The sequence below is a fragment of the Geotrypetes seraphini genome, chromosome 6, assembly GCF_902459505.1.
Source record: "Geotrypetes seraphini chromosome 6, aGeoSer1.1, whole genome shotgun sequence".
Taxonomy (NCBI): domain Eukaryota; kingdom Metazoa; phylum Chordata; class Amphibia; order Gymnophiona; family Dermophiidae; genus Geotrypetes; species Geotrypetes seraphini.
The window spans coordinates 89,481,929-89,542,876 of record NC_047089.1 but is presented as its reverse complement, the minus strand read 5'-3'; the positions used below and the strand labels follow the sequence as shown (position 1 = coordinate 89,542,876).

The 60,948-nt window shown below is 43.0% G+C and overlaps 1 protein-coding gene across 4 annotated transcripts; it reads right to left on the bottom strand.

Annotated features, from left to right (window-relative positions):
* Positions 1 to 12,470: 12,470 nt before the first annotated feature.
* Positions 12,471 to 37,797, bottom strand: COMMD6 (COMM domain containing 6). Of its 4 annotated transcripts, XR_004539965.1 has the most exons (6): positions 37,531 to 37,669; positions 33,066 to 33,142; positions 29,746 to 29,904; positions 28,297 to 28,449; positions 16,655 to 16,780; positions 12,471 to 13,525 (listed from the first exon to the last, which is right to left on the bottom strand). XR_004539965.1 is itself a non-coding variant. In XM_033950241.1 (5 exons), the coding sequence occupies exons 3-5, from the start codon at positions 29,758 to 29,760 to the stop codon at positions 13,475 to 13,477; spliced, it is 219 nt and encodes a 72-aa protein (XP_033806132.1). In that variant the 5' UTR covers positions 29,761 to 29,904; positions 33,066 to 33,142; positions 37,660 to 37,797; the 3' UTR covers positions 12,471 to 13,474. The 4 variants fall into 4 exon arrangements, 3 of the variants coding, with proteins under 3 accessions (XP_033806132.1, XP_033806131.1, XP_033806133.1); XM_033950241.1 differs by lacking the exon at positions 16,655 to 16,780 and having other exon boundaries at positions 37,660 to 37,797; XM_033950240.1 differs by lacking the exon at positions 16,655 to 16,780.
* Positions 37,798 to 60,948: the final 23,151 nt, after the last annotated feature.

Genomic DNA, 60,948 nt, shown 5'->3' with positions numbered 1-60,948 from the left:
GCCGCGAGAACCGGGTGCGCTGCTGGCTACATTTTCAATCTTCAGGAGGATTTCAGCGCAGGATACACGCTGGACCACCAGGGAACAGGCACGCGAGGGAGGGTGGTAAATATTAGTGTCGGCCAGGGCAGGAGACGGGAGGGATCCCTCCTGTCCTGGCCTAAGGCAGGCCGGCAGGAAGTCCGGGAGGGTTTCAGGTGGTAAATGGGGGATAACCCGAATATAAACCGGGACCCCTATTTTTTGGCCCAAAAATCCCGGTTTATATTAGAGTATATATGGTACTTTCATTGACAACAACAAATGCTGGTAAAACTAATTCTGCAGCTTTGAGTACTGAACAGTTTACATCATGTAATTACAATCACATCATTATATCACAGGGGTGGGCAACCATGCTTCTTAAAAGCCACAACTCAAGTCAGGTTTTCAAGATTTCCACAATGAATATGCCTGAGATCTATTTTACAATGGAAGTAGTACATGCAAATCAATCTCATACATATTCATTGTGGAAATCTTGAAAACCTGACTGAGCTGTAGTCCTAGAGGACCATGGTTGCCCACCCTTATATCATATCAAGTGCATGGGAAGAAGCAACAGGAGAGGAATTGTTGGATTATAGACTAGAAGCAGGGGTGTCCAACCTGCGGCCCGAGGGCCACATGCGGCCCTGTGAAGTATTTTGTGCGGCCCCGGTCTAGGGCAATGCAGTGTTTATCTCTGTTGCCCCCAGGTGTTTACCGTCTTGCCAGCTCCCTCCTCTGTCTTGCTGCAGCGTTTGCATGTTTGTGCAGCCCCAGAAACATTTTTTTCGGCCAATGTGGCCCAGTGAAGCCAAAAGATTGGACACCCCTGGAGAGTGTCTGTTTTCTGCTCCATGCTTTTCCTCTCCACTCGTCTTCCATGCAGCTTGCCTGGAAAGTAAGGGCTGGAGCAAAACCAAGGTTGATGTAAAGCTATTATGTAGCTTAGATTAAATCACAGTTTTGTGCTCACCCCTCAGTGATTTCAAGGCCTCTAGGCATCCTCCATGAGATTTTGATAAACTCAGCTATCAAGATCTCCTCAAGGTCCATATAAATACATAATTAGACATCACAGACTTGAATATTAAATTTTATTTAGTATATACCTGGGTAAATGAGCTATTTGGACAGTCCCACTCTTCATGTTCCTAAAGTACAGGCAGATGGCTCTTTTGAGTTTGTGTAGCTGTCAGGACTATAGCTTTGCTTTGGCTATAGTAGCTTTTTGATGCCTTCCCCTTAAAGCTGCTACCCTAGGAGACAGCCTAATCTTGCCTAATGGTTAGGCCAGCCTTGAACAGAACACCCCTGCTTCTCTGGCATCTAAAAAAAACTGTGGTGGAATTGTGCTCCAGGCAGGCCATTCCCTTAGAAATTAAGACATTCATATCATCTATCATAAATACACCCTAGTACAAGCCTCAAAATGAATCCAGCGGTAAAGGTCAATGAAATAGGACGGGCACAAATTATCCTGAGAGAAACTGAGTCACATAGCTACACTGGCAGTTACTGTCAGAAGCAGCAGAAGTTGAAGCACAGAGGAACTGTAGGCAGCAATACCAATTTGAGATTGAGGATTTTCTTAGAGATCAGACTCAATAGTTGACCCTTGAGGGGAAGAATACCGGCCTAGTGCCTAACTCTCAGTAAGCCTGGTTCTAAGAGAGAGATTGTAGAGGCTCAGCATTAAAGATAGTTTTCAAAGCAATCTGTGAATTGCTGTCAGCCCATGTGCTGCCTTGGATGAGGGTGGTCTCCTAAAAGGAGATCACCCTGATGATGCAGGATATGATCCAGTAGCCAGGACCTGCCCATCAGGAGATGCAATATCCTCTTGCACTGAGGATCTATAAAGGTTAAAGGAAAGATTTATAAACTATAAAGAGTTTTACCTCATGCAAAATTATCATTTCTTTAATAAGACTGTCACATTGAGCCTGTATAGGCATGTGTGACTCACAAATGGAAGATTAGATCAGACATTAACTATTTTTCCTGCAGCCCTCCAAGTACCCTATTTTTTTATGCGACCTTCACAGTTAAAGTTTACTATCTTTCCTTTCTCAAAACTGACAAATTTCAATCACTATATTGAAAATAAAATCATTTTCCCTAGCTTTGTTGTCTGGTGACTTTATTTTTCTGTGTTTTTAACTATGTTTCCAGGGCCTTCTTGTCCATTGACTGTTTTTCTCCCTGTCTTCACTTTCTGCCTTGCATCCATCTTTTCAATAATGATGTAAAATTTTTTAGAGTGCTTAATTTGGAATATCAGAAAATCCCAAATAAAGAATGTAATAAGTGCTTTAGATTGTTCCAGAAAACCTCAGCCCTACCACTCCACAGCTAAATGCATCTTAATAGCGGGAAGACTTACATGGTTATCATCACCAGCTTTCCATTAGTATCTTTACTAATTTATTTTACTATTATTTAATTTAACTTATTTCTTTAAAACTATAATAATATCACCATTTAGTGTTTCAAGCCACTTATCTTTAAAGCTGACATTACTCGGGAGAGACGACCCAACATGTTTCGCACTCCCATAGCCTTCCCTGCCATCCGACTCAGTGTAAATTATGAGAGTATGGTGATATTATAATTTTAAAGAAATAAGTTAAATTAAAGAATAGTAAAATAAAGTAGTAAAGATACTAATGGAAAGCTGGTGATGCTAACCATGTAAGTCTTCCCGCTATTAAGATGCATTTAGCAGTGGAGTGGTGGGGCTGAGGCTTTCTGGAACAATCTAAAGCACTTATTACATTCTTTATTTTGCATCCATCTTTAGCATTAACTTAACATTTAATTTTTCCATTTTTCTGCTTTCTTCTCAAAATTTACTTTTCTATGTCTGCCCTTCCAATCTCTCTCCTTCCCTCCCTATTTCAATGGTCTGACTCTCTCCTTCCTTCCCCTATGCCCTGGCATCTCTCTCCCCCTCCATGGTCTGGTTTCTCCTTTCCCTCTCCCTCCCACTCCCACCCTCCCATGGACTTGGCATCAATCGTTCCTCTCCTCTCCCTTGTCTTCCCTTCTCCCTCCCTTCCCAACTGGGTGCAGCAGCAGCAGCATTCCCCCTTCCCTGTGCAGCAGCAGCAGTAGCATTACTCTTCCTTGATTCTGGCCAGCTCCCTTGCCAAAGTTATTTTTCAGTTCAAAGCCGCAGGCGGCGGCTCCTCTTCATGCGATTTCGCACCTACATTGTGACGTCAGAGAGGCTTCCAACACAGGTGTGGATTGTGCGAGGAGGAGCCGCTGCCACCCATGGCTTTGAACTGAAAAATGACTTTGGCAAGGGAGCTGACCTTCAGAGAGGCTTTCGATGCAGAATGCCACCGCCCATGGCTTTGAACTTAAGAATGACTTCAGCAAGGGAGCTGGCCAGACCACGGGCTGCAAAATAGTATCTGGGGGGGCTGCGAGTTTGAGACCGCTGATCCATACCATCTCTGGAGGCAGAGAAAATAGTACTGCTCCAGCTAAAGAAAAATAGATTACATAGTTTGTTATGTGCATTCATCAGCAGTCTTCAGTTTTCCAATGTGAAGACATTTAGGGGCAGAGGCACCAAGAAAGCTATTACTTTACCAAACCATACCATACGGCATCAGGGATCACAAAACCCTAAGTGCGCATGTGCGCTTAGGGTTTTATTATTAGTGATTTGCTTTATTCTGTAATTCGCTTCATTCTGCAATTCGCCTTATTATCCAGCTCTATTCTGAAATTCGCAGATTGTATAGCTTTATTCCTTGGGTTGCATACATGAAATCTATATTATATACTTAAGATACATATTTTCGTTTTATCTATTTTTTGTGTTAATAAGTTGTACTCTCACTTCTTGCATTCTGTAATTCGCTGATTGTCCAGCCTTCTTCGATGTGAACCGCCTAGAAGTCATTTGACTATGGCGGTATAGAAGAATAAAGTTATTATTATTATTATATAGTTTCTTATGTCCTACAATTTTCAACAAGGAATCATTGTGGCTTACAATAAGATTTGGGATCAGTTATTACCTTAACAAATAGTTGCTAGAGAGCATATTGGATAGCAATCAGTTATAAGGAGAAAAGTCTTTAACATTCTCCTGAAGCTGTAATAGGAGGGGGACCTGATGTAAGTATAGGGGTAGGCTAGTCCAGATTTTGGGGCCCAGGGATTCGAAGGTAATCTCAAATAGTTTTTTTTGCATTTAATATGATGAGGGGAGGGTAAGGTCAGCTTAAGACGTTGCGTCTTTCTTACATTATTGAAGGAATGAAGAATCTGCTGTCCAATACTATAGTCGGTCAGAGAGTTTTCGCCATAAATTGCTTTATAAACCATGCAGGCGATCTTGAAAATAATCTTTTCTTTAATTGCTAGCCTTCTTGAAATTGCCTACTCCAAAAATTAATCTAGCCGCGGTATTCTGGAGTAGTTGCAAACTCTTGTGTTCCTTCTCAGTGATGCCGCAGTACAAGGAATTACAATAGTCTAGGTATAGGAGCTAGGCAGCTTATGCAACAGTTCTAAAATTAGCCTGGCTTAAAAGGGATCGTATTGTCCTCAATTGCCTTAATCTGAAAAAGAATTTTTTGATCAGGAAGTTGATCTGATCTTCAAAGGTTAATTGGGAGTCAAAGGTAATGCCTAGTATTTTTGAAGATTTTTCAGGTTTTGAGGATCTCACCCATTCTAATCCCACCCCACTGGATCACAGCTTCTCTTAGTATCTACCAATGGAAAGAGCCTTAGCAAATCTCAGGCCCTGAGTTGCACCTGCTCATCATGTTAAACCAGTAAAATGAGAGGTTGATGCCTCTGTTCACACCATATTCATCCATATCGTCTTACCAACCTTTACCTTCCTGGCAGCAGCTATATTATTCTACTATTGGCTATTTGCAATGGTCCTTGATATTAAGGAGGGATGCCAGGCAAGAGGGAGGAATTATTTGGATTTTAGGGATTTGGTAAAATTCTTCAGAAAAAATCCAATCCAAATTGAATAGGAAGGAATGCTTAAAAAGGAGTGGTCACGCTGCTAGTGCAAAGCTCAACTTCTTACTGAAATAACACTATTTAAATAAGGCAGTATATAGAACACATGAAGCAGCTATGGTGGTACTGTATATCCTGGGCAGGGAGCTCTGATCTTCCCAGGCCAGCATTTGAAGGTTCAAGCAATTAGGTTTGTAAGGGAGAAAGTTAGAAATTTTTCTTTTTATTTTTTTTTACATGTTTTCAATACTATAATATATCTTCACACTTGAGACTTCTATACAAAAGAGTTATGCTCTTAATTCACCCACCCGCTTGTCAGACCCCTAAACTTGTATTAAATTATTATCAGCTTAACATATTTTCAAACAACTCCTAAACACAATCTCCAAAGAGCAGAGAGAACTTATAAGCCCTTTTATGATTCAATAACAAATGCTAGTTCTCTTATAGACATTCTTCCATTTGACATAAATTTTAAAAAGACGGGCTGCATTATCACTCTCCCCTCCCATTTGATAGCCATCATCTTAAAGTGTTTATATAGAGAGACAAAGATAAATATTGGCCGGCTATCATTTCTGTTACTTTTTCATACTGTTATGTGACTCCTGCCTTCCTATTTTCATTTCTGCTCGTCTCTATGCCCTTGCTTACTTGTTCCTTCCTTTCACATTATATTGCTATGTCCTGTCTTATCCACTGTACATATTTCATGCTATTTTGCCCTTTGCTTTTTTCCTTTCTTACTGTCGCTCTCTTTACAATTTTTTCTTTTTGGATTCCTTCACTCCACTACTGTGTTTACTCTATATTACTCTTTTTCATTACACGTGGCTTGTGTATCACTATGAATCCTTTCTTTTTCTTAGCAGGGTTCTGTTGTGGCTCGTTTAGCCTGTTGTTTTCCCTTATCTCACTGACCCAGTGTTCACTCCTCTGGCAGAATGATTTCTGATTCGGCCTGAGGAGTCTATCTAATATAGAAATGCTGTTACTAATTGTTGAGTCTATGCACAGTATATTCTTTATTGCAGTTTCTCATTACTATTATGCCTCTCAAATGCGTATCACTTAATGTAAAAGGCTTGAATAACCCTTTAAAGAAAACAAAAATAATACAGTATTTGTCCCAACTACGCCCAGATGTGGCTCTTTTACAAGAAACGCACCTTGATGCTATGGAAGCTTCTAAATTCTTCTGTAGTTGGGCCCTACCTCCTTTTTTCTCCCCCGCTCAAGACAGAAAAAATGGTACCATCACTCTCATAAAGAAACATCCTGATCTTCTGGTTACTGACCAAGCTTGTGACACTGAAGGCCATTGGTCAAAGGTAGTCCTGTCTCATCACCTTTCTACTCTAGCCATTTTCAACATCTATGCCCCTAACAAGGATTGTCCTGATTTCTTTCAAGACCTGGCAAACAATATCACAGAGCTGGGGGCAACGCCTTTTCTTATAGGAGGAGATTTCAACTTAGTTCTGGACCCACTACTGGATCGTCAATCTTCTGCACCTCACAAACCGTCTAGAGCCTGGAGAGCTTTGCTCGATATTATACAACATTTAAACCTGTGTGACCCTTGGAGGATTACTCATCCCTCTACCCGTGCATTCTCCTTTTTCTCTCCACCACACTCTTCCTTCTCAAGGATTGATTTTTTTCTTACCTCAGCATCTCTGCTCCCCAGTGTCTCTAGCTCTGACATCCATTCTATACTGGTTTCGGACCATGCCTTAGTGAGCATTGAACTGAAATTACTAGACCTGCAGCCACCCAGGCCTTGTTGGAGGTTTGATACCACTCTATTAGATGACTCTGAGTTTGTAGATTTCCTCACCCCACTAATTGAGGAATTCCTGGTATTGAATCCTGTCTCTCAAACTTCCTGGATCACTGTATGGGACACTCTTAAAGCCTATTTACGTGGTTTGATAATCTCCTACAAAGCGAGAAAGAATAAAGCATGTTTGTTACTCCGTTCTAGCTTGGAAGCCCAGATTTCCGCACTTGAAGCTTTATATTAGAGAATGACACGGTGACGGTTTACCCGCGGCCACCGCATTTAAGCCGCGGGTCACCGCCGAAAACGGGGAAGAAAACTAGCAGTCGCTGCGGTGACGGGGACAAGGCCATTCACCGACCGCGGAAACGGTGAACAGGTTTGTCCCCGCGGGCCAATGTACCCCCTTCTAGGAACCGCTATTTCACCGTGCTCCTCATTTGTCATTTCAACCCTTCCTGCCAATCGCAGCAGAAGGGTACCCAACCCCTCCTGCCGGTCCTCCCAATGGCCTCCCCTAAGATCGCCGGCAGGAGGGTACCCAACCCCTCCTGCTGGACCCCCCCCAACGAACCCTCCCACCCCGGAACCCCCTTAGTCTTACTTTTCAAGTTGGACCGGACAGCTCCTCGCTCGTCTGGCCAGCAGGCCTGCCTCCGTCCAAATGAGGCGGGCCCGCCCCTCCCCTCCCCTCCCCTGCCTCCCAATGGCCTCCCCTAAGATCGCCGGCAGGAGGGTACCCAACCCCTCCTGCTGGACCCCCCCCCAACGAACCCTCCCACCCCGGAACCCCCTTAGTCTTACTTTTCAAGTTGGACCGGACAGCTCCTCGCTCGTCTGGCCAGCAGGCCTGCCTCCGTCCAAATGAGGCGGGCCCGCCCCTCCCCTCCCCTGCCTAACCCACAGGATCCTAGGGCCTGATTGGCCCAAGCACCTAAGGCCCCTCCTATAGCGGGAGTGGCTTTAGGTGCCTAGACCAATCAGGCCCTAGGATCCTGTGGGTTGGGCAGGGTAGGGGCGGGCCCGCCTCATTTGGACGGAGGCAGGCCTGCTGGCCAGACGAGCGAGGAGCTGTCCGGTCCAACTTTGAAAGTAAGACTAAGGGGATTCCGGGGTGGGAGGGTTCGTTGGGGGGGGTCCAGCAGGAGGGGTTGGGTACCCTCCTGCCGGCGATCTTAGGGGAGGCCATTGGGAGGCAGGGGAGGGGAGGGGAGGGGCGGGCCCGCCTCATTTGGACGGAGGCAGGCCTGCTGGCCAGACGAGCGAGGAGCTGTCCGGTCCAACTTGAAAAGTAAGACTAAGGGGGTTCCGGGGTGGGAGGGTTCGTTGGGGGGGGGTCCAGCAGGAGGGGTTGGGTACCCTCCTGCCGGCGATCTTAGGGGAGGCCATTGGGAGGACCGGCAGGAGGGGTTGGGTACCCTTCTGCTGCGATTGTCGGGAGGGCCGTTGGGGGGGTCTACATGAGGGGTTGGGTGCCCTCCTGCCGTGATCGCTGGGGGGAGGGGAGACTTGCAGCCGTAGCAGCATTTAAAGTACATGTCGTGTTTGTTTTTGCATTGCTAGCCCCAGGGGTGGTGGAAGATTAGTGATTGAAAAACTGTATGAAAAATAACTATTTTAAATTTAGTGATCAAAATGTGTCAGTTTTGAGAATTTTTATTAATTAATTTTTTCTCTGCGTGTTTTGTTTTTGTATAGTTATTAACTAATATTTAACTAAGTTTTAAAGTATGTTTCCTTTATACGTAAATAAAGAAAAGTGAATGGGATTGCAGTGGCGGTGACGGGGCGGTGAATGGGGTGGCAGTGGCGGTGACGGGGCGGTGAAGAGGATGGTGAGACGGGGACGGGGCGGTGACGGGGTTGGTGAGACGGGGACGGGGCGGTGACGGGGATGGTGAGACGGGGACGGGGCGGTGACGGGGACCAATTTTTTCACCGTGTCATTCTCTACTTTATATCTCACTGACTCATCTAATATGACTACACTTAAAAAGTTGGGGGACATTCGCCTTCAATATAATGCTATGTTAGCAGCCTCGGCTGGGAAGACTCTGTTTATGAAGGATTCGACATATTACGTGGAACATGATAATTCTGGCCATTTACTAGCTAATTACCTGAAATCTCATTCTGAAAGGACCTTCATTACTTCTATAAAATCTGAGACGGGTGCTGTACTCACCTCGAAATCTGACATCTTGACTAGATTCCATGATTACTACCAAGATTTATATACTTCTCAGTCACCAACTAATACTGATATTGTTGCTTTCCTCAATGCATTAAACTGCCCCTCCATATCTGACAATGACAACGAGTTCTTTTGCTCTCCTATAACTGACTCGGACATCGCAGAAGCTTTGGCAAATATGACTAAAAGGAAGACCCCAGGCCCTGATGGGTTTCCTGTGGAATTTTTACACCAAATTTCAGCATCTTTTTCTTCCGCTGCTGCGAAACCTTTTTACTTACTTGATTCAATCTCAAGATGTTCGTGGCTCTTTTACTGAAGCTGTAATAGTAGTATTGCCTAAAGCTGGAAAAGATAAACAACTAGTGCAGAGTTATCGTCCTCTCTCCATGATAAATGTGGATGCTAAGCTTTACGCAAAAGTACTAGCGGGCAGATTGCAAAAGATCCTACCCTATTTGATATCCTGTGAACAGACAGGTTTCATGAATGGACGCCTCTCTCACGACAATACAAGAATATTGTTTAATGTTCTCCGTCAAGTGGAATCCTTGGATGAACCCTATCTTGCTATAGGGCTCGACGCCGAGAAGGCCTTTGACAGGGTCGAGTGGCCTTTCCTAATCTGCACCCTGAGGTCATTTGGCTTTTCTGATCCAGCTATCAACATGATCAGAGTCCTCTATGCCTCGCCTTCTACTAGAATCCTCATCAATAACCAACTGTCATCTTTTTTCCACCCCAGTCGGGGCACGCGACAAGGCTGTCCACTGTCACCTTTGCTATTCAACATTGCACTGGAACCGCTCCTCCTTTACATTAAACAAAATGTCAATATCACAGGAGTAACCCTGAACCAGAATCATGTCAAATATTCGGCCTATGCTGACGATATATTGCTATATACTACACCGGACTCTTTACCTCACCTACTAGATACCATAACAGCATACGCTTTGGTCTCTGGATACAAGCTTAATCCTTCAAAGTCTGAAATTATGCCTCTGAACCATCCAGAAATTAAATATAATATTCAGCATTTTCAATTTGCCTGGTCTGATACAGCTTTGAAATATTTGGGAATTTATATTGCACCAACAGTAGATGAAACTATGACACTTAATACTACTAGATTGACAAACTTAGTTAAGGATCTATTACAAAAATGGTCACCCTTACGGCTCACCTGGTGGGGCAGATTGAGTACTATAAAAATGGTGATTGTCCCAAAGGTCATTTATTTTTTGAACATGATACCCATTTTCTTTCCTGTCGCCTTCTATCATACTATCGAAAAGACTATTGCAACATACTTATGGAACTCTAAACCACCGAGAATTGCGCTGACAAAATTGAAAGCAAACAAAGATTGTGGAGGCATCAATTTCCCGGACTTTTATTCTTATCATGTTGCTTTCATCATGCAACAAACCTCATATTGGTTCATGACTGGCGTTTCTGACTATTCACCACTATGGCTCACTTGGGAGACGTCACGTTATCAGCCCCAACTACTTCATTTGTTGCCGTTTCAACATTCTCACAAATCCATTAAGGACTCTATATTACATAGTGCAAAAACTGCTGTCGCCCTCATAGAAAAACATTTGCCTCACCCTTGGGCAACAACCATGCAAGCTCCTATCTGGAATAATAATGCATTTCGAATTAATGGTGTTACCATTCACTGGCCTAAATGGCAGTCTGCGGGTATTCGGATTGTCCAAGATATCCGTGATGATGTTACATGGATGTCGTTCTCGCAGCTACAACAACGGTATTGTCTTGCCTCCACCCAACATTTCCGATGGATTCAGCTAGTACATTGTATCTCCTCCTTCATACGTGTATCACCACTTACTGCTGAACCTCCTAGTCTCCTTCCTTTGCTCGCTAAATTTCATGCCGTTAAAGGAAGTGCATCTAAGTGGTACAAATGGCTTCAGACTGAACTACGTTCTCAACCTGCTGGAACTGAACACACATGGGAAATCGACTTACAGATACCACCCCTTCATGATACTTGGAAACTTGTATGGGTCTCCTCCACACGTTCCTCATGCTCTTCTTCATTGAAACAATCCATATACTTTGTGTTACACAGAGCTGTTTGGACTCCACATAAACTGTCTCGTTTTAAATCTACTGAACTTGGGCTCTGCTGGTCGTGTATGAAAGAAAAAGGTACCTTTCTACACCAACTGTATTATTGCTCATTGATCAATCCCTTCTGGCTCTCTATCTGGGGGAAAATTTGTGAGATCTTTAGTATTGATGCCCCTCTCACTCCTGCAATCGTGCTCCTTGGCACTCACACTCTGAACTTTGACTTACCTGAGAGAGACACAAAGCTCTTCCTTTTGTTGCTACACCTGGCCATAAAGTTAGTGTTACAAAATTGGAAAAATCTCTCATCAGTTAATTTCTCTATGTGGTGGAACATGGTATGTGTCACAGCTAAATACGAAAGAGCTGCCGCTTACAAGAATAAGTCTCTCCTCTCTTTTGAACAGAATTGGCGGCTCCTGCTGGATGTTTCTTTTTCCCCTTATCTTGAGCAATAATGTCTGTCTTATTGTATCCCTAGGGTTATTTACATTTTATCTGAATACATATTGTATATTCATTCTGTTTTGATATTACTGCTTTATACTGTGCTTGGCTTTGTATTGGATTATGCAACTCTTTGCATTTCTGTATTGCTTTCATTGTTGTTTCCTTTTTTGTATTTTATGGAAAGTTAAATAAAACTTATTGAACTTAAAAAAAAAAAAAACTTTAGGCGTCAGACCTATGCCTGCTGAAACCTGGTATAAATGTTGGTGCCCAAGTTAGGTGTACTGAGGCCGGGTTGTATTCCAGGCACTTTTTTGAAATATTCCCGACGAGTCCATGGCCACGTCCCTGTTTTGAGTTACATGTTAGTAGTTAGGCAGCCAGATGTGGGTGCAAACTTAATGAATGTGTTATCAATAATTGGTTGCTAGCACCCAATTTATGTTAATTGACTTGTTACTCTAATTTATGTACAAATTTTGGGCACACACAATTCTGGGCACCATGTAAAAAATCCAGGAGTTTATGTATTTTTTATATTTATGAACCTCTTTAACTCCCCTTCCACACACTTTTACAAAATCGTAGTGTGGTTTTACACCAGCCGCAGTGGTAACAGCTCCGATGTGCATAGAATTTCTATGAGTGTCGGAGCTGTTACCACCATGGCCGGTGATAAAAACTGCACTACAGTTTTGTAAAAAAAAAAAAAAAAAAAGGGATGGGTGTGGGGAAGTAAATGACATGGCTAATATAACAGTGTATAAGTTTTAATAATATAATTAAGAATTTTTCTTGCATAAGGTCCAAGAAGTAACTAGATTGTGGAAACTGGTTGTTGAACATTAAAATGATCCTATTGTACCACACTACAACCTTCTTCCTTAAACAAAGATGGGGGAAGAATCTCAGAACAATTTCAAATTTTATTTCTATAGATCAAAAACCATTCTATGTGTCAAGAGGGAAACCCCCAAAACAAAACAAATGAAAAGCAGCAGGGACATTACCCTGACAAACTGTGCAAGCATATTTTTACAGATTTTTATTTTGAAGGTGGTGTAAATTTTAGGAATGCTGTCTATAGTAAGGCAATTTTAGAAAAAAGTAAATGTTGGGTAACTCACTTCTTTAATTCAGACATAAACTGGAAAAATTCATATAGCTTTTGGATCAAAAAATAATTAATAACAGAGACATTTCCCATTGATAGCCTGAAAAAACAGACTGTAACCCTTGAAAAAAGGAGCTGATTCTGGTAGCTTTTAGAGAGGCTTTTTAGAACTAGATCCAAGAGCCATGAGAAAAGCGATATACACTCTTCTGTTCACTGTACAATAATTACAATGGATTACTTGGCTGCGTGGAATCATCTCTTCCTGTATTAACACTGTGTATGCATAAGCCAGTTATATGTTACCAAATCATGGACTTCTCTACCTGGTCTAAAGAGACAAATTAAGACCAAATTATAGCTGGAACATTACATAATGCCCATGTCTCCCATCTCCCACTCTAATGGCTAAACATTGCTAACATTAACATTCTATGCTTCACTAATAATTGGTTGATTTTTTTTTCTACTACCAAAGACAGTTATCTAATTTGCAGACATTTGCTCCTGTTCACATATTCCCACGCAGAAAAAAATCTGTTCCAAACACTGCTCTTGATACTGAGAGTTGTGGAAGATCCATATGGAGGAAGAAATGTCCCTAAGACCAAAATGTCACTCACACTATGACAAAACATTGGTGCTAGCTTCCATTCAAGTGATTCAGGAATTTTGCAAACGTGATGGCAAATAGAAAGCCTAAACCAACCCGAATCTTGTCCCATGTCATGGGCAAAAGTTCTTGGTACACAAGGGGATCAAACATGAGCTCCGCAAAATGAGAACGTGTTAAGAGTTAAATGGTTTCCATAACAGCGGCCATTTCCTTGAACTGTTTGAAGAAATTCTGAAAAATGAAAAACAGGACAGATTAATAAAAGAAAATAAGGAACACGCAAAAGGAAAAGATATAGAAAAAGTCCAGTTTACTTAATAGGATATAAGAAATGCTCTCATCACCACATGGCTTCAGCTAAATTTAAATACTAGGGATGAGCATTTGTTTCAAAATACAGAAAAAGATGATATATTCCCATAAAGAGATTAGGTTCTTACCTTGCTAATTATCTCTTCTAGTAAGGTGCATCATTCTAGATAGTAGGGTATTCTCCCCTTGCTCATGAGCTGTGCAAAAGGAATCCATTCCACCTTGAATTCTCAACCATGTCACCTCCCCCACCACCCCTGCCAGCTGTCCACTCTGCCAACCTCCCTTCAACAATCCCTACCACCTTTTCTGAAGTCACAGAAGAGGAAACTGCTCACCTTCCCCAAACCTACCACCTGCTCCTCTGGTCCAATTCCTACCCACCTACTCAGAGCCATCGCTCCCACTGTCATCCCTTCCAACTGTCACATCCTCAACATTTCACACTCTATTGCAACAGTTCCTGATATCTTCAAACATGCCGTAGTTACATCTCTCCTCAAAAACCCCTCACTGGATCCTGCCTTCCCCTCCAACTATTGCCGTCTCCCTCCACCCCTTCCTATCCAAACTACTCAAACGTATTGTTCACTGCCGTTGCCTAGACTTCCTTCTTTCTCATGATATTCTCGACCTGCTTCAATTGTGCTTTTGCCCTCTCCGTTCTATGGAAAATGTCTTTGCTAAAGTCTCTAACGACCTGTTCCTGGCCAAATCCAATGGCCTCTACTCTATTCTCATCCTTCTTGATCTGTCTGCTGCCTTTGACACTGTTGATCACCACCTCCTCGACATGCTGTCCTCACTGGGATTCCAGGGTTCTGTTTTCTCCTTGTTTGCTTTCTATCTCTCCCATTGTACTTTCAGTGTACGTTATGGTGGATCCTTCTCCGAAGCCATCCATTGTCTATCTGTGTATCTCAAGGCTCCATCCTGGGCCCTCTCCTCTTCTCCATATATACCCACTCTCTCGGTACACTAATCTCCTCCCATGGTTTTCAATATCACCTCTATTCCACTGACTCCCAAATCTACCTCTCCACACCAGGAATTCAAATCCAAATCTCAGCATGCCTGTCCGATATTGTCACTTGGATGTCTCACTGCCATCTCAAACTAAATATGGCTAAAACTGAACTCCTTATCTTTCCATCTAAACTCACCTCCCCCCTCTCATTGTTCTCTATTTCTGTGGATAACACTCTCCTTCTCCCTATCTCATGAGCTTGCAACCTCCGGGTGATCTTTGACTCCTCTCTCTCCTTCTCTGCTCAGATCCAATAAACTGCTAAAATCTATCACTTCTTTCTCTATATAAATATTACCAAAATCCAACCTCTCCTCTCTGAACACACTACCAAAACACTTATCCATGCTCTCATCACCTCACGCTTAGACTACTGCAATATACTTCTCTCAGGTCTCCCACGCATCCGTCTCGTACCCCTTCAATCTGTTCAAAATGCTGTTGCATGACTCATATTCTGTGAGAGCCACTATGCTCACATTACCCCTCTCCTCAAGTCACTTCATTGGCTCCCTAGCCGTTTCCAAATACAATTCAAACTTCTCTTATTGACTTACAAGTGCATTCACTCCGTAGCCCCTCAATATCTCTCTTCCCTTATCTCCCCTTACGCTCCCCCCCATGAACTCCGTTCATCGGCTAAGTCCCTCTTATCTGTACCCTTCTGTTCCACTGCCAACTCTGTCCAGACTCCATCCCTTATTTCTTGCCAAGCCGTATGCCTGGAACAGGCTGCCTGAATCAATATGTAGTGCACTGTCTCTAGCAGTATTTTTATTTATTTATTCATTCAATTTTCTATACCGTTCTCCCAGGAGAGCTCAGAACGGTTTACATGAGTTTATTCAGGTACTCAAGCATTTTTCCCTGTCTGTCCTGGCGGGCTCACAATCTATCTAATGTACCTGGGGCAATGGGGGGATTAAGTGACTTGCCCAGGGTGACAAGGAGCAGCGTGGGTTTGAACCCACAACCCCAGGGTGCCGAGGCTGTAGCTTTAACCATTGTGCCACACTCTCAAATCCAAGCTAAAAGTCCACTATTTTGAAACTGCTTTCAACACTCAACTCCCACTCACTGTCAGACACCTATACCCAATGTATCTATCATTCCTTCTACCAGAATCTCCCCAACCCTGAGATGTTCTGTCCGCCTGTCCAAATTAGATTGTAAGCTCTTCCAAGCAGAGACCGTCTAATGAATGTTAAATGTACAGCACTGCATGTCTTTTAGTGCTATAGAAATGATAAATAGTAGTAGTAGTAGTTTCAAAGCCTCTTCCAGAGGGTTCTGCTACCCACTTCAGTTTGTACCAAAGCAGGCAATAGCCCTATATAGAAAAACATAAGAAGGAAGGGGTACAGAGAGACTCCTCAAACTACAAATTAGAGAGCTGCATGGGAATGGGGACAACAGAAATACCATGGTCTGTGGGGATTCCCTGCAGGTCTGCAGAGATCCTAAGGGGATGGGAGTGGTTAGTTTGGGGCTCCCACAGATGTACTATCTTTCTCCAGGTCCAGCCACTCTCCAGGCCACCAGCAGCAACTCTTCCTACACATTTTGCATCAGAGGGAAGGCTTTTGAGTTAGCCGCCAGCAGCATGTAGGAAAGGATGCTGCAGGCGGCCTGAAGAAAGCAAGTGTGGCTATACCCAGAGGAAGATAGCTACCGTGGGTGTACTGTGTGGGAAGGGAGGGAAAAAGATGCTGCATGTGCTGGGGGTATGTGGGAAGGGGATTAGAGCTCCTGTGAGGAGTTTAGAGGCAGGGATTGAGTTGCTCCAAGGCCTTTGGGAAGGGGGGAGGAGTCCTCATCCTCTTTGATGGGGATGGGGAGAAGTGGGATGTAGTAACTCCATTTTTGTATTTAGTTACTGCTATTTAATGGTAATTCTGTAAAGAGTCTTTTACTTGCCTCTGCCTAGTTGGCTTAGCACCTTAAAACATCTTCCTGGAGCCACTAGTAAGAGCCCAGTTCCATTATGATGGGACTAGTGGAGATTTGGAAATTTTACTCACCCTTTCCTATCTGCTAAAAAGGCTGGACTCTACCTCCCCCAACATGGATTCCATTCTGACCTCCGGGTAAAAGTGTTATTGAAGCTACAATTTCCATTAAGTATCCACAAAGGCTTGGATTTTTTTCTGAAACAAAAATCACATGCGAGTGCAATGAATTCTGCATGTTTGGTCCTACAACAGAAAAAGGCCTACACTGAGCGAGTGAGACTTTTAAGACAACTTGATAACAGCTTAATGTTTTTTTCAAAATGAAAATGGAGCACTTTGTGGCAAAGCTTCTCAAATTGTAGCAAAAGTTACAGTTGGGATTGTGACCTGGTGAGCTGTTCAAACAATACATTACCTTATTGGCCCATCTAAGGTCACATACTTTCTGGGGCTGCAGTCACAAAGTCTGAGCCCCAGTGCAAAATACGCTAGAGGGAAGGTTTCCGGGTCAGCCGCCAGCAGCATGCAGCCTGACGAGAAAGAGATGCTGCATGCTGCTGGCCTGAAGAGAAAGAGATGCTGCACAGGCTGGGTGTGTGTAGGAAGGAAGGGAAAATAATGCTATCAGTGGGGGTGGTAAGAGAGGGAGAGAATGTTTGAACATTGGTTGTTTGGAGCAGGAGGGAAAGAAAGATGGTGCACATGGGGAAAGGAAGAATTGTTGGTGTTAGAGAGGGGGTTGGGAGAAATACTGGATGTTGTGGTGGAGAGAGAAGAGTGGGACAGATGGAAAGGGATGCAAGAGGGAGAAATATTGGATATGGTGGTGTAAAGAGAGATGTACGTATCATGGTGCTGGAGAGGGGCGATAGATGTTGCACACAGTCCAGGGCAGTGTGTCTCAAACTTTTTTAGCTCTGGCACACTAAATGGAGCAAATGTTTTTTGTGGCACATTATAATTGAAATAATAAAATTGCAACATCAACAGAAAATTAAATCTGAGAGTTATTTATTTAAAGTTCTTTAAGCTACAAATATATATGGGTAATTGTAATAATGGTTAAACTAGACATAATTGCTAATCAATGTGATGGATGTGCTTGTTTTCGAATGCAAATTAACTCAAAAACGTGGCTGGATAGTCGACAAGAAAACATGCATTTCATCATCCACCATCTGCAGTTATTCTCTTTTTTTCAATTTAATTTCTGTCAGAGCTGAAAATCCAAGTTTGCAATGATAAGAAGATCCAAATGGTAACAAAGTCTTAATTACTTTATTGCTCAAGTTAGGATAACTACTGCATAAAAAATAAAAATAAAATTACTTGCCTTTAGTTCTCAAGAACCAATCATGTCAAAGAATGATGCTTGTCTGGGAGGTTGTATCCTTAAGTACACAGACACTTATAACATTGACAGACTTGCATATGTGATGTACATGTCATCTATTCTAGTGTATACTTATGAAGGGAATTTTTTAAAATAAAGTAAAATTCTGGAATCTCTCATGGCACACCCAGAATCTCTTTAGGGCACATCACTGTCAGTTTGAGAGACACTGGTCCAGGTGATGAGAGGGACAAAATGTTGGATGTGGCAGTAGATGGGGTGTGAGAGAGGTACCCTGGTTCCCTCTCTTTCCCCACAGGAGGGAATGAGAGAGATGGTGGACGGTGAGATAGAAGGAGACATGTTGCACATTGGGATAGAGAAGAGAGGAAAAATGCTTTGCAGGTGTAGGGAGGCTCTACAAATCTCCTCAGGTGAAACCACCTAATTTTCTGCCCATGAAGAAGCCACACTTCTTGTGGAATATGTTTTCAAGGAGACTGGTGATTGCTTGCCACAGTCATCAAGAGGTGTTGAGATGACCATCCGTATCCACCTCGAGATGGTAGCCTTAGATGCCAGTCTACTGCGTCTAGCCTGACTGGTAAGAACAAGTAGATAGTCCGACAGTTGGAAATCATTGGTGACATCCAGATAATGTAGGAGGACTCTCTTCACATCCAACTTTCTCAGAATCTGGTCCTTTTTCTTTAACCCTTGTGAGACATTCTTGGCCGGGTTTTCCAGGAATCCTGCACATTCACACAAACACTCAGGCAGATATAGTTGGAAAGCACAACAAAAGCTTTATTTCTCACAGTTCCCAAGTCTGTTTCTTCACAGACTCGGGGGTTTCAACATAATTCTCACTTCATATGATATCAGTTTATTCCAGCAGACTAGTTCTCTTGTTTTCATATACTTAACTCCAGTCTATGGCTATGGTCAATCTCTGCCATGCCCCAACAGTTTATTCATCACAAAATACTGGCTTACTTTAGTCCAGCTCTCAGTGTCTCACATGGACAAATCCCACTTAACAATTTCATATCTTCCTAGGGTTCTGTAGCAACCCACAGCTAGGTTTCTCTGAGCTTTCTCTACTCAGGGAAGTCTCTTCTTCAAGGATCTCTCTGAATTATTCTACTTTGGGGAAGAAACAACTCCTTGCTGAGTCCCGCCCCAATTCTTCTGGCAGCACTGGTTCTATGGCCTGAATTTCTACAATTCTCTGTACTGTTGCTAAGACTCTGCATGACACTTCTGGGCATCTCAATGAGGAGTCCACAAATCAGTCTGTTAGGGGATGGGCAAAATCGAGTTTGTACCCTCCCCAAATGATCTCCAGCACCCAGTAGTCCAACAAGATCTGTTCTCAGACCTCTGCATATGGCGAGAGCCCTCCTCCTATCTTCAGGGAAAAAAACTTCAGCCCTGACATCACTGTGCCTTCTTGGAGATTAAAGAGGGATGAGGACCGGAGGCTTGGCTTTGCTTAGATCCTGTGAATCTGTCTTGATCTTTATAATATCTGAGATGAGGCTCCTCCTGAGTACTGTCGAAAGCGCATAGAATTATGAAAATTAGCACTGTCCAGAACCTCTAGGTTTGTGATTTGCTGTCCAGCAGATTTTGGCTGGTGTTCTGCCAAACTGGCCATCAGATTCTCCAGGTCCTTTCTGAACAACATCTGTCTGTTGAAAAGGAGTCTGCTGAGAATAACCTTGGAGGTGGAATCTCCCACAAACTGCCTGATCCAGAGCATTATGCGGGCTGAAATGGAATAAGCCGAGACTTTGCTCATGACTCTAATGATGTCAGAGAGCATTGGCTATATACTCCACCCCTGCTAGCAAAAGCTGGGGCAAATGCTTGTTCTCTGCCAGGGTGAGCCTACGCATCTTGGTATGACAAGGCTGCTGCAGCTGTTTTGATCTCTAAGGCCAAAGCTTCAAACTGCCTTTTTAGGACCATATCCACTCTACGATCCTGCATATCCTTTAATACTATGCCTCCCTCACTTAGCAGGGACATGCACTTGGTTACCTGAGCAACCAAAGAATCCACCTTAGGCTGAACAAACATCTGTTGACACTCTTCTGCCATAGGATACAGCCTAGATATTGTTTTGGTTACTTTTAGAGAGCCCTCAGGAGCATCTCGCTCATATCAGGATGCCAGGGAAAAGATGTGAGCTATGCTCTCCACTCAGGATAGAACACTGAGTGGAAGGGGTCTGCTGTGAATCTAACTAACTTCCACGGGGAGTCAGTAATAAGCTCTAAGGCTTGAACAGGGCCTCGGTCAAGGGCTCCCTCTCCTTCCTGCGTTTTTGCTCTTGTTTGCGATCCTATATCTCACAGCAGGGAAGACTTGCTCTGTGACAGCAAGGGCGTACAGACTAACCCCTCACCCTCTGAGTCCGTCAGAAAGGTTTACAGGATCACAGAAAGGTTCAGCCACAGCCCAAGCCCCTTTGTGCGATCCCTGGCTTATGAGTATCCCGGCTATCCAAATAAGCTCTCCATGTCAAATGAAATTCAGGAGAGAAAGGCTTTAGTAAGCATCACCAATCCCCCTTTAGGTAACTCCACCTTAGGACTCTAGGGCTCCATGGCTTGCACACTCTTATGCTTAAGTACACCACTGTTCCAAGGCTCCAGAAGAGATTTTCTCTCAGTAGACAGCCCCCTCCCCAAGTTACTCAGCCCTAGAGGCTGAGGGGAGGCTAAACCCAACGCTCTCACCTCCCCTTCGCGTGCTGTGCAGCATTTGGTGTAAGGGTGCTTTTCCGTCATCCATCCAGCACAGAACTAGCAAGAATTAGAGGTAAAAGAGCCTGAGAACTCCATTCCTGCCAGTGTTGAGGCAAAACAAGGTGATTTGAAGGTTTTTGAGAACTGTCAAAAGAAATTGGGAAATCCAAGGCTACCATGGCAGCATTTTGGCACCCCCCCAAAAAAAACAAACAAACAAACCAAAAACAACAAAAAACCCAGCTCAAAAACCCCTTAACAAAAAGTAAAATACCTCATAAAAAAGGATTTTATGTCTCAGGCGTGTCAGATGAGACATTTGAATGACTGGTTTAGGGGCACTGGACATTTCTCGGCCTCCAATCACGAACTTCTACTTTGTGCCCCTTACCATTTTAGTTATTTGCTTCATGTCCCTCATTTGCCAAGGAAAACTTCTTCTGCACGGGATCTCTTCCTACTGCCTTTGCGGCGTCTCTGGAACAGTGGCGTACCTAGGGTATGTGGCACCCAGGGCCCATCATTTTTTTGACACCCCCCCCCCATGTAAAAAAATATTTTTTGTAATGACCATGAAACGGAATAAATGGTCAGAATAGAAACAGGCAGTGAAAATTTTCTTATATTCCAAACATAACATAACATAAATTATGTCTGAATTGTCATGACATCAGAAGTACATATGGAGTAGTTGCAGGTGATGCTTGGGACAGTTCTGATTGTGTTAGTTCGGTTTATGTGTTTTTTGAATAGAAGGGTTTTTATTTCTTTTTTGAAGGTTTTGTAGTTTATGATCGAGGTCAATAGGTTGTAGAGTTGGGGGTCGAGTGTTGCAGCTCGAATGGCTAGGAGGTTGTCGAACAGTTTTTTTCTTTTGACGTTTTTGGTTGGAGGGTGTGTGAATGGTGCGTGAGTTCTCCTATGTCTGGTTGAGGTGGATTGAATTATTTAGCTGAAGAAATTAGTTACCCCCTCATCCCACACATTAATTCTCTTCCATTTTTGTTCCCATTATAAAAAACACTGATAAGTTCTCAGAAAAAAAAAATACATTAAAATAAGAAGTGAAAACAAAGGCCCCTACAGATGAGAACATAACATAGCCTAACTGGGTCAGACCAATGGTCCATCATGCCCAGTAGCCCATTCTCATGGTAGCCAATCCAGGACACTAATACCTGGTCAAAACCCAAAGAGTAGCAACATTCCATGCTACCGATCCAGGGCAAGCAGACACTTCCCCCATGTCTTAATAACAGATTATGGACTTTTCCTCCAGGAATTTGTCCAAATCTTTCTTAAAACCAGCTACACTATCTGCTTTTACCATAACTTCTGGCCACTTCATTTTTAAGCTTAGATCTTTCCTTTCAAACAGAGACCTTGCTAGATGTCAAATACAGCACAAGGTAACTTCACATGGACTTAGTTGTGCAGGAAATGTGAATCTCCTCATACACCCACCATATCGTGCAAAAATGTGCAAAGGTCTGTTTTTTTCTTTCAATCACTACATAGCCTAATGCCACACAAGCAGCGCTGTTACAAACATATTCTGTAGGTCAATGCTAAGGATAACAAAGTTTCCTTCCTTGGACCAGAAGGAGATACTGATAAACCACTGGAAGAGATCCCAAAACAACACCCAAAGACCCACTCAGTGGGTGAACCAGTTGAGTGGAGTGGAGTGGACTAACTGGGGGGTGGAAATGGGCCCGGAGTTTGCTCAGCAGAATTTCCCAGACCACCTCTTCCTCTCAACACATTGACACGCTGCCACCACCACCACTAGGAACACCTCACTGGGTAGGCCAGCTATGCTATAAACTTTATAAAACACATTATTATATTTTCTTATAAAGCACCTATTTTAACTGAACTCTCTGACATCCTCAGCCTTTCCATTCACAAAAATAGAAGGAAGAAAAGTTCCCATTTCCTGCTGTCTCATGTCCCCGACCTATACAATATTTTTTTTCTGCAGACCCTTCAAAAGTCTGACCAAATCCTCGTTTCACTTGCATTATAAAGTACTGAGGATGCCATCTCTCCCCAATCCCAGGTCCTAAAGTCTAAGACAGTAGCGCAAACTAATGCTGCCAGATTCAGGAAAAAAAATTTCGATTCGATTCAGCCTATTGAATTGGTTTTTCAATTCGATTTTCCTGCCCAGTTGGGTGATTTTTTTCAAAACTCCTGGTGGATTTTATAGCTTTTTCACCCCCTTTGGCTTCTCCTAACCACACTGGCGCTGTGGTGTAAATAAAATAAAGAAACAAAAAGGACTTTTCCTCTCTCTGTTAAATCCTAGCTCACGTTTGCAGTCCAACACCAGCTCTGGCAGGATACACATTTCAAATCTGACATATTGTAATCACAAAACAGAAAATAAAATTAATTTTTCTACCTTTTGTTGTCTGGTTATATTTCAAATCTTGTTGGTCCAAGGCTCTGGTTTTCTTCTGATAACTTGCTTGCCAGGGTCTCCTTCTTTCTGCATGGTACCCATCCATCTGCCAACTCTGTCCTCCCTTTCCATTTCCCTTCCCTCCTCAGGAAGTCTGGTATCTTTCCTTTTTTTCATCTCCCTCCACAGATCCACCTTTTCTTAACTACCCTTTCATCCGGCATCTCTCCCTCCTTCCCCACCACCCCAGAGTCCACCATCTCTCCCTTTCTTTTCCCAATTACCCTCCTATCCAGTATCTCTATCCCTCCTCCACACCATCCCTTGTATCCAATTTCTCTCCTTGTTCCTTCCCTCCCTCCCTAAATCCCATTGTCCATCATTTCTCCATCTCCTCTATTTTCAGACCCATTATTTCTTCCCCCCCAAAGTTTGGCATATGCATGTCTCCTTGAACACCCCCTTCTCTCCGTGTACTTTTAAACCAGGGTCCCCCCCAAAGGCCTGTCCCCCCTTAAAGGTCTGCCTGTCCCCCCTTGAAGGTCTGCACCCCCCTTGAAGGCCTGTTCCCCCCTTGTAGGCCTATTCCCCCCCTGTAGGCCTGTCCCCCCCTTGAAGGCCTGTCCCCCCCCTTGTAGGCCTGTGCCCCCCTTGAAGTCCTGCCTGTCCCCCCCTTGAAGGCCTGAACACCCTTGAAGGCCTGCACCCCCCCCCGAAGGCCTGTCCCCCCTTGAAGGCCTGTCCCCCCCTTGAAGGCCTGTTCCCCCCCTTGAAAGCCTGTCCCCCCCTTGTAGGCCTGTCCCCCCCCTTGTAGGCCTGTCCCACCCCCTTGTAGGCCTGTCCCACCCCCTTGTAGGCCTGTCCCCCCCCTTGTAGGCCTGCCTGCCCCCCCTTGAAGGCCTGCCTGCCCCCCCTTGAAGGCCTGCAACCCTTGAAGGTCTGCACCCCCCCCGAAGGCCTGTCCCCCCCCTTGAAGGCCTGCCTGTTCCCTCCCTTGAAGGCCTGCCTCCCCCCTTGAAGGCCTGCCTGCCTGCCTATCACCCCTCTCCCCCTTGAAAGCCTGCCTGCCTGCCCGCCCGCCCCACCCTGAAGGCCTGATGCTCCGACCCACCCCGAAGGACCGCTCGCCCCCCTGGCCTCCCCGCACCACCTATGAAGCAGACGCAGCAGGATCACGACGTCAATGATCCCTGCGCTGCTTAGGCGCTGTTTCCTGCACCGCGGTCCCGCCCTTCCTCTGACATCAGAGGAGGGGCGGGACCGCGGCACAGGAAGCAGCGCCCAAGCAGCTCAGGGATCACTGACGTCGCGATCCTGCTGCGGGCTGCTTCATAGATGGTGCAGGAAGGTCAGTGGGGCGAGCGGTCTTTCGGGGGTGGGGGGGACTGAACGGCAAGGCCGGGAGCACCCCCTTAGGGCTGGCACCCGGGGCGGACTCCCCCCCCGCCCCCCCCTTGGTACGCCACTGCTCTGGAAATTACTGTGTCATCAACTTCGGATCCCGTATCAGGTGACTCCTTACTTACCTTTGAGGGGCAACTGTGCATTCACAGCGGGACTGGACCCAGTGTCTACTGGAGTGTGGAATTTGCGATCCAATCAATATATTTTTCAACTAGTCCATTCATCAGGATCTTTAAAAACGTTTGAGGAACTTCAACGCGATAATGGATGGAGGCCCACTGACTGGCTTTCTTACCTTCAACTCTCCTCATATGTGATCACTTTGCCGAGAGTGTCCCTCACTGATCGCTGCATGGAATCCCTCTGAGGCGTTGAGCTTATCGGCTCAGGTACAAATTCCCTTGCGATTTCATCATCGCCACCTTCAGGAACATTTAGGTGAACCATCTTATGAATCTATTGCTTTACGATGGACTCAGGATCTTCCTTGCGAGGTGACTGCTTCCATGATCCGCAGGGGGACTTTTCGGACAGCCCGGGTAACTCATAATGTTATTTTGTTTAAACTTAATTACAAATTTTTGCACAGGCTCTATAGGTCTACCTCATATCAATTTCGAGCTAAAATGTGTATGTCTGACCAATGTCTCAAATGTCTTCACTCACCATCTACTTTGGGTCACCAGTTCTGGTCTTGTGCTTGGATCACTGCCTTTTGGCATCAGATCAATGTACATATACAAACTATGTGGAATTACAACTTTCTACTGGATCCGGTGATGCTGTTTACGTTGGATCATGTTCCCCTGTCTGCACCGAAGGGATTTTGCAGCTTTCTGTCTAAAGCGGTGTTACTGGGGAAGAAAGCTATTTTGCTCTGCTGGATTTCAACAGATTCTCCGACACTTTCACGCTCGAGAACATTGATGATTCACCAGGCTTCCATGGAGAGGCTCTGTTTTCCTTCCTTGGACTCTGCTCAGGGACGGTTATTTTGCCTTTGCTGGACACCTTTTTGGGATACTTTAATGCCTAGGGCACGTAGCCATTTATTGAATGTTTGAGTTTGTTATGATGGGACTGCACAGGATTGGAATTTGTGTTTTCTGTTGTATAGATTGGGGACTGGGGGTGGGAAGGGGGGCAGACCTGGTACAAGGTGAAGTTGGGCTGTGTTTTGGTACTCACTTGACTTTGGTGTACACCTTGCAATCTTGTGTGTTTAACTTTTTCAAAAATGCAATAAAATATATTTGGCAAAAAAAAAAAAAAGGATTTTAGAGGTGGGGGGACCATACAGGATAGAAAAGAAACCTTCAAAAATAAGTTTTTTTTAGCACCCACCAATTTTGTCCATAGGCTGTAATAGCCTTTCTCACTTTGACATGTGTTGTGAAGGTGCTGAAGCCTGCACCAACTCTAAGAAGTAGCTGGATCAGGGAGAAGAATCCCTACCTCATTCAACCAGATCTCAAAATGCCAAGATCTTCGGCCTGCTAGGCAGACCAAAGTCATATTGATCCTCAACACTGTGGAACTGCGTTCACAAAGGGGTGGGGGAGGGGAAGGTGGAGCGATAGATGGCAACCTAAAGAGCCCCCTGTGGATGCTCAAGCCCCTGTGATTCAGTAGGGATATAGACCCTGAGCTCCACAAAGCTTTGTTGCAGGCTGGCCAAACGTCCCCAAAGGGATTAACTCACTGGCTGCTGACCCAAGTCTGCTTCTCCACACAGGCAGAGACTTCTCTCGCACTGGGGAGCTCTGGTGCACTGATAGCAGCAAAAACTGCAAAGAAAAAAAGCCAAAAATAAAGAAATACAAAGAGCAGATCAGAAAGACACCTTCCAGCTCACTGGTGAAAGGAAAAACTGAAAGGGACAACAGAGCCCTCTAGAGAAAGAGGAAGAGTTGAACATCTGGAATAGATTCCTTCTGAATAGCTCACAAACATGGGGAGGACACCCTACTGTTCAGAATGACACACCTATTGCACTAGAAGTCTTTTTATATTGTTGGGAAATGAAAGTGAGAAGGAAAAAAAAATAAATCAAAGTTTTGGTGACCTATTACAAAGTTTGGGTAAAAGGCCTTAAGAGCACCCTTAACTGGGTCTTTCCCTTGTACTAAGGTCATTTTTACTGCAGCAGGAAAAATGGCCCATGTTAGTGGTGCCATGAACACAATCATTGCTAAAAATTATCACATGAGTTCTTACCACCACCTTTTTTATACATGGTAAGGGCTCATGCGCTATTCCTGCGTGGCACTGTAGATAATAATAATAACTTTATATACTGCAATACCACAAACAGTTCAGAGCGGTTTTCAGAAGAAGAGACTGTAGACAGACAGCGCTGTTACATAAAACTTTTGAAATGCGCTGATTAGTGCAGAAACACTCTGTCCCAGACACACCCTCTTCCAGAAAAATTGTAAAAATGTTTAGCATGTGATTTGTGCATGCACATTTAAAAACTACAACAAGACGCTTCAGCGCATCCCATGGTAAGCCATTTTAAGCTGCAATATGCACCTGCTAGTACTTACTGCAGCTTGAAAACACGCACAGGGCTCTTTTACTATATGTCATCAATAGTATGCATTATTTACAGAAAAACACATACATACTTTCTAGATAGCATATGCATATCTGGAAAAGTGCACATTCTTTGCAAACAGTGTAGGTTCTTAATGACAAGATTGTTTACAAAGGAAGGAAAAAAAAAAACCCAAAACAAATAAAAACAAACATTCCCAGAAACATGAAAATATTTTCTGGCTGCACAACCCTATTGAATACTACTTAATGTCAATACAGAGCCTGAGAAGCCTTTGACATAAAGCAGCAATGCTCCCCCTACTGATCTTCTACAGAAAGTGACTAGATGAAACCGACAGTGGGGATAGCCTACAGCTGTATACACAAGTTGAGCCTACTTAGTACTAGATTTTAAGCCCTCAGTTGTCAGGAAATGTACAAGGATTTGAATAGTTTTACAACTATTTCTCCTTTTCTGTTTGTTTTTTGTTTGTTTTTCTAACTTAATACAATATATTTTCCCCATCTTTTTCTTCTGTCTTGGGTACAAATATTGACCCAAAGAAACAATGCTTCTAAAAATAAGAGAAAATGAATTGTAAATTTATTTTAAAAAACACTTGTTTGCTGTTTTTAGCTATTTTCCCCACAAATCAATCCCTTCTGTTGCACCGATAGTTTTTACAGTCTCTGGTTAAAAATCAGGACATCTTACTTATAACAAGGCTGAAATGATATTCGTTCAAGTAAGGATTAAAAAAGTATTTCAGACCAGGCATCCTTAAGAACTGGGAAAAGAGAATTAGTAATGAGGACAAGGCCCTGATTTCCCCCCCCCCCCATCACATTGGTCACAAGCTAATAGGGAAAAAGCAAGCTTACCGGCTAGCACTACCCAAATATAGCCTTCCCTTCCTCACTCCCATCTTGAACTTTGATGAAAATTGCCAGAATTAAAAGAAATACCATTTGGTCTTTTGTACTATCATTGGTCTGGAAAATTATTTTTCAGAACATGAAGACCAAAGCAGCATAGTGCTCTCAAGCAGGGGTCAAACAGAGCTACACACATTTTCATCTGCCACATTAAAGCTAAGTCACTGTTACCTGTGTTCACATATGCAAATAAGTACATTTTTATGTCTCTCCACCTACCTTTGCAAGTCTCCTGGTATGTATAACATCATTTTACACGCATCATATGATCACCAAAGAATAAAAGCAAGGTTAGAAAAAAAGCTAACAAAATATATATATATATATAGCTAACCTGAAACTGAGGAATGGTCATTTCAAAGGATTTGCTTATGATCTGTCCAGAGTAGTCTGCCACTTTCAGCATCACAGTCACATAAGGGTGATTGAGAGACCTGCAGGTGTCTGAGCTCACTGCAACCCCCAGCTTCCACTGGAAGTCTACAAGCTGCAAAAAGCAAATAAGGTATTCTCTGAACATGGTCTCATCTGGCTGTACTATCAACTTAAACTTGACACACTAGGATACAGGCAGCATTTCCAATGGCCCATGTGGATGGATGAGAGTACATTGAAACTCAGGTCTCTCAAACTTCAGTGTAGACCAGAGGTCTCAAACTCAAACCCTTAGCAGGGTCACATTTTGGATTTGAAGATACTTGGAGGGCTCAGAAAAAAATAGTTAATGTCTTATTAAAGAAATAACAATTTTGCATGAGGTAAAACTCTTTATAGTTTATAAATCTTTCCTTTTGGCTAAGTCTTAATAATAATATTGTAATTTATAGCTAAAGAGACATATGATTAAGAAACTGTTTTATTTTTCTTTTGCGATTATGATAAACATACCCCTGGGCCGTGAGTTTGAGACCTCTGGTATAGACTTATTATACCTACTAATAACCTGCAAGTGAAATTGAACTATTACATCCTATTCAGAAGTTAGATTCTCAGTATAATTTCTGAAAGTAAGATGTTAAGTTATTTATAATACATACAAATGTTAAGAAACAAGTTAACACCAAAAAATTTTCAAATTGCTCAATTGCCCTCACCATCCTCAAGAACTATAAAGATGTTTCCTCCAAGAGTTACCTTAAACACTGTACTACCGTTCTTTGAAGCAGGAGTCTAGGGAAACATGGCTGAATAGGAGTCTAGACAATCTCTAATGTTTTTAAAGTTAAACTTTTAGCGCACTCATTCAAAAATATTAAAGATGTTTAGAAGGAATGTCAAATCTAAATACAAAGTGTAGGTACTTAAATCTGCAAATGGCTATAGACCTCTTCCTTGCTAATGACCTTACAATCCCTATGTTGTTTCATGCACTCCCCTCTTCTTTGATGCAGGGAAAAACTTAGGCAGATCCTGAAGATATTTATCAGTCTTTAATCCACATATAGATTAAATTTGCAATTCTCTTTACAAGGTTCCATGACACTATGTAGTTATTTCTCACCTGGACAATGTTACCACAAAAAAAAGTGCCAGGTAATAAAATGAAAGAATGGAGAGGCACTAAACTTCACAATGAAACCCAATTCAATAAAAAAAGTGTAATCCTAATATAAAATTTTCTCTCTTCTCCTCCAAGTGTGCATTCCCTTTTTTTTTTCTGCCAGTACCTCAGAGCCATGCAGCAGCTATCATCAGATTTTTGCACCAATTTCACTTTACCTAGTAAATGTGTTACTAAAAGTGACCAATTTCAACCTTTCAGAGCTGGGAAATTATTTGTTACCTGTCCTGTTACCATGTTCTTAGGATCTTCTGCCAAGGAAACCGACTGCCCCTACTGACTCCACACACAGAGAATGGCCTGCAAGACTTGTCCTGGCAATTGCACTGCTGACAGTGGAAAGACTGACCAACAGCTCTTCATCCAAGAACTTGTTCAATGCTGTAAATACATTCAGACAAAATTATGAGACTATTTGTTCTATATAAAACCAAAACAAAAAATACTGTGGTGGGAGCAATTTTTCTTTTACTAGCGATGCTCAGCACGATTGTAAGCAAATTATATGCAAAATATTTATGTGAAGCTTTGCCAGTAAAAGGGGGAGTAACTGTGCCTGGCACTTGCTCAACAGAGCATCACTAGCACAGCTCTTCTTCCTGCCTGACTGTTAAAAAAAGAGACGCAGCACCTATGCTCCCTACCTGCTGGTTCAGGTGATCAGGCAAGGGAATCCTCGTTCAGCTGAACTGGCAGGACTCCCCAAAGCCACCGATCAGTGGAGGACCTGGACCAGGGTAGAAGTCCCCATGGTGTGGCGGTTACATATGGCATCAGCGCTTCTGGGCATAATAACTAATTTGCTATGTGAATTGCAGCTGGAATTTCCACCAGAGAATCAGACTCTGCCAGGGAAACTGCTTCCTAGGACAATAAGGGCATGGAATCGGACCTTCCGTCCTCCAGTCAATATCAGACTGGACATCCTGGCCCAGCTCTGGGTTTTCGTCTGCATGTGGTGCGGGCTGAGGACTAATCCCCAGTGCCATCACCACAGTTGCTGGGGAACCTGGACAGTTTAAATAAAGTCCACAATAGTAGGGGACAGAGGAATCATATGGAGATACAAATTTACGGAAAAAGATAAGACATGAAAATAGCACCAACAAAAGTGGGTTAACTTCAGCCTGTAGTTAGCAAGTAGGAATTACTGATTGAGGAAAGTTCCAGCCTGTACTCCTTTGGGAACAGATAAAGCAGTCTTATCACTGAGAAATGTATTCATTCAATTGAGAAGGTTCAAAAAATATATAGATTTGACATTTTTATACCAAATATAACATCTACAGGGAAATGATAGAGAACCCCCCTACAAAAAACAAAACAAAACACAACCCAAAAAACAGGCCCCCTAGACCTATGCGATAAGAACTTCTTTCTTCTTTTCTGTGTACTTCTCACTAAGGGGTCCTTTTACGAAGGTGGGTTAACTGATTTAGCGCACACTAATTGCTAAGATGCCCATAAGAATAAATCAGTGCACCTTCATAAAAGGACCCCTCAAGTCAGGGAAAACACCATAAATATCCCAAAAGTAATGTCTCCTAAACCTATAAAATAATTTCAAAATCCTATCTCAATCTGTAAATGTATTAAAAAACACAAAGTAGTTAAATTCAAGTTATTGATCCCAGCAATATATCCAGAAAGTTTCAAACTATCCATACACATCCGAACTGTCTGATTCTTGTTTAAACTGGCATACAGTAATTTTTTTTTTCAAAAGATATAAAAGAAGCCAAACTTAAATTTTTAAAATAATTTTCCATATAATTCAACTTATTTGTTGTTGTTGTTCCAGCTTACCTTATGGAAAATTTGGTTAAATCTCTTGCCCCAAAGGATAGATTTTTCCTATAAGACAAGTGAAGATGGGCTGCCAACACCACTATCACTTTGGGGAAGGTCTTGTGTGCCATCACCAACCCAAAGAGTAGAGCCGCAACTGGAAATGCTGCTCCTGGATGTGGAACCTCAGATACCATATATACTCGAATATAAACAGAAGTAACTTTTTTCCCCCAAGGTACCATGTAGCCCACAGGTATATAATGGGCAGCGCACATTTAGAATGCACTAAATCTGTTGGTGCACCTTGGTATACAACACTTAAGACTGCTTTTACAGTGCCAAAGTAGTGATTTCCGGTGCAGCAAATGTAATCAACCTCATAGGAATTGAAAAGGACTTCATCGCATTTGCCACATAGGAATCACTATCACGGCTTTGTAAAAGGAGCTCTAAGTGTTGTATATCAAGGTGCACCAAAAGATTTAGTGTGTTTTAAATGCGCGCAGCCCATTATATACCTGTGGGTTACATAGCATTTAACATATACTAATTCCTTAGTGCATCTTAGTAAAAAAAAAAAAAAAAAAAAGGACCCTTAATGAAAAGAATTTCTAAATTCTTCAGCCTTAAGATGTTCATAAAAAGAAAAATCATTTCACTACTAGCTGGGAGTCGCTTTTAAATATACAGTTGTAAAGCACATAGCATTGACAAGAGCTCTTGAGTTAAGTATCTGTCTATGTTGTTGTGGGCAGAGGTTATATAAGGAAGCACATGTAACAGTTTTGTTTTGATTCTCTAGATCAGTGTGTACATTGTACTCTCTTTGAATTTTCATTAGATCTACATCTTCAGAATACACTTCCCCCTACCCATTCGCTCCTGCCCTGAAAGCCTGCTAGACCACCAGGTAAGGCCGGGATGCCGAGGGGAAGGCGGGAAGGAGGCGGGGGTGGGTCAGAGCCAGATATTTGCAGTTTTTCTCAATTTGCGGTCCGACTCTGCCCCTATCCCCCGCGAATACTGAGGGAGAAGTATAGAGGCTGTTCTCATAAGGCAGTATATACATCAAGGCTCAATTCTGCTGCTAGAGCAGGAGTCCTCAAATACAGTCCTTCAGCCCCACAACCCAGCCTGGTTTTCAGGATTTCCACAATGAATACAAATAAGATCTATTTGCATGCAATGGAAACAGGGAATGCAAATAATCTCATATATAATCACTGTGAAAATCCTGAAAACCAGGGTGGGTTGTGGGCCCTTATGCTAGGGAGGCTGCATATGTGGACTTTGTTATTTGTTTTCTTTTCTTTTAAGTTAATGTCACTTCCCCCCCCCCCCCCATTCAATTTTCTTCCAGTTTCACTGAAAACAGTGGGGGCTTTATGACACACTGCATTCATTCATAAATAACTGGGAAGGAATTCACCCATTTAAAAAAGCAAGTCCCTTTTACTCTTCCTTGTCTGGCCACTGCAGCAACAGTCCTGAGGCCAGGAACCCTGTATCATAACCACTTTGTCTAGTCACCAGGCATCACCTTCAGCAATAACCACAAGTCCCCTACTCTCCCACCCATGGGCTCTTTTGGACCCTTAGCCTTTATCACACTACTTTCTATACTGCCCCATACTTTGTGGGCAGCAGCCCACAATATAAGATTAAATATAGAACCCTACACTGACCCAAGGTGTTCCATGCCCGACATCATTAAAAACAAACAAAACAAAAAAAGATGACTCATTTCTTACCTGAACAGCCAAATAAGAGCATTCACAATCTTCCGCAATTACTCTATAGTCGCTTCAGTGCCAGCTGTTTGAAACCACTATGAAAACAAGGGTTGAAAAAAAGGCAAATCAAAACCATTAGACTTTAAGGAACTTGAGCCCAATTCATACACTGAAGTCAGGGTTTTTTTCCCCCCTATGAGATTTTCAGCAATGCACACATCCTGTGTGGATATACTTAATGCATTGTTTATCTGCAGTATTTACAAGCCATCTTCTAGCTGTGATCTGATATGTTCAACAGAAGTATCAAGAGGATCAAGTCCAAAAAATGCTTAGAAATAGATTTTGCATTCTGATCGAGTTGCTCAAAAGCAATGCTACACAGTGCCGTGTGAAAGGTCTGAGATTTGATCCCCCTAGATGGGTCATTAGCACTCCACATCAGCTGGGAATACTGCGGAGAAAGGGGAAAATAATCATTGTGAAGAGTGACACCTGGGGTCTGATATTCAGCCGACAGCTATTAGCGTCTTGCTGATCACTGCTAGTGCTATCCCCAGAAATTCAATGCTGGGCCATTTCCAGGCTCAAAGACTGAATTCTGGGTATATGGAACTGGTGAAAACAAAGCTGGTTAAGTACAATATTCAACATTTATCTGGCTATGATGAACCGCATAAAGCTAGAATGCCCCATAAATAGCTGGTTTTGAATTGGGTGCTAACCAGACATTTTCAGTGATGCTATCTGGTTAAGTGCCGTAGAAAATGCATGGTTAGCCTCAGAGAAGCAATTTAACGGCTAGGAGCCGTTTCTGGTTGGTTAAATTGCTTTGAATATCAACCCTTTGGTGACTGGATTTAAAGCCCACAATACAGGGCTCTCAAAGAACACTGGCTCCTGACTTCCAACTTCAGGAGAGCTGTTTCACTGACTGAGCTGGAAGAATGGATATTCAAATACTAGTAATTTGAAAGTTTATACTAAAAAGTCATCGTAATGCTTTTTCTACCTGTGAATTTTTATATTTTGTTTGTTTTTATCTAAGATATTATAATTATGAACAGACGAGGTTGTGTTAACCATCCTGATAATTTCTGTTATGTCTGTGGACATTTTACTGTACTTCACAATGAGCACCTAAGAAGTACATTTGGTTTAGAGAAAAGTGAAGCCAAAATCAAAAGGTGTTTTTGTTGGACCCGAAATCCGTGAACTGATCCTTGATGATGCGTTCAAACAGAAGCTGAACCCATCTGAATCATCAGTATGGGAAACATTCTGGTTGTTCAGAATTTTCTTGGTAATCACAGATCAAATAATTATGCTGAGCTTGTGGAGAACATGCTGAAAGCATATCAGCTAATGCAGTGGTCTCAAAATCGTGGCCTGCCAGGTACTATTTTGAGGCCCTCGGTATGTTACCATTGTTCTGGAACATTGCCTGCCTCACTGCTGTAACCTCATGCAAGCGCTTTCCTGCCTCTGTACACGATTGTGAGGTGGAGTGGAGAGGACAATCGCGTACAGATGCAGGAAAGCGCTTGCATGAGGTTACAGCACTGAGGCGGGCAACTTTCCAGAGCGTAAGGTAACCATTGGAGGCAGTGCAGCTTGTGCGCGAGTACGTAATCTAGTGAACTCTCTCAAAATTTGGCACCTCTCCTGGCAGTGACTGCTTGATGTAAGATGGCGGTTGTGTCCAGTGCTGGAGGAGGTGAAGGCGGTTGCAGACACGACAAGGGACACTTAAGGCACAAGTCGAATACTGATTCTCCCCTCTACAAAAAAGCCTAAAGGACTACACCAAAATCTTGTCTCTTGCAGTTGATACTTTAGATTAGAATCTAAATCACAATTTTGCATGAGGTAAATCTCTTTATAGTTTATAAATCTTTCCTTAATTGCTCCTGATAATTTCAGCTATACACAGCTGTGTATAGCTGAAATTATCAGGAGCAATTAAGGAAAGATTTATAAACTATAACAAGTTTTACCTCATGTAAAGTTGTCATTTCTTTAATAAGATATTAACTATTTTTTCTGCTGCCCTCCAAGTATGTACAAATCCAAAATGTGGCCCTGAAAAGGGTTTGAGTTTGAGACCGTTGAGCTAATGGGTGCCAGAATGTCACTTAAAATGCACTTGTTACATCTCACCTCGACTTCTTCCCACCCAATCTTGGTGATGTCAGCAATGAGCATAGGGAAAGATTTCATCAAGATTTCAAGGTGATGGAAAGTAGATTATCAGGGAAAGTTCAAACCCAGTATGATGGGACTCTATTGTTTGTTTTTGCAAAGAGAGACAAATGTACAGTACAAGCATAAAAGCAAGTGTCTCAAACATTTCTGAACATGCTGACATCACTTTTGTGTGAGTTAAGAGAGGTGTAAATATACAGTATGCTGTAACATGTCTCCTTATTGTCTTTGTGTTTGTTTTCAGAGTAAACTCTTTAACACAAGTTTGGTGGGACACAGTTCATACTCGCAATATTGTGCCGATAGGGCTAACTGTCTTAAAAAATCAGTAACATGTATCTCAGAAACCTGACATGCTAGCTGAATTTCAATTAAAGATCTGAAATCAGTGTCATTAAATTAAGTAAAAATACTTAAGTTCTCAGTAGCAAAGAAAAACTTTTTTGTTGACCAGTGTAATAGGCATAGCTTCAGTTTAGACTCTGCTCCTGCCCCAGGCACTGTCATCTTCAAAATGGTGATGCCCTGCCCCACATAGTGCAATCTGGGATGCACTGGGCAAGGTCAAGATGACATAAGGGAAGCTTTCAACATTGGGCTATTAAAGCTGGGAACAGAAGCAATGGAGAAGCTCCGACAGCAAAATACAACTACCAAGATAACTAGGCTGAGTGCCTACATTACACCAACTTCCTTCTATACTTAAGAGTGATCCACGTTGACAGGTTCAGTTGACTCTGCTCCCCCTTTGTAAAATCTGGAAGAATTAAAAATGTTGACAGGGCTTTGTTGTTGATGGACAGTTTTATTTAATTAGTAATTTTAAAATAATCAATTTCTGAAATAAAAAAGCTGACAAGTTTTGTTTTTTTAAGGGACTCACAAAGCTCCCCTTTAAAATAAGGCTATGTGCTCTCAGAAACTTGTTTATTTTCCGTCATTTTATCAGCATAGGAGAAGTAAAAACAGTCCTGCCAATATTCAGCCTGTAGCAGTTAAGTGGTGCGAGTCACAAGCTTGAACAGACTCCAGATATTTAATGGTGCATGCACAGCTCCTGACACAATATCTGGGTCTCAGCAGTCATCTGGAAGTTAACTGAGCACCAGACAATATTCAGACCAGTACCTGGTTAACTATACTGCATAACCGCGCTCCCCCCCCCCCCCCCCACCTTTTACAAAATTGTGCTGTTTTTAGCACAGGCTGGCACACTGAATGCTCTGCACTGCTCCCGACACTCATAGGAACTCAGTGTCGGGAGCAGTGTAGAGCATTCAGCACACTGGCCTTAGTTAAAAAGAGGGTGGGGGGAGTTAGGATAGCCTCTTTACATTTACGTTGCTGGTTAGCAGACTAAAAATTGCTAATAAACCAGCTAAGCAGGTGCTCTGCCCCATCCCAAGCCCACTCCTAACCCAACCGTTTTGTATATGACTGGTTGATGAGGATCTTCAGTGATATTAACCAGGTAAGTGCAACTGAATATCATCTGCTAGGTTATTCAGTGGGTTTTATCCAGGCAGGAGTCTCTTAACTGCCCAGTTAAAAACCCCTTTGAACATCAGTGTGGGATTGGCCCGAGTAGCAACTACCCTCTCTGCCAGTCTCCTTAATTATCATATGAATTCAAGAAGGCATGGGATATGCACATGGGATCTCTCAGAGAGAGAAAGAGATAATGGTTGCTGCGGATAGGCAGACTAGATGGGCCATTTGGCCTTTATCTGCCATCATGTTTCTATATGTTTCCAGAATTATAGGTTTTTCTTTTTGAAAATAGATGCCTTGCACAAAATTTTCTGATAATACACCAAGTGCCACAGCCTTAAAATAACACTAAGGCAAAAATATTTTGCATCCCACAGGAGAGCCAATTCTTAAATCAAGAGAATTAGCCATTATCCTTCCTCTTACCACCTCTAAGTACAAAGCCCTAAACCTTTTGCTTCCCCTCCTAACTTCCTCAAAAGGTAAACATAAATGAAAAATAAGTTATTTTACTCTAAACCAGGGATTTCCATCCCTGTACTCGGGACATTCCAAGTCAATCAGGTTTTCAGGATATCCACAATGAATATGCATATCCTTTGTGGATATCTTGAAAACCTGATCGACTATGTGGTTGAAAATCCCTGTTCTAAACAGAAATCCAAAACATTAACTGAGATACCAAGTCATACGGCGAGTACCCATCTTCACGCGCAACGGGAGACCAGAGGATAAGTCTCCTTACGGTCCACAATCCAGCACCCTCCCCCCCCCCTCCAACTGATACCTGAAATCGGCCGCTACTAATCTCGGCAGCTTTCCTTCGGTAACCGCCCCTTCAGAGGCGTCCAACTTTGCCGAAAGCAGGAAGTAGCGTGCTTGCGTTCACGTACAAGTAAGAGACTCAACTACGTACCCAGAATCCTTCAAGACGTCCTACTACCGCCTGCTATTTTCCCCATAAATTCAGCGCAGCCGCTCTTGCTGTCTGTCCCGTCAGATAAAGTCAGGCTCACGTCACACTAACCAGTGGACGCAACGTCAGAGATCGCCTGCTCTACTGACGCATGCGTGTGGCGACCTTCGCTGCACGTGATGCTAGTGCATAAGCCTTTAAAAAAAAATTGTAATTCACTTTAGTTCTACAAATAATTTTATACTTAAAATGCATCATAGACTTGGAGGCTTAGTTAAGGGCAGATTGGGGGCTAGCTTAGGTTATATATAGAGCATGAAACTAAACTGTTCTGAATATAATTAAATCAACTAAATAAAAGGTTTACCTTATATGCGTAAATGGTGACAAAGTTATGTGTTTCCATGCCCTAAACTAATGGGCAATCACACCACTTTATCCATGTATACTGAGTGTAGCAATTTAATGAATGGAATCGCTGAATATGAGTATAACGAGCTAATGATGCAGAAAAAAATAATCTAATCTTTGGTTTATATACTGGGTCATCTCCCATTGGAACTCGACTCGGTTCACATTTAATTAAGACTAGAGTAACAGTAAATTGACAGGTTCTGTTGATGCTAGTTAGATTGTGAGCCTTCGGGACAGTAAGGGAATTTTTCAAGTACCTTTCTTATTTCTAATCTTAATGTATATTTTCTGTAAACCGCTTAGAACCTAACGGATGTAGCGGTATATAAGAAATAAATTACATTACATTACATTACATTATTGTTCTGACCTAGATTCGGTGGCAGGATTCAACATATTTTATTGCTATATCTTCTGTTCCTCTGGTTTCCTGTAAGATTAAGGATTAGTTTTCCCATGGTTCATTCTGGTACAGATGTGTTCTCCTTAAGCAGTTGTACTATGCAATAACTTAATTATTTTCTCTTTTGAATCTTCTTTCCTTTTATATATGATCTGCTTTACTTGCATAAAGATTTCTATTTGATGTGGTGAAATATGCAGTTAATTAGAGTAAAAACAAATTAAAGGCTCCTTTTACAAAGGCCTGGTAGTGATCTTCCTACACCAAAGCCCATAGGAATTTAATGCGGCCAGAGAATTGATACTGTGGCTTTGTTTGTAAAAGGAGCTCTAAATTTGTGGGTCAAAGTAATGCAACATTATTCTTCAGGAAGAATTAGATTTAATCCTTAGCACAAAATACACTAGAGGCTGTGGCAGAGACAAATTTACAAAGTAAGTATTCTTCCAAAATTAATATTTCAAAATTTAATAAAGGGTCTTTGCTAATATTAATTGAGGGAAGGAGAGAGATGTCGGACTACTGGGAGGGAAGGAGGAAAGGAAAGAGATGTCAAACCATGGAAACGGGGAGGGAAGGAGAGAGAGAGATAGGAAAGGAAGGTAAGACATGGAAAAGTAGTTTTTGAGAAGAAAGCAGAAGAATGGAAAAATTGACTGTTAAGTTAATGCTAAAGATGGATGCAAGGGAGAAATTGAAGAAGGAGAGAAAAACAGTCAATGGATAAGAAGGCACTGGAAACATAGTTAAAAGCACAGAAAAATAAAGTCACCAGACAACAAAGGTAGGGGAAATAATTTTATTTTTAATATAGTGATTGAAATTTGTCAGTTTTGAGAATTTATATCTGCTGTGTATATTGTATGTACTGTATATGAAAAATGAATGGAAAAAATTGGACTGTATTCCTCCTATTGTAGCTCTGGTATCTGGGTCCCCCTTACCAATTGAGTTCTCTGCCAAGATATTGGGAGTCATTTTTGATTCCTCTCTTTCCTTTAAGGACCAAATAAATTATTTGGTCAAGAAATGCTTCTTTAGTTTGCGAATGCTGAGGAAGGTTAGACATCTTTTTCATCACTGTCATTTTTCTATCTTAGTTCAATCAATTATATTATCTCACCTTGATTACTGTAACGCTAACTACCTCGGCATTACAAAAATTTGTCTTCATAGATTACAATTAATTCAGAATACTGCTGCGAAGCTTGTCTTTGGAAAACGTAAATTTGACCAGACTTCATTGCCTCCCGGTTTATTTCAGAATTCAATTTAAATGCGCTTATATTTCTTTTAAAATTCTACATGGTATCTTTAATCCTCTTATTCCTTTATTTTGGAACGTTTACAGATTCTCCTTTGCAAGAGTTATCCAACAATTTAAACTCTCCCTTCCTTAGCAACAACAGCAGATGAATCCAGAGACCAATGGGATAGCACACATCTACCAGCAGGCGGAGATAGAGAAACTGATTAACAGGTGGTCCTATTGGCTGGCACTCCTTCAGTATCTTCAGTATGCTTTATCTCCCAGCAGGTGATGGTCGCTATTCAACTAGCTCCTGAATTCTGGCTGTGACTGGAAAATTATTTTCTCCTGTTGAGATTTCTCTTCAGTGAGACTGCCATTCTATTTCTCCTGTTGAGGTTTCTCTTCAGTGAGATGGCAATTTTATTCTCTTGTTGAGGTTTCTCTTCAGTGAGACAGGGGTGTCCGGCTGAACGGTGCCGGCTTTAGGGGTTACATCTGGGCCCCATCAGGTCCCTGCCTCACCCTCCCTCCATTGCTAGAGGGTCTGACTGGGTCTCAGTTTTTTTCTTCTTTCCCTCCTCTGTTTAAAAAATAAAAAATAAAAGGGGAGACCACAGTTGCTACATTCTGCCCTGTTAGTGCTTCACAACCAGCTCTTACTGGCTTCAACCGGCACTAACAACAAGCTTGTGAGTATGTATGTGTTTTTTACTGTTGTTTGAACTTCAGGTTCTGTTTGGGAGCCTTAGTTCTACTGTGGGTTCGGTCAACGTACGTTTAAGGAATGGATATTTTATTGAGGCTAAGTTTTATGACTAGAAATCCGTTGAGGGAGCCGGGACTTTCCCGCCCTTTGCATGCACGCGCTTGGTTTCCTTGTTGGTTACAGCAGTAGCGGTGCGATTTCATGCTCACACTTGTTCTCCTTGTTGGGTTTCAATGCAGCAGTAGTAGTCCTGTTTATTCCAAGGCTCTCTTTCATGGGTGTTTGTTGCGTCCATGTGCAGCTGATTGTGCAGGTGCTGGTTTATAGCAGCGCGCATGAGATGGGACATGTTTTTTCCGGCGCTGTAGGAAGCACCGCACCATTCTTCTCGTTATTCCCCGAGTCTGATTTTCTTTCTATGCAGGCCGTAGCAGGGTAAATTTTGCGGGGCTTGAATCCGACTATGTTTCTAGGAGCGATGATGCAGCGGCCACGTGTCGGCAAGAGTCAGGCGCGCTCTTGGGTCTCTGGCGATGGTGGGAGAGCTGCAGCGTTCCGGTAGTTTATTTCCAGCTGACTTTGGTCAGGATATGCTGCGGCTTTTCTCCTTTCCAGTTCAGACAAGTTGTACGTGTTTCACCAGCTTTGGGACAAGCTTGGGCAGATTTATTTCTCTGTCTGTGTTCCTGCTGTATTCACTTGAAGGAAGCTGCTAGTTTAATCGGACTCTGGGGTTAGCACTCAAGGGGATTACCAGAGAGACTCTGACCTGTGCTAGGTCACCCAGTCTCGGTTTGTCTCCGGACTGGGTCGACATATGGCAAATCACGGCACAGTGAGATCAGCAGTAAGATAGTGCCCTGTATTTCACACGGGTATCTCATTGTCTCTCTTGGGGTCCCTGCAGATTGAGCCTTTGTCTGTTGGTAACTGTCCTTCTTATTTGGGCCTCTGTGCTGCGCTGCATGTGTCTAGTAGTGGCATAGGATATATATGCCTAAAGGTAGTACTAACAGTTTCCAAGTTCAGGCTGTATCTAAGGGCATAATGACACTTTGCATCTTCCTGCGGACAGGACTGGGGCCTGAGCTTCAGATTTCCATGCTTATCATGCTGGTTTCTCCTGTCGCCATTTTCTCATGGCACATGCTAGACGGACCCCTCGACCAGACAGGAAGGGCTGTACAGCTCCTTTTAACCAGGAGCCAGTTACCTATTCTATCAAACCCGCGGAGGAGCACGCACTATGTGGCTGTTAGCCTCAACCCTGAAGCTCTCATTAGCGATGTGAGCTTTGTCTGATACCTGTTAGGATGCTGTTGTTTTCCACGGGGCGGTAGATGCAGCATCTTGATTGCATCTAGTACGTATTCACTTTAAAGGACATATGTATTTCGCTCACGTTGCATGGAGTTAGTACTGTTTTCATGGTTCCAGTATATTCCTCTTTACATTGTGAAACTTGATTTTTCTTAGGAGAATTTCTTTCTTCTTACAGATCCTACAGTTCTCATCCTGCCATTCCCTGACCTTGTGCACTTCATTCTGAGGGGATCTTGACGTCTTCAGGCTTTCTCATGAGGGAGAAGACGCTATAATGTCAGGTCAGGGGGCTGTGAACATTTTTCAGGATGCTTGCAACTTTGCATCCTCTTCAGGTTTCCGGTTCGTTCTTGGAGTCTCTATGTTTTTGTATTTCCCTTTTTAAGTGTTACTGGTCCTCAGGGCGGTTCTTGTAGTTCTTCAGGAACTAAGGGATGTTGTTCCACTTACTGCATGGTGCCCAAGATGGGGGCATTGGGCAGGCTGGATCCCATTCTGCTGAATTAGTTTCTCAGGGTTACACATCTGGGTTTCTCAGGGTTATCACACCACTTACCACTCGGTATGATCTCTTTGTTAGGATACAGGGCTTCCTAACAAAGAGATCATACCGAGTGGTTAGTGGTGGGATATACTCAAACTCCTGGAGAAACCCCTCGGGAGTACCACAGGGCTCACCACTTTCACCCACACTGTTCAACATTTACATATCATCCCTAGGGCACTTACTGCAAAGACTAAACTTGAACTACTACATATATGCAGATGACATTTCCATTTTAATCCCAATGAACAGCATTACAAACGAAACCTCAAAATACATTTCTCATATTATGACCGAAATAGAACATTGGGCAATCAACTTCAAACTGAAACTTAAACTAAACTAAACTAAACCTTAGGTTTGTATACCGCACCATCTCCATGGTCATAGAGCTCTGCACGGTTAACACAGAAAAAACAAAAATCTTCCTTGCAAGCCCAACGGATAAAATTACCAACACAATGTTACATATAAAAGACCACGATTACCCGATTACTAATACAATAAAAATATTGGGAGTCACATTGGACACACACCTGACAATGGTCGAACACACGAATATAGTGGTAAAAAAATGTTTCCTGATATTATGAAAATTAAAGACCATCAAAAAATTCTTTGATCCATTGTCGTTCAGATTACTAGTGCAATCACCAGTGCTTTCTACTCTGGACTATTGCAATATCGTTTATATGGGTATACCCAAAAAAACAGTGAGGAAACTTAGAATTATTCAGAACACAGCGGTCCGCTTGATATTTGGACTAAAAAAGAGCGACCATGTCACCCCCTACTACAAACTACTGCACTGGCTGTCAGTCGAGGCACGAATAATTTTCAAGTTCTCCTGCATATGTTTCAAACTAGTTTGGGGACTAACTCCTACGTAAGTGCTATCTCACTTCATATTCTACAGCCCTATAAGACAAACTAGAAACCGCTATCTTTTTGCATACCCAAGCATTACCAATTGTAAATACAAAATCTTTCTGGTTAGAACTTTCGCATACCAAGCAAACAAACAACAACACTGGCTAGACAACTACATTAACAAAGCTAGGCTGACCTACAACGCTTTTAGAAAACTCATAAAAACTGCCTTATTCGACAAATATATCACCTAAACAGAATCTTCACCAAACACTTTTTTCTTTTCTCGTTCCCAATATACCCCCTCTGAAATCCTAATCAAACCGTATTTTACAATTCGGGACAATTCTTCTAATATGACCCCCCTGAAAATTCTTAAACTTTATATTGTAATTTTCGATGTATTTTATGTAATTCGCGACCTTTTCCTAACAGGTCCTCTTGGAAATTTCTTAGCGTACTGTACATTTTATATTTTGCATTCTTAAAGTTGATGAACTATGTATTTCCTCTGACTATCTGCATATAACTCGCTGAATGCCCAGCTCTCTTGAATGTAAACTGCCTAGAAGTCGCAAGATTGTGGCGGTATAGAAAAATAAAGTTATTATTATTTCTGCAGAAAAACTGGGAGAATATTTACATTTTCACTATGGACTCCAAATTGGCACTAGGTTTGCTTGCCTCTCTTGGAGTAGCGCTTTTGGTTTTGGCACATGCCATTTCACCTACTCAAGGCTTCACGAACATTTTAGCAAATGTGGGCAGTGGTACCATTTTGGCACTACCAGGCGATTCACCTACTTTCTTCTTGACTGACTGCTTGATTCGGACATCTTCCAGTTGGGCCATTTGACTGACACGAAAAGGGTGGCTTCTTTTCCTCAGTTCTGTGGTCGTGAATCTTCAAATTTGCACAGCGCTCTTTTCTCCTGTACTATTTATAGGTATATCAGGGCGATGTTTTTATTCCTCTATGAGAGAAATGTGTTTTTTTCTAGAGACTAGGGCGATGGGTCACAGTCTCAGATTTGCATTCTTCTTCGGTCACCATGACCAAGAGTATGGGATCCTGTACAGGTTCTAGGATCCATGTTGCTGACTCCATTGGGAACTTTGGCTTGCTTTCCCATTATAACACTACGGCAGTTGCTTTTGTTCTGATGGTTCCTGGTATCTCAGGGCTCCAATTATTTGGTAGGCTCCTCAAGCATCGCTCTGTATGATTTGGTAACTCAGCAAGATTTCTCTTTTCAAAGGCATGCCTCGGTCTTTGCTGGAGTAGCTCATGGTCACCAAACATCCCGGGCTGTCGGGTTGGGGGGCTCGGTGCCTTCCATCCTCAGCTCCAGGAGTCTGGTCTTAAGAGGCAACTCGGTGCTTGTTCATTCTTCTACTCTGGAGCATGGTCAGGCTACCTTTCTGGAGCTTCAGACCATTCTTCGGGAATGACGATGAAGGTCTTTTCAGTCAGTATTATGATGGGGGTATTTCTCTACAGCCTGGGCAGTGGGTGATGTACTCAGTTGGTGGGTAAAGTTGTGGTTCTACTTCAAAGGGTGGACCCTCATCTTCCTCTTCTGTTGGCTGATCATTTTATGGGTCAGGAAAAGAGTTTGGATAGACTTTTTCTCCACAAAATCTGAGCATGGCCCATTTATTGTATGCTACAGTGTACAGCGCTGTATATGCTCTAGAAAGTGTAAATGTTAGTAATAGTGAAATCTTCTACATTCTGGATATTGAGAATTTTGGCTCAGGTGTTCCAGCTCTTTTTATGGAAGTGAGATCTCCTAGAACTAGACCTCATGGCTTCGTCTCGAAATTCTAAGCTTCCTAGCTTCTCCGGCAGGTACAGGGAGTGGGAGTCAGAGGTGATAGCAGCGTGGCTTCTTTCTCGCCTCTGGTTTCTCTTTTTTCAGTGTTTTCTCCTGGCTGATGATGGCTTGGATTTGCCATCTCAAGCTCACTTTCAGGGCACAGTATTTGTAGAATCTCTGGATTGGCTGCGCCATCCTTGCTATGCGGATCTGATGAGTCTTTCGACAGCCGGACTGTTGTTTCCTGGTATCTCCGGATTTGCTCACCTAGGGTCCGATCAACATAGATATTCATACTACTTTGATATTACAACCTAGCTTTTGAAAAGTCATAGCTGACGTGTAAGGGTTATGCAAAGCAGGTTGTTTCTTCTCTTATCCAGGCGATACAGACGTCTTCACCTGTGGCTTCTGCTTCCTTTTGGAGGTTTTTCCTTTCTTGGGTACTTCTCAACATTTGCACCCTTCCAGAGTTCTTTTTTGGCACAAGTGTATTGCCAAGGGCTTAGCATTCAATTTCCTTCAGCTTCAAGTGCCATTCTTAGCTTGTTACAAGGACTATGTATATTGCTCTTCGCTTACTTCTCAGCTTCATATAGTTCAGTTTCTAAACAGAGTACGGTATATTCGTACACCTCTTAGAAAGCCCTGTCCAGGTTACAGTCTTAAGGTACTTCTTCGCAGTTTACCGAAGGCTTCATTTCATCCTTGTCTTTTGAGACTCTAAAGGGCTGTGCCGTTGAACATGGGGTTTCTTGTGGCCATGGCTTCAGCTCGGCAGTTTTCTGAGTTGCAGGCCTTGTTCGTTGGGGATTCCTATTTCTGATTTACATAATCTGGGGTGTCAGTTCGGACGGTGCCACAATTTCTTTCTAAAGAGGTGTCATCCTTTCTTTTATGACACTCTCACTTTTCCTTCCTTCTTCCTGGGAGGAGAAATGGGTAGACGTGCTTTTATTCACTGAATAGCGTAGCGTTCTCCGCGAGCTAGGTTTCTAACGACTTTTAGTTGTTTAGATCACCTTTTTGTATTCTTCAAGGGATGCCTCAAATGTATGGCAGCGTCCAAAGCCTCCATCGCTCGATGGGTCCAGGAGGACATTCTTTACGCTTGTTTGATGGCAGGGAGGCAGTTGGCAACAGAACTTCATGACCATTCCGCCAGAGCGATGGCTACTTCTTGGACTCGGTCTAGAGGTTTTTTCCTTGGAGGAATTTTGTCTCACGGCTACTTGGTCTTCTGAGAGTGCTTTATCTCAGCATTACCGGTTGGATGGGGGGGGGGGCATGTGGTAGATGCGTTTAGTGTGGAGGCGTTTGCTTCCCACCCAGATTGAGGATTGCTTTGCTACATCCCATTGGTCTCTGGATTCATCTGCTGCTGTTGCTAAGGAAGGAAAAATTATGTTCTTACCTGTTAATTTTCTTTCCTATAGACGCAGCAGATGAATCCAGAGCCCCACCCTTTCTGGATATTGTCTGTCGGTTTTTTCTTTTGCAACTTTCAAAAGTTTGTTATTATTGATGGTTGTATTCTATATTATTGCCTTTTGAGATTTGTTATGGGAAATAAGTTTTTTACATGCTATGCCTATTGATGGTTTCCTTCCTTCTAAAAAATGGATTAAAGGAGCCATGATCTTCAGTCAATTTTCAGTCTTTAAATTCTCTCAACTCTGGAATGATCTCCCCTTTTTTTTAAGGAGTTCCAGTTTGTTTCAATTTTTCCGTAAAACTTTAAAAACTACTCTATTTGCCAAACATTTTAAAAATAAATTCTTTTGAAATTTTGCTATTATCTTCTATTTATCATTTGTAAATCATTCCATGTTTATTTAATTGCTGTAAACAGAGTCGAGCCTTCTCAGAATGATGACTCAGTATACAAAGTTAAGCTTTAGTTTTGTTAGTTTAGTTTAAAGTGGGTGGGATCTGGGGGCAGAGTTTGGGTGGGCCTAGAGCGGAGCTTGGGAGGTCTGTGGTTGGGGTACTCAGTTGATATTTGTTAGACTTAGGGAGTACTTAGCTTGAAGTAGTTGAGAAATACTGCTGTACGCAATCAGCTGGCGCCAGCGCCTCTCCTCTCCGGCCTTCTTCCCTGCTGGCACCTCCTACTGGAGTCTCAGGGCCCATCTGGAGGGCCTCTGCACATGCGCAGATGTTGACGTGATGATGTCACACATGCATGTAATGTCATCACGGCAACGTCCACGCACTTCCGGGTGCTTCGAGCAGTGGCCACTACCTTTAGTGTGCCCCGGCTCCAGAAAGTTTGAGAGACACTGGACTGAATGCCACTAAATGACTTCTAAAATACCAGTATTTGAGATTAACAAAGAACCATTGGCATAGTATTGGGAGTATTCACCTCAGCCCAGGAATTTCAATAGATGTGCTAAAGAAAGATGCTTAAGGAAATCTTGTCAATTGAGAGCCATTGTTTCAAACAGTTTCCAAATTATGAACTGAAGAAAGATACTGAAAAATATCAGTACTTAGCAACAATAGAAACTACTTTTAGAACAAGACTCAAATCTATAAACTAGTGTTTACAGAAGGCCTGAATCTTCTTGTGCTTTGATCTTTCCTGTAACTACCTTCTACAGTGTTCTTCCCAGAAATCTTTTCCAGACAGGTGGCACAAAAAAGTAGCCAGGCAGGACGGGGAAATTTGGTGGTGCAAATTACCCCTCCCTGCTCACGGTGAAGGAGTAGGGCAGGGTTGTCCAACCTTTTGGCTTCCCTGGGCCGCATTAGACAAAAAAAAATTTCTGGGGCCACACTAACACTAGCTGATGAGCAAAAAAAAAAAAAAAGGCTGAGCAGGTCCCAAATTTGCATTCTCTAATAATAAAACCCTAAGCGCGCATGCGCACTTCAAACTTTGTGATCCCTGCGTCTGTGATCCGTAGATCCGTGCCAGTAGAACGAGCCTGTGGTGGCGGAGTTTGTGACCACGGACTCAAGGAAGCGGAAAACATGCCTGCAACTCCCCCCTCCCGCCCTCACTCACTCTAAGACGGTAGTAAATCTATTCATTTGCGTCTTCCCTCTTCTTCAAAGCAGCCTGCTGAGGCTCGCTGGCTGGCTATAGGGTGCCTCGCAAGCCGCTCTCCACCTCGGTAGCACGTTCTCTCTGACGCGATCCTGCCCCTCCTCTGATGCAAGGGATCGCGTCAGACAGAACATGCTACCGAAGTGGAGAGCGGCCTGCGAGGTTCGCTATAGCCGGCCGGCAATCCGTGCCAGTGGGCCAGAAGAGACCAGGAAGCTGGGATGGAGAGAGGGTATGAATGGTGTTTGGGAGCAGGTATTAGGGAGCAGGGAAGAGGTGCTGCTGGATAGGGGGAGAGCAGGGAAGGGGTGCTGCTGGACAGTGGGGAGGTAAAAGGAAGGGAGAACGGCTACTGCTGGAAAGGGGAACAGTGAAGGGGTGCTGATGGACAGGTATTGATGGGCAGGGGAAGCAGGGAAGAGGTGCTACTGGATGGAGGGGAGGTAAAAGGAAGGGAGAAGGGCTGATGTTGGACAGGGGAAGATGGGAAGAGGTGCTGCTGGACAGGGGGGAGGTAAAAAGAAAGGTAGAAGGGCTACTGCTGGACAGTGGGAGCAGGGAAGGGGTGGTGGTGGACAGCCAAGGAAAGAGAGAGACAGAAAGAAAGACAGAAAACGGCCAAGGAAAGAGAAAGAAAGAAAGAAAAACAGAGAGAAAGTGGCCAAGGAGAGAGAGAGAAAGACAGACACACACATCTATTCTAGCACCCATTAATGTAACGGGTTTAAAGCCTAGTCTAATAATATACCTTCATTAAAGGGACACTGTGGAAAGGAATGAAAAAAACAGTAATGCTTACCGTGACTGAGTAATCTTCCACGTGCACCGCTGAAAGTGGGAGCAGCCACAGGCTTCCGCATCCCAATTCTGATGAGCAGGGATGCGCACTCCTGGTTTTCCCATTCACATCTATTACAGCTACGGTGAGCCTCTTCAGAGGTGAGCCTCATCAGAGCGGGGATGCTGCATCAGCTGTCAGCAGCGCACGTGGAGGATCGTTCAGTCAGGGTAAATATTACTGCTTTTTTAGGCCTCCCACTTTGAGCTTAGGCTCCCTGAAAATGAACATCTCTGTTGTAGCTAGTAGGGATCCCCAAGCCTTATCAACTGACGGCCACCTCCTCCCCTCCAACGTCTCAAGTTCTGCAGCTGGCAGCAATATGCATGCATGAAAGCAGTGGCAGCTTGAGGATATTGCCATTGGCTGCAAAGCTTGGAGATTTTGGATTGTCAGACTGGAGGAAGATGTCTTCAAGTGGCAGGGCTTGGGGATCCCCAACAGCTCCAGTATTTGTAAATTGCACTCAGGCGGGGAGAAACTTTGGTGCCCATCCACTAATTTTGGGCTCCAGTCCCTCCCCTAAATCAGCTGTATATAACTACGCCACTGAATACAAAAATAATTGTGATGCACATATCCCAAAGCTAATATATTCCAGTTAATAAATTCAGAATAAAACGATTTTTTCTAACTTGTTGTCTGGATATTTTGTTTTTCCATCATCTTGGTCCCAGTTTCTCTCTGTTTTTTGTCTCTTCAACTAATTCTCTTTCCAGTATCTGCTGTTCATTTTTTTTCTCCTCTCTTGTTCCATTTTCTCCTTAATGCTTGTCTCTAACGTATTGATTTTTCCCTTTCAGCTTTCTTAACTTTTTTTTTTTTTTTGCTTCTGTCCACTCAAATCTTGCCTTCTTTCTCACCCTTCTTCTTTTTAAATGTTCAGCTACCTCTCAATTCTCCATCTTCTCTCAGTCCCTAGCTCTCCCATTTCCCATCTCACTCCTTTCCCAGCCTCATATTTCTTTCTATCTACTCCCCATTACCATATTTCTACCACTGTACTCACTGCTCTCTCACTTATCTTGTCATCTCCATTTTGACCTCATCCACATGGCTCACCACTTTTAGAATCCCCTCCCTCTCTCCACTGGTCAGGCTATAACTCCCTGTCCCTTTCTTTCCATCCCCTTTCTTATCCCAGATCTCATCCCTCCTGACCTCCCATGGGTCTATCTCTCCTCCTCTATCCCCATGGTCCAACATTTTGATCCCTCTCTTTTCTGGTTTTCTTCTTCCCTCCCCTTTTGATGCTGAACAATGAAATGGAGGAAATAAAAGAGAATGCTGCATCTCTTTGCCTTCCATCCACAGGCCTAAAATTTCTCCCTACCTCCCTTCCATCTCCAGATCCTTCTCTCCCTTTCTCTTCCCAACTACCTCCCACCCCATCTCTCCCCATGCCTGCCTGCCTCCATCCCCCTGGACCAGCATTTCTCCCTCTCTTCCCAACAGTTCTGTCTTTGTGGACTCTGTACAGCGCTGCGTATGTCTGGTAGCGCTATAGACATAGTTAATCATAGTAGCAGTTTTTCAACTTAATTACATTATTAGATCCTTTTTTTAAACTGCAGCTGAAGTTCAGATTCGCAGCACGGCTTTGTACATGGCTCGCTGCTCCTGCGCTCTTTTCAATCCCACGACTCGCCCCTCTCGGACTCTATCAGGCTGCTACATGGCTGATAGTCTCCGACCCCCGCCGCTCCCTCCCTGTGCCTGTAGCTGCACTCTGCTGCAGTGGCTCCAGAGCCCAGCGGCTCACTGGCCCGGTGCGGCTCACAGCCACCATGGCCACCAAGAGGTCATGCTCCCGGCTGGAGACGGAGATCGAGCGCTGCGCTCCGAGTACCAGTGGGAGCGGATCCCCGAGCTTGTCAAGCAGCTTTCGGCCAAGCTCATCGGTAACGGTACAGAGCGGGCCTGGGCCTAGTCAAGCCATGAAGCCTCGGACTTTCTTGCCAGGCAGACCCTGGGAGGGAGTGTTAATGGAAGCACCCATTCACTTCTGAATATTTATGAGAGGGGGGGGACTGGGCTTCAACAATGAGATCTTTACACAGTAAATCTGCAGGGGAATTTGGGTCAGGGCAGAGACGTCAGCAGAACATAACATAAAGAATAGCCTTCCTGTAGGGTTATGGCCACTACATGTCCGGATTTCCCCGTTGGCGCACACGTCGCAAACTCACACAGCCCGCACATGTTCTACACCAGTTTCTCAAGCGAAAGAGGCTCACATACGCCTATCAGTCCGCTGGGATCTCCGATGCGTGAGTGGTCTGTGCGCTGAAAGCACAAGAATGCCAGTATAGTTGGCAAGTGACCCACGTGTAAGGAGTCAGCTGTGGGATCAAAGCCATCTGTGCGCTGCTATGCAGTAGAAAAAAAAGTCAGGCTGAGGCGGGAGTCAAATGTTGAACTTCTGGTGGCTCTTCAGGCTGTGCCTGGGGAATCCCCAAGCTGGTGAGAAGGTGTTTAAAAAAATATTTGAGCAGCAGGATTTGCGACAGAGATGACAGCCGGGCGGCTTTCTTAGCTTAGGCCATTTCCCTTTTGATCAGGCCTTGTCTTTCCTCTCTACCTGGTATCTGTGTATTTTTTCCTAGCTGTAAAGCAGTAAATAACACCTGGGATGCTTTCTTCCACCACCCAGTTCTAGTGTGTTTAATTTAGGCCCTCTTTTACAAAGGTACACTAAGCGTTTTAGCACAGATTTAGCGCGCACTAAATCAACATGGACGCTAACCGCTAATGCATCCATAGGATAACATGCACGCGTTAGCATTTAGCGCTTGTTTAGCATGAGCTAAAAAGCTTAGCACATCTTTGTAAAAGAGGGAGTTAATTTTTTTAACTTGACGGCAGCCATTCATGGAGCAGCGCGGGACAAGACAGGCATGTGCCTGCCTTTTGCGCCGCTCTGACGGGAATCAGCTAGAGGGAATGAGTGCCGCTCTGTCGGGAGTTAGCTGGAGGCAAGGGCAGGACCGCTGGAGGAACTAAAATAAGGCACAGGGGAGTTTGGGGGAGGTATGGGGGGGCCCTGCCTGCCTGCCTGCCTGCTTACCTCTGGGTGGGGGGCCCTGCCTGCCACTAGGCCTGCCTGCTCTGTCCCGGCCTACCTCTAGACCACCAGAGGGAGGACAGGGTACAGAGCCTGGTAGGGAGGGGGGAGGACAGGGTGCAGAATATTGCAGAGAATGTGGGGTTGGGTGCAGAGCCTGGCAGGGTGAATTTGGTCCAGAATGGTTTTTTTTCTTGTTTTCCTCCTCTAAAGCTAGGTACGTTTTATGGAGCGAAAAATACGGTATATCAATAGGAAAAAACCCAAACATGAAGCTTATATCCAAAATGTAAGCAACTTTTTTTTCTCCTCCTTAGACCACTAAACGAGAGAGATTTATAATAGGAGAGCTTTAAAGAAACTAAATTATAAAGAAATGCTATAGTCTGAAAAATTAAAGCAATAGCTAATCAATCCTTGGCTTAGATGGTTCAGTAACTCTGGGGATCTTCATATCCACGAAGGCTTTCAGATGTTGTGGTTCAAGGAAAACAAATTTCAACCCAATAAATTTTACATTACATTTGCAAGGATATGCTAAAAGAAAGGAGGCACCTATAGCTAGTACCTCCTTACTTAAAGCAAGAAACATTTCCTTTTAATTTGTGTACTTTTTGTTACGTCAGGGTAGATCCATATTTTTTTGGCCACAAAACAATGAAGCTGATATATGAAAAAATTGTTTAAGAACCAAATTTACATCATTCTCAAAAACAAAAGAAACAATTAATGTGGCTCTAATTTTCCAATATCATAGTTAGGTGTTGAAACACATTTTCATTTTCCGAAGGTACCCCTGATTTTAACGAAGAAGGTATATAATAAACCTTATTTAAGGGAGGAATATTAGTCGAGGAGAAATCCAGATTTTCAACTAGAAAGTTTGGAAAAATCAAAATACATAAATTCAGTCTTCTATTGTAGTTCTCAATGCGTTCAAACCTTTGATGTATCATTGTATTATCTTTCACAAGTACAGAAACCGTATCTTTAAGTTCTTTGACTTCATCCTTAATTTGTTGAATTTGTGAATTATTGTCCTGTTTAAACGCTTCTAGAGATCGTGATATCTGCTTACCAAAGCTGCCATTACCTGAGTTGATTTTGACACTGTATTATTCAGTTGCTGAAGAGCCTTCCAGATAGATTCCAGTGTTATCTCCATGGGGCAATCTTCGACTGTTTCCAGTCCATGCCCTCTCACAGCAGGCCAAACTGTGAGTCTGACTCCGTCACCTGAGGCACCAGCTGCAGCATCTTCCGCATCAGGTGGGGTCTCCGACAGGCCCCTGTGTTCTGCTGGACACGGAGGAAATAGGATCGTCAGAGGAGATAGTGATGTTTCGGACTCCAAGGTTAAGGAGGTTCCTCCCTCGATTATACCAGCAGGGCTGTCATCCAGTCTCGAGCTTGAAAGTTTTGTTGCATATCTTTCGAAGATGTCGGAGAAGAAGTTAGCAATGGTAACACCCTCACATTGCTTTTGCATTTAGTGTGAGGCATAATTCGTGGAGGAATCTTATATTAAAAGGAAAAAAAACTCCAGCAGCGTTTCCACCTCAAATGGGAACAGCAGGTCAGTCCGCCATCTTGAATCTCTCCCTCTCAAGTTAATCCCAAAGATAATGTCAACTTGAGAAGAAAAATTGAATCTTTGGAAAATAACTCTTGAAATAATAATCTATGTTTCTTGAATTTCCCTAAGGTGTTTTCAGTAACACCGAGAGAGATGTTGAAGATATTCATGGAAATACTTTTAGTACCTGAAGGAACAATTCCTCTTTTCTCTCAAGTTTATTACCTACCAATTAAAAAAACACAGGAACAACAAAATCTTAATCAAGATGAAGTATTTACAGATATTTCAACTATTTTGGAAACCTCTGATAGAAAGGCGACTAAATCTTCAATATTAGTGGCTTTGGTAGCACTTTTACCAAATAAGATGTGAATCTTAAAAACAAAGAATTTTTGGGCTTTAAGATCCAGATATTCTCAGATGTTTCTCGGGATGCACAAAAGCGAAGACATCAGTCTTTGCTTTTGAAACCAGGAGTCAATCTTATTAGTGGAACTTTTTATTTAAGATATCCATGCAAATGTATAGTGAAATATCAATCATTGAAATATGTTTTCTTTGAACCTTCTTGCCTAACTGTTTTTCTGCCCTCGAAACGCCTTGAAGGAGTATGAAGTTTTTAAAAAATAATTTTTCTATTTTCAGGTGTTAGATGATATATGTTACTTTTTCATGTATCCTAGGAATTTCCTAAAATATTCTACTCTCTTTAATCTTGGATCCAAATGGTGGACTTGAGAATGATTAATCTATTACTTTTTATCTTTATTTTTTCCCTTGATATGAATTAACTATATTATTTTTTTTCTGTACAAGTGTTTTGCTCAATATAATGAATGAAAATTTATTAAAAAAAAAAAAAAAAAAGAAATACTGTCAGATTTTAGCAGGGCATCTGCCACTTGAAAGGAAACTGAGACACTTAAATGCCAGAAAACGATAATTGCCATCCTTCATAGCAACCAATAGGAAAAGTACTGAAATAAAGGAAAGGCATGGCCCAGGCTCGGGCAGATTTTTCTTTTGGCCCCTGCATGGACTTGTCTCCCTGCGGAGTTTGACAGAAATTCTTCAGTGAATACTCTGTGTGCCGATCTCGTACTCCATTCATCCCACGCTAAAACTCCTTGGAATACTAATTGACAGAGGCTGTACCATGCAACCACAAATCAACAAAATAATAAAAACATAATTTGCAACTATGAGAAATCTAAGACAAGTCTGATAATTCTTTGACAGAAAACAATTCCAACTTTTGGTACAATCTCTAATCCTAGGCTTAATAGACTACTGCAATATACTATATCTCCCCTGCCCAGCAACCATGATAAAACAATTACAAACAATACAAAACACAGCCCTAAGACTCATCTACTCGCTGAAAAAATATGATCACATCACAGAAGCATAACACGATTCACACTGGCTCCCAATACAAGCAAGAGTACACTTCAAATTCCATTGCCTACTATTTAAAGCTATAAACGGAGACAGTCCAACCTACTGGAACAATCAACTAACTCAAACTACCTCAACCCACCTACCAAAAATGTCAAATGAAGAAGAATGTATGACAACCTACTAGCCACCTGAGCAGCAAAACTGGACAGACAACTCACAAATCTGCTATCCTCAACCACAGACTATAAAAACTTCAAAAAAGAAACAAAATCCCTACTCTTCAAAAAGTGCATTAAACCTTTATAACAGAACCAGATCCCCCAACTTCACCCAAAACACCATCTACATAGCAAATCAAAAATATTCAAACCACTCATTAGTATCTTGACAATTCTCCTGTAATCCACCAAATGTATTTCGTAACATCATGACAATTCTTGTGTAATCCACCTTGAACCGTAAAGTAATGGTGGAATAGAAATCACTAATGTAATGTATGAATGGTGAGACTTCTTTCCCTGAGTGAATCTTATTCAGAGTCAGGGAAACGGGCCACTGCTAACCTTTGCCTGCCTTAGGGCAATGTGTATCTTTCAGCTGAATGCCTCTGCCTGCTCCCACCAAGGCTGATGTCGCTTCCTGTGATATTGCCTCACTTTCTCCTTTGAGTGGACACAGCATAATAGTGCATTGCTGTGAGCTAGATTTTTGCCATAGGAATTCTCTGATAACATATATTTTACTTTGTGTCCAGTTTTTATCCCTCACTTGTGCAAGTATGTTTCTTCTGTCTATAATCTATGGTGATTCTGACACCTGTGACTCGCATATTAGGATCTAAGATTTGTTTGTGCATTTTTATGTTATACATTGTTCTCTGTGTATGTGTGGGATATTTCAAGTTTCTGAAAAATATAGTTTTTCAGAGAGAAAGGTTTGTGGTTATTGTCTATGCATAGATGTGTGTTAGTGTGCCTTTGGGCAATTGAGAGGGATAGTGATGGTTGCAAGGTGTAATAACCTTCCACCTCTCTGCCTCGTCTCTTTCCCCTTTTCTACCTTTTCACAGTTATACACTCCTATTCAGGACCAGACATTCATTCAGGTAAACCACATGCTCTCTCTGCTCTGGGAAAGCTACATGTTTTCCTATACACATACAGAAGCAGCTCTTTAAAAAAATATCTTTCTGTACATTAGTAACAAGTATCTTTCTTCTAAGCATTGTACCTCTGTAATAACATTGTACCTTCTAAGCCAGGGGTTCTTAACCTGGGGTCCATGGATGGGTTTCAGGGGGGTCTGTGAGAGTCAGATAATTCACATTTATATTCAATATACAGCTCAGTTCTGTTGATTTTTCAAGAAGATGTAGTAATGGTAGTAGAAAATTAGTAGTAGTAGATCTATTTTAATTTGCATAAGAGGATTGTATTTCATAATTATAATGAGTGGCCATTACTTTTTGCATAAAAAAGGAGTGTTATTTTTGGATTGTTTACTTTAAAGCATTGTATTGCAAACTGTGTGCCACGGCAGATTCCAGATGTGCCGCAATATGCTGGCAGGGAGGAGAGGTAACGGCTTCATGCTTACAGGATGTGCCTCTTGCGGTGAGAGGCATGCCCTGTAGGCAGTCAGCCAGCATCAACGACTCTCCTCCTCGCCCCACACCTCCCCTCCTCCAGGATCCCACACCGGTGAAGTGACAGGTTCAGGTTTACGGCCAGAGGGCTTCTGCGCATGTGTGTGATGTCATCGCTTTGATATCCATGCACTTCCAGATGCCTTCCAGCCGTGGCACCGGGTTTAGTGGGACACTACTTTAAAGTTTAATAATACTTTGTGTATGTCATATGTATGAGACAATCAAATCTTGATAAATAAAGTACATTATGTTCATTGCATGCAAAGTTGTGTTTATGTGAATATTTCTGGAGAAGGGGGTTCATATCTTTCATCAGATTCTTAAAGGGGTCCATGACTCAAAAAAGGTTAAGAATCACTGTTCTAAGCATTGTTCCTCTGTAACAACAAGCCCATTTCCATAAAATATACTTTTATGAACTACTCTTGGCTATCATTGTCATTAATTTTACTTCCTGCTGTTCCTCTGAGGTCTGAACCCAAGACCTCTCAGCACATTCACAAAAAACAAGCCAAAAACACATTTAAACACAAAAGATTACATTTGACATCCTCATCTTACATTTGGGAGCTCATCTGACATTTTGGGGGTTCATCAGCTCATCAGATTATATTTGGGGGCACGTCTCAGTTCCTCAAGAGGATCTCCAGCTGGATAAGAGAGATTTAATTTTTGTTGTTGTATGCACTAGGTTTGATGTATGCTGCTTAGATAGGGAGAGAGATTGTATTTAAACTCAAAAGTCTTTGTGCAGTTTTGATTGAAGGTTTGTACCTAGATATCAGACAAAGTAAGTAAGATAGGAATCAATAAATGTTGTGAACCCCTTAAATTGTGGCTTTAGACTGGATGACAATTAATAGTGCTCATGCAGAGTGACATTAGTGAAAAGTTTCAGTGACATCTGTGTTTGTTGGGTTTTAGACTTGGTGAGATTTTCCTTATCAAAAGGCTCTGTATTAATCCTTGATTTCTATTTTTACCTGTGCATGATGTATTTTATGATCTGCTGTTGTCAGAGTGTGTTACATGTCATGTCACAAAATTTGGTTTAATGTTTGAGCTGCTCAGAAAAGACTGCTAGAAAATCCAACTCTGTTTTGGATGTGGTACTAAGTTAAACAGTCCCTCATTTAAAACATCCCCAAATCTGTCACTGGGAACAACTTTACTTTTGTAACTTTGTTCTTTTTAATTTTCTCTTTCCTGTCAGTATCTGTCCTGGTGAAGGATCAGTTCAGGCTGGGCTGGTACTGACAGCTGACAACTCTGATCTTTTTTTTAAAAAAATATTTATATACCACTTATATCCTAAGGGGTTCATAATCAAAAATAAAAATGTCCAAAAAATGGCCTAAAGAATTATAGCGCAAGTCGTCCAAGTAGCGATAATCGAAAGCCGACCAAAACTACTTCTACCATCTTACTACGTCCAATGTAAGTTGTACAAAATGAAGGCGGTCCTTGGGCTTTCCGAGGGTGGGTATATGATGGGAATGTACAAATATGATAACCGAAATCACAGCAGTTTGCTCTGTGCGTTCTAAGGCAGGATCGCGGCAGAGAGAATGTGTCGCTGAGGACCACGGGCAGCTGCAGGGATCGCTATAACACCAGCGAGCCTGCAAGCTGCCCTATTAGCGGTAAGGAGGTAAGAGTGGGGAAGGTGCAGGCTGCGGAGGGAGCAGGCGTTCGTTCGCGGCGGGGGAAGAGAAAATGTGCCTTTGTGGCGGAGGGGAGCAGGCGTTCATTTGTGGCAGGGGGGAGCAGGCTTTCGCAGTAGGGAGGAGGAGAAAATGTGCCTTCTCGGGGGGGGGGAGGGGGAGCAGGCCTCGTGGACGGAGCAGGCCTTCGTGCGGGGAGGAAGGGAGAAAGTGCCTTCCTGGAGGGGAGCAGGCCTTCGTGGGGGGAACAAGTCTTCGTGGTGGGGAGCAGGCTTTCAGGGCAGGGAGGCAGGCCTGTGCAGAGGGAGGAGGAGGAAGGAGTGAGAGAGGGGAGGGGAGATGCCAGACCTGGGGTGAAGGGAAGAGAGAGACCAAAAAGAGGGGGAGGAAAGCAGAGAAGAGGTGCTGACTAATGGAGAGAGGGAGAGGAAGAGTGAAGTGCAAGACCACAAGGGGAAGGGTACAAGAGGGACAGATACTGTTCTAAAGTAGGTAGGCAAGGTGCAGGATGGCAGGAGCAATAGGAGAAAACCTGTACCTGGGGAAGGGGATACAGGAGGTAAGGAAGAGAGAAAGAAGAAGCTGGATATGGGGAGAGATAAGATGCTGAGCATGGAGGGAGCATAGGAACAGGGACACAGAAGAGAGATGCTGGATGAAAGGGTAGATGAGAAAAGGAGAGATGGTGGATCTGTGGATGGTGGGGTCCATCGCTGCAGCTGCGGGGAGATGGAAATGAAAAAAAGGAAAGATGTCAGACCTCCGGGGGAGGAAAGGGAAACAGAAGGGGAGGACAGAGATGAAAGATGGATGGTTAGCACAGAGAAAGAAGAAAGGAGAGCCTGATCAGAAGACAATCAGACCAACATGGGACCAACACGATTGGAAAAATGACCAGACAACAAAAAGTAGGAAAAATAATTTTATTTTCTGTTTTGTGATTACAGTATGTCAGATTTGAAATGTGTATCCTTCCAGAGCTGGTGTTAGACCAAAACATGAGCTAGGATTTAATAGAGAGAGGAAAATTATTTTTTGTTTGTTTATTTTGTTTACACCACAGGACCAGTGTGGGTAGGAGAGGGCAAAGGGGGTGAAGAGGCTATAAAATAAACCCACCAGGATGTTTGGAAAAAAACACCCAATTGGGCAGGAAAATCGAATCGAATAATCGATTCAATAGGCTGAATCGAATCAAATAGATTTTTTTTTTTCCTGAATCGGGCAGCACTACTCCCCACGTCTCACAGACCCCTGCAACAGCCCCTTTCCCATCCCTCTTACCTCCTATCAGCATCTCCACTTCTTTATCTTCTCTCCATTTCATCTTACTCATTCACCTTGGTCTCAGTATCGTGTGGCAGAAGCTGCAGAGTAGTGAGTGATCAGTTTCCCACCTGTATTTGCCTCTGGGGAGGGGGGTGACTGCCTGCCTGGGGAGTGTGTAGATTCTAATTTGTTCTGCTTTGTTTGGTAGGTGGTAGTGCCCTGCACCTCTGTGAAAAATGGCAGACCTGAATGCTCTGTTTGTAGCAGAAATCATGCTGCAAGAAGAGGAGAGAGATGATGAAAGGTTGCATCAGAGACGCCACCGCAGGAGGGGATTCAGGCCTCGCTCCTGCTTTCTAGGCCTGACCGACCAGCAGTGTCTGGAAAGATACCACTTTGATAAGGCCACCATCTAGGATCTCTGTGTGCAGCTTCAACCCCTCCTACCCATAGGAACAACTCCATACCTGTTCACCTTAAAGTGACAACAGCCCTCACATTTCTGGCAACTGGGAGCTTCCAGTCGGTCCTGGCTGTGAACACTGGTCTCACTCAGACTGCCATATCAAAGTGCCTAAATCAATTCTTCCACGCCTTCCTGATCCACACCCAAGACTACATCTCCCTCCCTACCCACTCCACCCCCAGGCCCTACAGGGCAGTAGCACTGATGAAGTGGAGCTACTTAAAGATATTTGAAAATTAAAGTAATACTTTTATTTAACACAAAACAAAACCCTTGTATTTCCTTTTAGGCATCCTACTCACTACAGAGCTTTCTTGTAGGATGTTTCCAGTTTTGCTTGTTGTGCATTATTGTGGGGATGTCCTAGCCAATATGTCTTTCAGACCAGAGAAGTTGTGCTTTGTTAAAAAAAATCACTGCCACCTGCTCAGGTCCAAACCAGTACATGGATTTTGCTCTCAACATGTCACAACAAGAAGACACCCAGTAGTGGCTTGTAAACATGTAAGAGCTCTTCAGAGCATTTGTAGTCCTGTGCCTCTCCATAGTGAGACTATTCTAGAAGTAGGGTATAGTGCAGTGGTCTCAAACTCAAACTCTTTACAGGGCCACATTTTGGATTTGTAGGTACTTGGAGGGCCTCAGAAAAAAATAGTTAATGTCTTATTAAAGAAATGACAATTTTGCATGAGGTAAAATCTTTCCTTTTGGCTAAATCTTAATAATAATATTGTCATTCATAGCTAAAGAGACATATGAAACTGTTTTATTTATGATTAGGATAAACATACCGAGGGCCTCAAAATAGTACCTGGAGGACTGCACGTGGCCCCCGGGCCGCAAGTTTGAGACCACTGGTATAGTGTGTGGTTTCTGGTTGCTGTATCTCAAAATACAGTAGAATTGTATAAAAGGTACAGGGTCATTCCATATCAAGTGGACCAATAATGAAACCCGCCCATGCTCAACCCCC

Excerpts from the sequence above, each read along its gene's own strand:
- COMMD6 (XM_033950241.1), bottom strand. Across the intron at positions 13,526-28,296 it reads TGACCATTCCTCAGTTTCAG|AATTTCTTCAAACAGTTCAA; the intron begins GTTAGCTATATA and ends TTCATTTTTCAG.